Source organism: Urtica dioica, chromosome 4 (genome assembly GCF_054948205.1).
Source record: "Urtica dioica subsp. dioica isolate 48M chromosome 4, U.dioica_male_clone48M_v1_H2, whole genome shotgun sequence".
Taxonomy (NCBI): domain Eukaryota; kingdom Viridiplantae; phylum Streptophyta; class Magnoliopsida; order Rosales; family Urticaceae; genus Urtica; species Urtica dioica.
The window spans coordinates 46,364,234-46,435,249 of NC_142759.1; the positions used below are offsets into that span (position 1 = coordinate 46,364,234).

The window sequence follows — 71,016 nt, forward strand, 5'->3', positions numbered from 1 at the left end:
AAAGGTTAGTAAATTTATTATGCTCATAATAGTTTTTATTTACGTGTACTTGCTCTTTGTCTAGGTTAGTAAAATTGTTTTACTTTTCAAAAGAAATTTTTTAAAATTCCGCTGCTTACCGAAGCGTTAAACTTTTCTTAAACCCTAGATCAATTCTAACAGTTTTAACAGCTGCTTTAGTTGGTATTCTATTCAAAATGTAGGCTACGGTCTCAAGTGCCTCTCCCCAGAGTGATTCCGGTAAGGTTGAATGACTAATCATACTCATTACCATATCCTTAAGAGTTCGGTTCTGTCTTTAAGCAACACCATTCATCCTGGGTGACCCGGGCATAGTGTACTGTGGGACGATGCTTCACTCATCTAGGTATCTGGCAAAAGGTTCCGGACGTTGTTCACCTGAGCCGTCATATCTACCATAATATTCGCCACCACGGTCAGATTTGACTTTCTTTATCCTTTTGTTTAGTTGGTTTTCAACTTCGGCTTTAAATGATTTGAACACGTCCAATACTTGAGACTTTTCATGAATAAGAAAAATGTATGCATATCTTGAATAGTCATCTATGAATGATACAAAATATTGTTGACCATTCCAGGAAGGTGTAGGAAATGGTCCACAAATGTCTCTATGTATCAACTCTAAGACATTTGTTGCCCTTATTGCACCCATTTTCTTCTTTATTGTCTGTTTTTCTTTGATACATGCAACACATATATCAAAATCTGAAAAAATCAATTTGATCCAAGATTCCTTCAGAAACAAGCCTTTCAATTCTATTTATAGAAATGTGACCTAATCGCTTGTACCATAAGGAACTTGAATTTTCATTGCTTAGTTTGCGCATAGTACCACGTGATTCCACATTCAAGGTTTCATTGTAAGAAGCAATAGTTTCAAGCATATAAAGATTGTCATAAATAACAAGTGAACCAGTTCCAACAACTTTAGAATTAATAAATAAACTGAATACATTGTCTTGGAATGGACAACAATATCCTAATTTGTCCAAACATGAAACAGAAACCAAATTTCGTCTAAACGACGGTACAACAAAAGTATCTATTAAATCCAAATAATAACTAATACTTAATAACAATAAAAAATGCACAATTGCTTCCACATCTACCGACTTGCCATCACCAACATAGATGCGTCTCTCAATATCATTTGGCCTTCGGTAGCTCAGGCAACCCTGCATCGAAACAATTATGTTAGAAGTAGCACTAGAATCTAAACACCAAGTGTTTCTAGGCATTGAAGCCAAATTAACTTCAGAACAGACTAAAGCAAGAAATGTACCTTTCTTCTTACGCCATATGCGATACTTAGGACATTCCTTCTTCTCGTGTCCAAGCTTCTTGCAAAAGAAACAACCCTCTGGAAGTTCCTCTAGGGCTTGTTTCTTTATTGCTAGACCTTTATCCTTAGCAGCCTCATTTTTCCTCTTGAAATTCATACTTTTAGAGGTAGTTGCCAAATGAGCACTTTCAGTCTTATCTTGCTTCAATCTTTCCTCCTTTTGAACACAAAATGAAAGAGCTCGTTGAGAGACCATTTCTCTTTCTGGCAGTTATAACTGACCTGAAAATGACTGAATTTAGGAGGGAGAGATATAAGGACCAAATGAACTAGCAAGTCGTCCGATAACTCAAGTTTGATTCCTTTCAGCTTTGAAGCAATATGAGACATTTTCATAATGTATTCAATTATGTTTTTATTGCCCTTGAACTTCATTAAAATAAGCTTCTTTAAAAGAGTGCTCGTTTCAGCCTTATCGCTCTTTTCAAAGCGCTTTTCGATTTCGGCAAAAAAATCGTTGACATCGGTGATCTCTTCAGACACCGCAACCCTAAAAGCTTCAGGTATGCCGCGCTTAATGATCATAAGACTAATTCGGTTAGAACGGTCCCACTTCTCATAGATCCGCCTATCATCAGCGGAACTAGTATCCGTAAGAGAAGCTGACTTATCCATTCTAAGCGATAAGTCAAGATCCATGCAGCCAAGAACAATCATCATGTTCTCCTTCTAATCCTTAAAGTTGTTACCATTAAGGACCGGAACCGAATTGAGATTAGTAGATACAGCAACAACAGCTGAAATATAACAATACAATCACATAAGCACATATACACATAAATTTAACCTTAATAAGCAATAAAATTCAAATATTGGTAAATCTTATCCCGAGATACCTAATGCAACATCAATACCAAGTCTTTGGACAATAATAGTAATTGCTAACGACATCCTTGTTGTAATGATCAAACATTAACAATAAGGCTTGTCAAATAATTAATCTATCTTTGGATCGATCAATTATTCACAAGTAAAACTTTACTATCGTTACATGCTTATCATTACAAATATGTATATATAATTTGATCAGTCACTAATCTTCCTTTGGGCCGACTAGTATCCGCATAAATTAACACATACACAACATCCAAAATTCTTCATAAATAATCTACACAAGAGAGGTCACTTTGACGACATTTTTGTTTCAATTATATATTAAGAATAATGGAAAAAAAATTATATCTAATGTACCATTAATTTGAATTACCAAAACATGATGTCATATATGCTCATATGACTCTGAATGTAAATTTTGAAGATACAAAATTTTACAAATGCATATATAATACATCATTATATAAAGTCAAGCCAAACATAATTTAATAAGCCAATGCACTGATGATAATATATGACAAAAACCAAATGTCATGAATGAACCAAGCAAAAAGAAACCAGCGTAAACCATATTCAGAATCAATGCGATAGTGCGATAGTCACACAATTAAAATCCACTAAATCACATATGCGATAGATCGCAAAACACTAATACAAAAAAGACCTTTGTGTGCGACTTTTTTCGCACCCAAAAGTCAATTTTCGCACTCAAAGATATTTTTAGGTGCGGCTTTTCCGCACCTGAAAGTCCGCACCTAAAAGTCTTGGGTGCGAAAAGTCGCACCCAAAAGTCTTGACTTTCGGGTGCGACTTTCCGCACCTAAAGTCGCACCTAAAAAGTCACCAAAAAAATGGCGACTTTCGGGTTTGTTCTTATCTCCGTCGCCGCTCCTCGCTGCAGATAAGAACAAACCCGAAAGTCGCACATATACACACACGGTCAAACCCAAAAATCAAAACCAACGATCCATTGTAAACACAATTTTGAGCATAATTTCAATCTGAGAACACTCCAAATCACCAAGAATCATGAAAATAACCCCCAAATCAAACCCTAGAATCCAGAATAAAAATTGGGGGCAGATGGGCTGATCGGAGGCTCGGGACTGGTCGGAGGGGCTGCAGCGGAGGGGTTGGTCGGAGGGGCTGGTCGGAGGCTGAGAGAGAGAGAGAGAGAGAGAGAGAGAGAGAGAGAGAGAGAGAGAGAGAGAGTTTGTGTTAGAGAGAAGGGGGAGAGACAAAGTGAGGATGAGAATCTAAGAGTGAGAGGGAGGGATTACCTAGCCGGAGAGAGATCACGACGACGGAGCTCGGAGTGGTGGCGGCGACGGAGCTCGGAGTGTGGTGGTGATCGGAGAATTTGTAGGAGAGAAATCGGAGAGAGGGAGGCGAAATGAAATGTTTTGGCTCGGATAGAATGAAAACCGAGCAGAAATTTGATTTATATAAAACTTTGAATTTGGTTGCGACTTTGTCGCACCCAATGACACTTTTGGGTGCGACAAAGTCGCACCCAAAGACCCGTGTCAGTACTTTTGGGTGCGAAAAGTCGCACCCAATGATATTTGTAAAAAGAGGGGGAAAATCCTGCCGCTCAAATTTTTTACTTTTGGGTGCGACTTTTCACACCCAAAAGGTCTAATAGGTGTGAAAAGTCGCACCCAATGGACCTTTTGGGTGCGAAAAGTCGCACCCAATGATTTAACAGTTCAAAATTTATAAAAAGGGGGGAAAAAGACCGCTTAAAACATTTGAACTTTTGGGTGCGACAAAGTCGCACCCAAAAGTTAACCTTGAGTTTTAGGTGCGACTTTGTCGCACCCAATGGTATTAATGAACTTTTGGGTGCGACTTTTTCGCACCCAAATTTAAAAAAATCAGCGAAATTTTTTAGTTGCTTCAATGTCTTTTGGATGCGACTTTTCGCACCCGAAAGTCTTTTTTGGTGCGACTTTTAGATGCGAAAAGTCGCACCCAAAAGTCATCCGCACTGAAAAACTATATTTGTAGTAGTGTAATAAGTTTGTGTAAATCGCCAAACACCAGACTCGCAAAACTCAATTGGATATAAGCACAAAATATCATCAGTCCGATGATCATAAACCCATAGTGCAATTAAAAATTAAGAAACTTTATCAACCGATTCGACAAACTATAGACGCAAGATGATACACAAAATCTGCACAAAATCTACGACAAAGGTATCTCTCTTTAATCGAAATCAGTATTCATAAAATTCTAAAAGAATTAAATTAGGTTGCTCTGATACCAATTGTTAGAATTTTGAATCCCTAAATTAATCCTAATTTAATTATAGAGAAACAAAACCATAGATCTTAATAGCGGAAGCATACCTGAATCCATGAATTGATAATATAAAAGAGTGGTGGTCTTCCAATTGCAGTTTACCTAAGAGTCTGGAGTATTCTTGTTGATGGGGATACAAGAAAATTGAACGTACTGCAATCAGAGACCTACCATGTTATTAGTAATTGCCGAATAACTGTCAGGCAATTACTAATAACTATTGTTTATTTCTAATTTGGCCTCTCATCAAATTAGATTAGCACTTATGGTAGTCACATAATAACTTCATGACAAATATGTCCTTAAGTAACAAATTTTATTCTAAATTAGACCACATCAATTTTGACTTAATTAATAATGACCCAACACATTTATTTAATAATATTAGTAGTCCCAAAATTTTTCAAACATTTTATTCATTGATATCTTCAATGTGTATAGAGATATTGTTTTTAAACAGAAGATTATAAGGCACAATATTGGTAATAAGGAAATCATCATTATCGCATGAAAACCCGGGAACCAATCAGAATGAAGGGAATACTGAGGTTGGCGTGTTTTGTGATCCAATGGAAGATGAGTGGGAAAACTTCAAGGTGTGAACTGTATGAACGAGAGAATTTCCAGCCTTGTCGCTTGTTATCGTTTTTATTATTTAATAATAATCAAACAAAAGAATTCTCTATACTAGAAAAATATAAATAAATGAAAAGAAGCTTGAGGCATCCAGGTGGCACGAAAATTTTGCCCATATCAAAATATTGTTTATAGAAGTAAATGTACATATACTGTTTTTGACTATTTTGTTAAAACCTGAAAACATCAGTTAATTTCAAATATTTATACTATGAAAATAACTAAAAACCGTCTATCGCACACTTATTAGGTAAAAAAAAAAAAATCCCAAACGAAGAAAAAAAAATGGTCTACGCTTGTGCTTGCCAATAATGAAAAAGCCCCTTGAAAGGCAATAAAATTACATATACATATATCCGTATATTTACAAGCAAGCAGCAATCTAATAAAGTCATCAAACTTCTAAGATACAATTGCGACAGAGTGGACAAGTGGGTCTGTTCTTGAGCCAATGATCAATGCAAAGGGTGTGGAAAACGTGATTACACACCGGAAACACCTGGCACGACTCTCCGTCCTCGAAATCCTCCAAGCAAATCACGCACTCCGATCCCTTCGCTCCCTCGTACCGGTTCGCCGGCGGAAGCAGATTCGACTCCCTCAGCCTCTGCGCTCGCCGATCGTCCACGTCACGCACGAACGCGTTGTAGTGGACCACGATGCGCCGGAACACCGCCGCCTCGCTGGACACGTGGCGTGGCCTCGTATCCTGCTGGAGCCACTGGGTGAGGTTGGAGAGGATGTTGTAGAGCAGCACGAAGCAGATCGCCACCGTCAGACACAGAATCGCCGCCGCTAGAAGATCGGCGGTGACTGCGTACTGAAGCATTGGGAGAGACGGCGTTGAGCTGTGAATAATTGACATTCTTGTTTTGTTTGGAGATATTTTTTGTTGGTGGAAATGATTTGTATATATTTATACGTATTTGTATTGTGGATAGGGCATAAGATCTTATCGTCTTTGGGTTTTGTACGGATGTTCAGAGCTGTACAAAAGTGTTTCTTAAGCACTAGCTTCGGCTTGAATAGCATATAACGGTTTTGTTGGTTTACTGAGATTATTTGACAGGCTGGCAGATTTTTATTGGGTGTTTTCGGTGATTAGTTTCTTGTTTTTGTCCTAAATTAATGCTAACGCTAAAGGTGTCCATTTTTTGTTATTATTAATTTGTCCACGTCTGCATTTGGTGTCAACCAGTTTTAAAGGGATGTTATCTTCTGGTCGACCGAGGAAAACAAGTTTTTTTTGTCTTTTTCTTTTTTCTTTTCCAAGAAATTTGGATGCAAGTTAAATTACGATTGATGTTTATATTGTTCATAATTAATATAAATTGAATAAATGATTGAGTCTAAAAGAAAGCATAATTCTTGATCCAGAACATTATTTTTAATAAATTAGGTACAAATGTGAATGTTATTTTAAGACAAATAGAGACCTAGTTATGATACAGTGTGTATTTTTAATTAATATTGTAGTTAATCGACATTCAACTTTTAAAAAAAGACTAGATTTTTATTTAACGATTAAAACTTGTATATATTTCTTCAGCAAGTATTATCAAATTCCCTCTAACTAACTTAGTCCTCTCTTATTTTCATAACGTTAATTTGGGTGTAAGGATTTACCAAGTAGTTATGTATCATATCCAAGTTTAATGCTGTGATTTTGACCGACGCTGGTAGTTGCACAATATCGACATAAAATCTTCTTAACTTTTTCATGTGAAAAATATCACTTCTCTAGACTACGTGTAAAGTTGAAATATTTCTTCTCTTGCGTCGTCATTTTATGGATTTAAGTCACTCGCATAACTTTGATCGGGTGAAAATCTCTCATATATAGTGTTTGAAAGACTTAAGGCATCTTGTCTGTCAATAGAGATTGACCTTGTCCCGCTGCCCCCTTGAGCATGAAGACATCAACAATCGCCTTTATGTCTCAGAAGAAAACTAAAAATCAAAATAGAGTTTACCGGAAATTTCGGGTCTTTTTATTTTGTTTCACGATTGAATGTTATAGGAATTTTGATTAAATTAACATTAACAACAAGTTTAAAGGTAATTTGTAGATGTTAACAGAGTTAGTACTTTTTATTTTAATGCATATTATTTCTCATTTTTATTTATTTTATATCCACATTATATTATTTTTGAATAAAAATATTAATGAGTATTGATGTCATATATTAGCATCATTTTCCTAATAATTATAATACTTAAGTTGCTCATAATCAATAGCGACTTAAGGTGTTTTCTACTTAAGCTCCACATAAGCATGGACAATCCTCATTGGACCAATTGTAATTACTCTTATGACTTCAAATAACATATATGACTGAGAATATATATATATGTATATATAAACTATATAACAAGTGAGAATGAGTATGTCAATATTCATAAACTATTCATCGTCTAATATGTACTATTTTAATACTTCTTTCCTCCTTAAATGATCATGTAATTATGTTTTCATATTTTGTGAGATAACATTAATTATCTATTAGTTCATCTTTCCCTCTCTTTATTAGTTGTTCCTCTTCTTTCTCTCTCTTTCTCCCTCTCTCTCTGAAAAATCTGACCTAATTTCAAATTTCATACCTCAATCAACTCCGAAAATGTGCGAAAGCAAGGCTAACACACATATGCAATATATTTCACATTGCAAAAGAAAATTCAAGAAATTTAGAGAACGTCGGGAAGCCACGACCCCGTCACACTTGTCGAGAAGCCACGACAACGTCGCAAGAATCTCGCGGCCGATCAATAGCGTCGTCTCTCTCTCTCTCTCTCTCTCTCTCTCTCTCTCTCTCTCCTTCAAAAACTCATTCACCACTCTCTCGCTTAATTCACACTTATTTCTCTTCTTTCATTCTATCGGGTGTTTTAACCACCATTCTCGCAATCTATTATTTTCAGAGTTTTTTTTTCTTCTGCTCTCTTCTACGCAGCTTCGCCTTGATCCTTGACGACGAGCTCTAAAGCCTGGAATTGATAACCAACTCAGGTTCTCCAAACGATCATCTTTATATGGGCAAGCTACGTTCAATGAAAAAGAGGCTCGATGTGATTCGCCAGAAAGGGTGAGCTACCTTCAAATTTTGTATTAGGTAGCTAGGCGTGTACTTAGGTAAATTTGAAACACGAGTTACTTATTTTGATGTTAACTTATGATTTAACTATTTTGAAGTGTTTTGGAGTTACATATTAGTAAGAGATCTCTCGGATGATATTAGGTATTTGTTTTGAATGCTATTATGTTATTAAAAAATTATTCATTTGTTATTAGGTGCTCTTTGGATATTAATATATTTTAGTTTGTAATTTATTTAAACATATATGTTTTATTAATAATTTGCATTCACATAGATTTACTACAGAAATGAGGTTTAGTTGATGTTATTAAAACATAATTTCTTAAATATAAAACAATCGTCGTCTTAAATAACTAGATAATAACATACTCTAGAATTCTAAAGTAGTCTTAGAGTATGATGAACTGATGAGATCAGTAAACACTACATCTATAGAGTGTAGTAACATGTTTTCACTACAGTTTTATAAGTTTAACAAACTACGTAAAAAAAAACTGGAGTCATGGGCAAAGTGAAAAGTCTCCATTGTGATAGATGCCAATAGCGAAACCGTAGTTGTAGTATAATGACTACAGCTTTCTACCGTAGTTGCTAAGCCTTTTTCTAGTAGTGAATCCTGCACCAGAACTAGTATCAACTCGTGCTCAAAAGAAGAAGAGTCTAACAAAGAAGAAAAGCAAAGCCTCTTCGGCACCCGGTGTCTAGAAGAAAAGTGTGTGGTTTATGTCTCATTGTCATTCCAACAAATGAGATTTGGTATTGAAACACTCAGTAATTTATGAGAAGAAGATAGATGAGGAGAAGTATACAGTCACTCATATTGTGTCCATGCTAAAAGAGGTAAAGATATTCTCAACTATTACCTCATTAAGAAGATTTTTTGTTCAGATAGCTAGAGAAGCAATAGCAATCTTGACTGGGGATTTTGGGAACTCATAAAACCCAAATTTTGGAGTGGTCAGAATCAGGAGAAATGCGTTCTATGTTTCTGTTGTATATGATGTTGTTGCAGAAGAACCTGATATGGACAAGGTTGCTAGATGCCTCACAGAGAAGGAGGGAACCAGGTGGATTGATCAAAATATGTCTTCCACATACCTGACCACTAAGTACTGTTGTTGTATGAGATATCTGTCAGGAATTGGTTCCCTACTCTTCATAGAGGCTCAATCAACAAAGCCATGGCTGAGTTCCTGTGTGCCACTGAAAATAAGGGATTAGCTGACATAGGGCCTCATCATCTTCAATTAAATAGCTGCACATGACATATCAGAGAAGGTGAACTATCCCATTGGGTTCCCCTCTCATCTATGAGTTTGTGATGAAGCAGAGTTCATGGTTGGAGGCTGGTCACAATGACCTTTATGGAGAACCCAAGTTCATTAATGCAGACCCCAAGTTGTTCACAAGGAAGCACAAGAATGACATCGAGGGAGAGCGAGCTGCTCCAAAAGTTCAAGAAGATGTTCCAACATCTTCATCTCTTATAGGTACATCCTTATCCAACTCCTCGTCCATGAGAAAGAAGATCGCCAGGCAACTTGAAGCTGAGATCAAGAGGATTACCATCTAAAAAATGCAACTTAGCAACCTCCTACGAGATATTAAGTACCCGGTCAAAGAAGTTTCAGTTGAAGACGAAGAAGAAGATCAAGATCAAGCCTCTGCGTAAAGAATAATGTAATTTTTTGCTTCTTTTTTTTAGTATCTTTAGTATGTTTTACTCTCAACGTAGACTGCTACGTTCCCTTGGCTTCCCTTTTGTAGCAAAAAGGGAGAGTATTTTTTGTTGAGTGTTTTATTTCTTTTTTGGGTTGTAATGGCTAGTTAAACAATTGCTTTACTTCCTTTATTTTGAACTAATTAGAACTGCTAAAACTATTTACTTGAAACACTCTGCCTTGTGTCTTTTGTTTGTTTTTCGAAAAATGCCAAGAGGGAGATTGATGGATCCTCTGTGGCGTAGTTTTAAGTTTAGCGAAACTAATTGTAACAGTTGTTCAAGCGAGTTCAAGATTCGGGGTATTTAAATCTTTTTCCTCCCACTCGAAAATAAACTAAATATTGTATTTAGTTCTGATTTTAATGGACAGATAAGATTAGATTTCTTGATGAATCCAACTTACTAGATTTCGCGAGAGATTATGAGGTATATCATATAAAACCCACATAGTGTTTTTTTCGATCACTTCACTTTTCTGTTTGGTTTTCACGTAACCACATCTTTGTGCTCATCTCTCTATTATGAAGATAATCATCGACAATGAGCTCAAAAAAACTTGCAACTTGTGTACCGTCGTACTGAGTATGTGTGACCACGTTTTTTACATTGACGTGCTTGTCAATCTTGGGAAAAGATTGGGTGAAATAAAGAGGGAGTCTCTAATCTGGAGAATTCAAAGGCGCACATGTTTGTTAGGGAGTGATCAAACTTAATATTCATGTTCTTTTGACGATTGATATAGTGGATTGTTTTCACCCGGACGTATCAGTCCCCCTGATTAGGTGTTTTTATCACCAAACATGGTTATCAATTCATTTGTGTCCTAACTGCTTTCAGTTTATTGTTTGATTGATTTTTTATTTAATTAATCCTGCTAAAATCAATCAGTGGTTCGACAAGTAGTACCAACAACATAGTTGAACAACCGTCTAACACCACATAAGTAATTTCAATAAACATAGTCCAGCCATGAGATTTTTTACAGCGGCGTAATTGGTTTCTAAAAAATTGTATTTTATCTATTGCTTCTTACATGGTTGAGTCAATTTATGACTTTTGAGTGATTTGAACAAATTAATCTAATCTTGCAGGGTCTTGATATAACGAACATCAATTTTTGGAAGGACAAATTTTCTAGTACTTGGTGTGCACGGCTTCATTTTCTATTCCAAATTTTCAGTGTTTGTTGATTCGGTGTCATCCTTTCAAGTGTCTTCCATTCATAAGTTTTGTAGGTAATGCATAGTACGCATGCATGGCTTCATAGACCAATGAGAAAGAGAAACAAATAAACAAAGAGAAACTTTATTGTTGTTTATTTCCCTTTGTTGCTGCAATACTCAAATGATTTCACACGATAGGAATGCATTCACTTATTATTCTAATAATTTGTTAGTATTATGACTTTTACATATATATATATATATATATATATATATATATATATATATATATATATAAAGAGGGAACGACTTTGTGATAAATATGTTTGATTTAAAACTTCTATCAATCAAAGTTTTATGTTTTTATTTTGTTCCTATCATGCAAGCATATTACTTAAAATTTTAAAGTAAATTGCCAGTTCGTATTTAAAATTACCACGTGTGCATCACGTCACCTTACCTAGTATATATATATACAAGCAATATGTCTCACGCGTTGCTGTGGTATAATTAATATATTTTAGTCTGAAGGAAGAAATATATAGAGACATATCTAGAAACATTTAGGTTTGAAAAAATATATTTCAAGTTTTTTGAAGATATTTTATCTTTCTGATAAAAAAAACAAAAAATTAGGAAAATAGTAAACTTAAACGTTTGACATTGCTAAATAGCCAACGTTTGGTAAATTTGAGCTAAATAGTCACTTTCAAACACAAATCTTAGGTAAATAGCCAACGTTTATTATATGAAAGTGGTTATTTACGTAAGATTTACGTCTGAAAGTGGCTATTTACCTAAGATTTGCGTCTGAAAATTGTTATTTACCTAAGATTTACGAAACGTTGACTATTTAGTAATATCAAACGTTTAAGTTGACTATTTTCCTAATGGACAAAAAAAAATCGGTAAGAATGAAAAATCTTTGTGTTAAGGGACCAATCTCTTTCTTTTTCTTAAAAAAAATAATTAAAAAATTAATATTCATTGAACATTATTTTGTGAATAGAGGGGACTCCCCTACTTTATATATATATGTGTATATATGTATATATAATATAATATGTGTATGTACCATAGGTTTAGGTAAAATACATTGTGTGCTTTGATTTTATATATGTCATGTTTACATCATAATTTATCGGATATATATTGTTGCGATATTTTTGTAACTAGCACGCAAGTGGACGTATCGAACCAGTAATAGTGTTACGTAAGTAACGGATATCGATCCTACAGGGACTAGTTACTATAGCGACGTTAAACAACTAAGAGCGAATTGATTCCCAAAATTTGTTGATGGATGTGATTATAAAACTAACAAATAAATTAGCGTAAAAATAAACGAGAAATAAACACGAGATAACAAAAATAAGCTACGGGGTTACGATTTCACCGGGTAACACAGCATCGGGGTTTCAGGAACGAACAATTACAACTATTTCTATGTAAGCTAATCTCATTCTCTCAATAATATTCTCTAGCCTCTCTCGAGTGATCTAGCGAACCTATGCAATTGTCGGATTACTTATCCTCTCGGCCTCTAATCCTATTAAAGCAACCACATGCACTAAACACGAGAATTCTAACGATTACACAATTGTCTAAGCCGTCAAGCAACCTAAAAACAATGTGATGAATGAAAAATGGCACGAGTATTCACTCTCTCTTAAGAAGCTAAATACTCCAATTAAACAATTCTAAAGTTGATCAAGCTAAAGAATGCGTTAAGAACACTTCCACACAAGCAAACATATTCATGAAACGATTAATAACTAATCAAACCCTAACGAAACCCATAATCTACATCTAATCCCGACTACATCGTAACCCCGTTAAAGACTTAGCCTCTAACAGTGTTCATGATCATTATCAAAACAAGGAGAGTAATTAAAAGCAATAAAACTAGAATAGAATGAAGAAGGGAACTCATGATTATAACGTAATAGGAATTCAAAAACACATTCAGAAATTAAGAGCAGAAAATAGATAGAAGGAAAAAGAAAAACTATTAATGGAGTTCCGGCTGATCGGATTTTGTCAGTTCCATTGATAAGCTTTCTCTCCTTGGCAAAAGCTCTCAAAAACAATAATAAAAAATAAAGCGTAACCTAAAAATAGAGACTGAGTTATGTTTTATAATTGTTTGAGTCGAAGTACAAATTTGGACTGATCTGGGCCTTAAAAAACGATCCAACGGCTAGGATTAAGTCAAAATCCGACTTTATTTTCGTCAGGATTCATTGTCTCGCGGCGCGCCATCCATCATCGTGGCGCGAGGTTTCCCTATACGTCTCGTCGCGGTGCGAGATCACCGCGAGGTTCACCGCGAGAAGCTCCTGGAACTTTTTGTGTTCGTGACAATACGGGGGTCGCGGCGCGAGATTTGATGATCGCTGAGGTCGCGCCGCGAGGTCTTGCGCACAAGCCTCTAAATCTTCATTTTCTTCATTTGGCTCCAAATTCATCGCTTTTACTTCCGTTCCATCAATATGTGACCCGACAACTACTTTTCATCTATGTTGACCTGAAATTCACTATAATCACACTAAAACCATCAAAAACACTTGAGAACGCGCTAAATCCAAGTCAAATGAGAGCGGATTCATACGTAAAATACGCACTCATCAAACCCCCCCAAACTTGAACATTGCTTTTCCTCAATCAAAACAAAAAACGAACACACACCCCACAAAAGAAATAGACATAAAAACCCTTCTAAGAACTTCTAGTGTTTGAAATACGTCAATCAACATGTACTCATCTCCACTATCGTCCATCGCCTATTATTGACTAAGATATTCACGATTTTAACATTCACGCCAACTACTAAATACAAATCATACAAGTAGCTTTATTAAGACCATTATACAATGCTTACCCATCTCGTGTACTTTCGGCTCCGAATTCATTACCCGCCTTCTCGCTTTCAAAGGTACTCAAAATTCGAGGATATGACAATTTGGCTCGATCAACGCAATCATATGCTTACTCCTCACCTTTGGTCTCCACTAATGTATAATCCTCATTTCGAGTCGATCCGTATGGCTTTAAGGCTTGTATCATCACGGGTAGGATCAAAGGTAAGATATGGATACAAAATTTTCGTGACTAAACATCAACTTTCGCGACTCTACACCTCACCAAAATGAGCACACAACCCTCAAATACTCTTCTCACTTACTTCCCACGTTCTTGACATAGAATTTCACCTTTCTAGAACGTCTCACTCTCTCTTAAGTCGTTATCTCCCGTGTTTCACCCCCCAACACTTTTAACTCTGCACATTCGAGCTAATCTGATTTGATTAGTCTTTCTCTCTCAACTTTTGTCCTCTCCACCGCGTCGAAAAAAGAAAACACAACTAACACAAATCTCTTTTTTTTTTTCTTTTTTTTTTCACAAGATAACACAAGGTAAAACAAATAATTGGACACCGGCGCGGTGCGATGTTAATTCACCAAACAAATAGAGACTAACCAATCCAAATATACAAACCCGAAACTAACATGTACACTCAAGAGTCGCAAAGATCGATGTAATTCATACCTAGTGACTTCGAGACATAAGATGTTAAATGGTTTGTTCTTATTTTGTCTCTAGAAGTGCACTGGTCAATTCAGTACCTTCGGAAGATACCTAGAAGAACTATAGAGTCTCCAACTCTCAATGCCCCATAACCAGACATCAATAGATTCTCCTAACAATCGTACTGAGGTCAATAGTCCTTTGACCCTTAGATTGCGAATATGTCGTTTTAAGCAAACTACAAAGAGTTTGTTCATGCAAATCTACATTTGTCTCTTCGTAAGTTGTTAAGTTTGTTTATAGACTAAAGACTAATGTTTTATCATAAGGCTTCAAACAGACAAGGAAGAATGAATGAACGTTTCAACTTTTTAATAATGAATAAGCAATTACAAGCAAGAGTCTTTGTGAGACTTTATTACATCAAATGTACAAAATAAAGACTACAACTCTTCTTATGGGCACCATTGACAACATCCTCGCGGGTATACGATGGATTAGTCCGCCATTTGGAGCGTGATTCGGGTCGGCTTCACCCCTCCGATGCCGAGCTTGTTAAAGATAGAATACGGCATCAGGTTGATGCTCGCTCCCAGGTCGCATAGTGCTCGCTCAAAGAAGGTGTTCCCGATAGCACACGGGACGGTGAAACTCCCTGGATCCTTCATCTTCACTGACAACTTCCTCTGAATGATGGCGGAGCACTCTTCGGTGAGGGTGATCATGCTACAATCCTCTATCTTCCACTTTTTCGAGAGGATGTCCTTCAGAAACTTGGCGTACGTTGGCATTTGCTCAAGAGCGTCAGCAAACGGGATATTTATCTGAAGCTGCTTGAATACCTCGAGGAATTTGCTGAACTGGTGGTCTAGTTTCCCTTTTCTGCCTCTGAGGAAATGGCAGCTTTGGTGTGCTTGTTGGAGCTGGTGCACTCGTCGGAGGTGGCGTGGCTTGGTTCATCGATACGGGGGGCTCGTCTTTCCCCACCTTCTCTTTCTTCTTGTCTGAGTTGTCGATCACTTGTCCACTTCTGAGTGTAATGGCGTTGACTTGTGACCTAGGGTTGATGTCGGTGTTGCTCGGTAGCGTTCCCTGAGGTCCCGAGTTTACCGCTGCCGACAGTTGCCCCATTTGCGTCTTGAGATTTTGGATCTGAGCCGATTGGTTCGAGAGAGACGTCTTCGTTTCGTGCATGAACTCGGTGGTTGAGTTTATGAAGGCGGTTGTTGACGTGGCCAAGTTGGCGATGAGCTCTTCTAGGTTGGTCTCGCCCTTGTACGCCCGAAATGGAGTAGCTTGGTATGGCGGTGGTCGGGGCTGATTCTGTGGTGGACGAGGCTGGGCTTGAGGCGCGGGTTGCATCAACATGTTGTTTTGGGGACCTCTCCATCCCTCATTCTGGTGGTTGTTCCTTGGGCCTTGATTGTAGTTGTTCTGGGATAGCCTGTTGTTGATGAAGTTGGCCTGTTGGCCGTTGTCCCCATAAACGCACTTGTCACTATTGTGCTGCCCATTGCACCAGAAACAGACCTCAGGGGTGTGCACGGCCTGAACGGAGGCCTTCTGTCCCTGGATTGACCTTGTGAGATCCGCCACCTGTGCCGCCAGTGCCTTAATCAGCTCCATCTCGGGAGTGACATGCATATTCTTCAAGATGCGCCGCTCGGACGGGCATTGATCGTTGTTGTAAGCCAGCTCCTCGAGAATGCTGTGAGCTTCCTCCTCCGTCTTCTGAAAGAACGACCCTCCAGCGGCCGTGTTGACCATGGTGCGAGATGATGGTGAGAGACCGCCATAGAAAATCTGCACCATCATCCACTCTTGGATGCCATGATTGGGGCACCTCCGCTCTAATTCCTTGAAGCGCCCCCATGCTTCAAATAAGGACTCCCCGTCGTACTGAGCAAACGAGTGGATCTCGTTGCGTCTCTTGTGCATCTTCTCGAACGGGAAGAACTTTGAGATGAATTTGATGCGCAAGTCGGCCCATGAGGTGATGGAACCCGGCGGAACGGAGTTGAGCCACGTCTTGGCTCGGTCTCGTAGTGAGAATGGGAAGAGGTGGAGGCGGATGGCTTCGTCGGACACATTATGGAGCTTGAACGTGTTTGCGATCTCGACGAAGTTCGTTAGATGGTATTGTGGGTCTTCGGCAGGTGATCCAGAGAATTGATTCGCTTGGACCATATGTATTATGCCGGTCTTAATTTCGAAATTCTGGTTACCCGCAAGATCCGGGAGAGCGATTGCCGATTGCGCGGCGTCAGCTGATGGTAACCCATATTGAAATAGGGTCTTTGGCTCTTCGTTCCCTGCGTTGTTCGCTCTATCTCCCATTGCTCGTTCCTTTGCTTTTTGTTCATCTTGCAGAATTTTTCGATCTCAAGATTTAGTGAAACGAGGTTTGATATTCCCTCACTCCGCATGTACCTTCTAAATAGAGAAAATGACATGCAGAGTTAGGAAACGCGTAACGAAATCAAATGGCTAAGAAGATTATTTTTCAACGCTATTGTAAAAAGTTCCCCGGCAACGGCGCCAAAAACTTGTTGCGATATTTTTGTAACTAGCACGCAAGCGGACGTATCGAACAAGTAATAGTGTTACGTAAGTAACGGATATCGATCCCACAGGGACTAGTTACTATAGCGACGTTAAACAACTAAGAGCGAATTGATTCCCAAAATTTGTTGATGGATGTGATAATAAAACTAACAAATAAATTAACGTAAAAATAAACGAGAAGTAAACACGAGATAACAAAAATAAGCTACGGGGTTACGATTTCACCGGGTAACACAACATCGGGGTTTCGGGAACGAACAATTACAACTATTTCTATGTAAGCTAATATCTCATTCTCTCAATAATATTCCCTAGCCTCTCTCGACTGATCTAGCGAACCTATGCAATTGTCGGATTACTTATCCTCTCGGCCTCTAATCCTATTAAAGCAACCACATGCACTAAACACGAGAATTCTAACGATTACACAATTGTCTAAGCCGTCAAGCAACCTAAAAACAATGTGATGAATGAAAAAGGGCACGAGTATTCGCTCTCTCTCAAGCAGCTAAATACTCGAATTAAACAATTCTAAAGGTGATCAAGCTAAAGAATGCGTTAAGAACACTTCTACACAAGCAAACATATTCATGAAACAGTTAATAACTAATCAAACCCTAACGAAACCCCTAATCTACATCTAATCCCGACTACATCGTAACCCCGTTAAAGACTTAGCCTCTAACGGTGTTCATGACCATGATCAAAACAAGGAGAGTAATTAAAAGCAATAAAACTAGAATAGAATGAAGAAGAGAACTCATGATTATAACGTAATAGGAATTAAAAAACACATTCAGAAATTAAGAGCAAAAAATAGATAGAAGGAAGAAGAAAAACTATTAATGGAGTTCCGGCTGATCGGATTTTGTCAATTCCATTGATAAGCTTTCTCTCCTTGGCAAAAGCTCTAAAAAAATAATAAAAAAATAAAGCGAAACCTAAAAATAGAGTTTGAGTTATATGTTTTATAGTGGTTTAGGTCGAAGTACAATTTTGGACTGATCTGGGCCTTAAAAAACGATCCAACGGCTAGGATTAAGTCAAAATCCGAGTTTATTTTCGTCAAGATTCGTCGTCTCGCGGCGCGCCATCCATCATCGCGGTGCGAGATTTCCTTATACGTCTCGTCGCGACGCGAGATCACCGCGAGAAGCTCCTGGAACTTTTTGTGTTCGTGACAATGCGGGGGTCGCGGCGCGAGATCTTATGGTCGCGGCACGAGATTTGATGATCGCTGAGGTCGCGCCGCGAGGTCTTGCGCACAAGCCTCCAAATCTTCATTTTCTTCATTTTGACTCCAAATTCATCGCTTTTCCGTTCCATCGATATGTGACCCGACAGCTACTTTTCATCCATGTTGACCTGAAATTCACTATAATAACACTAAAACCATCAAAAACACTTGAGAACGCGCTAAATCCAAGTTAAAGTAAAAAGTGTCATAGTTTAGACACTACACAAATGAAAATATGTGATTGGTTAAATGTGATAGCGATTTTGGCGAAGAGTTCTCTGGCGTGAGCAAACTCCATGACAATGTAGACATTCGTTCTTGTGACCATCGTTCTCTATAAGTATCTAGAGTTTTATAGAGGTGGAGGTTTTTATTTATTATTTTTTTTTAAGTTTATATTTTCTTCTAAATTAAAATGTTACTTTAAGTAAAGGTTAGAATCGAGTTTTCAAATTAGTATAAGACTAAAAGTAAAAAAAAATAATAATAATAAACATTTATATATTTTAGGGTTAGCGGCGGCAAAAATATTTAATGTTTATCCAAAATGATACTTATATACTTATTCATTTTTTGCGTCGACAATAATACATAATACTACGTTTTAGTTGCGCCGTATGTATTTCTTCCGTTAAGTTGAATGGACGAACACGTGTCAGCCTCTAATTTGATGAAAAATTATTATTTTTTTTCTTAAAATTAGTTCAACATTAGCTATATATTTTTATAATACCAAAAAAAAAAAAAAAACTCTCACCTCATGTACAAAAAAAACCCTTCAAACTAATTGAATACTGATTGTATTAGTTTATAATACAAAACTTTAATAACTGTATTTCTTAAAACTAGTAAAGATTACTTATATTATTTTATAGCACAAAATTTTTTTTATGAACTTTTCTTAAAATTTATTAAACATTTATTATACCATTTTATAATACAAAACATATCAATAATTTTTTTTAACAATAGTAAAATATTTCTTATATTATTTTTTGTATTAACGAGGAAATACTTTTCCTTTTAATTTTTTTTTTGCATTATACAATGATATGATAAATATTTGTTTAGATTTAAAAAGAATTAATAATTTGTGTGTATTAATAAGGAGATTTTTTTTTAAATTTTTTGTGTAAATTTGGGTTCAACGCGAGGCGATTTTTTTTCCTTTAGCAACTCCTCGATTTGCATTTGATGCTATGATTTCTTTTGATACTAAGCTTACAGAAAGTGAAAATATTTTAAGATTTTTGTGCATCGTATAATACATAACGTCAACATCGTCCTTCAAGACAGCAGACTCCATTGGAATCGTAACCATTGTATATGGAGCTTCAATTTTTAAGTCGATCTTGAATCTAATCGATTATCTTGTAAACCTTATACACTAACTCCATGCAGGTCACGTCTTTCAAAACTTCGATAAGAAATTTTCGTGACTAAACATCAACCTTCGCGACTCTACACCTCACCAAAATGAGCACACAACCCTCAAATACTCTTCTCACTCACTTCCCACGTTCTTGACATAGAATTTCACCTTTCTAGAACGTCTCACTCTCTCTTAAGTCGTTATCTCCCGTGTTTCACCCCCAACACTTTTAACTCTGCACATTCGAGCTAATCTGATTTGATTAGTCTTTCTCTCTAAACTTTTGTCCTCTCCACCGCGCCGAAAAAAGAAAACTCAACTAACACAAATCTCTGTTTTGTTTTTTTTTCACAAGATAACACAAGGTAAAACAAATAATTGGACACCGGCGCGGTGCGATGTTAATTCACCAAACAAATAGAGACTAACCAATCCAAATATACAAACCCGAAACTAACATGTACACTCAAGTCGCAAAGATCGATGGGGTTCTTTGTGGGGTGTTTTTTTTTTTTTTTCAATTTCCAGCTAGGCTTTTTCTGACTTTCATGAGAATGGAATGATGTTTGACCTTTAGTGAGCGGGTTCTAAAAGAATAGTATTTTTTCTTAGAATATGAGTCAAAAGTCTAATTTAAAATATTATTGAACTAATGGATTTAGTTTTGATATATTGAGATTTTTGTACCAAAGAAAAATTTTCTTTTAAATTTTAAGGTATACTTTTGTTATAGTCGATAAATCGAGGATTAAAACAAACATGACATTTTTGAAAAATAGACTCGAAAGAGAAAAAAAAAACATTAGGTTCCAACTTCAAAATAAAAACTACATTATTTTGTTTCTAAAGAAACGACATTTGTGTTTTTTATCGTAGTTCGCACTCTCTCTCTCTCTGGTATCTATGCCTACGCTAAAGGCAAAACGCAAAGCCCTAAAGCTTGGCGCCACAAAGAACAGAAAAAAACCCCTCTCTTCGCTTCTTCTTGCTCCAGTTGTCTCTCCCATGGAGGAAATTCCCCAAAGTTTCCTCTACGATACTGTACCTCCTCTGTCTCTCTCAGCCGGAACCGATGAATCTCCGCCTCCCCAAGATTTCGATTCGTACGTCGTCTTCCGCAGCGAGTTAACGCTCGACGCTCCGGACGCTCCGTCGCCGGAGATTCCCGCCATCGATTTCTTCTCCCTAGACGTCAAATCCGACTTCGCGGATCCGATTCTGGTCTCTACGCCTCCAGCGAAGTCGGCGGCGGCGGAGCCGGAGACTCCGGTGCTGGAAGCCGAACGGCGGCTCGAGACCGGGTGGTTCCGCGAAAACAGCAAGTACAAAAGCCCTATGCTTCAGCTCCATAAAGGTTGAGGTCTTGGTTTTGTGAAAATAATTTTTTCTTCGAGTGGCTCGTGAGGTAATGGGTGCTGGATTTGAATTTGATTTCGGTTTGAATGTTTTTATTTTACAGAGATTGTTGATTTTTGTGAGTTTTTATCTCCGACTCTTGAAGAGCAAGAGTCGCGTAATAAAGCAATTGAGGACGTCGTTGGTGTTATTAAGCATATTTGGCCGAACTGCAAGGTATACTTCGATTCTATCTCCCTCCTAGAGTGGTTTAATTCGCAATCCTGAACTTTACTGTTTTATTATTTTGCAGGTGGAGATTTTTGGTTCTTTCAAGACGGGGCTTTATCTTCCAACTAGCGATATAGATGTAAGTACGTTGTTTGTAATGTATTTATTTATTTTCCTGCTACGATTGTGTATCAGTGGCATTCGTATGGTAACCTTTATGTTTTGAAGTAACTAAGGTAGCAAATTGCTCGTTCTTGACTTCCAGATTAGTGATGTGATGTTACTGAAACTATTGAGTTTTCCATATATCGGTTTCATGTTGATCTCTAGGTTGTGATTCTCGAGTCGGGAATCGTTAAACCGCCGCTAGGCTTGGTGGCTATTTCTCGGTCATTGCGACAGAGGAGAATGGGAAAAAATATAAACGTAAAATCTCTTTATATTTGCAAATTAAGTCGGATTAGTAACAATTGACATGAGAAGTTTTCTCACATTGGCCATCAATTCTTCAGGTGATTGCGAAGGCCCGTGTACCCATCATTAAATTTATAGAACAGAGAAGTGGCGTCAATTTTGATATAAGGTTCACCACTCTTGTCATAGTAATTTGTTTTTTTTCCAAAAAGTTTAAAGTTGTCAAGTCCATATTCTTCAGACTATTAAAAAAATATGGTAACTCAAGTGACTGGCCAACATAGTGTGTTTCATCTTATAAGCTCCGTGTCAGTAGTAAGGAGTCTAAGGACAGGACAGTTACATGCAATATCTTTGAATACATTGGCCTAGGTCCTTTTTCTTATTCAGTTGTAATATTATTGGGATAAAAAAAGTGTAGGCATGTTATAACTATTCTGGTGTTACTCACTGTAATACCTATGAACTTTGTGTTCGAGGATGCTGGTAAGATAACAAAACAAAAACATAATTATTACTCATGAAAAAGCTTTGCATCAGCACTTTGATGCAAATCATTGCTCAATTACTCGTGGTTTTGTAGATGTGAAAATAAATTAACTACTGTTCTCATATTCCAGTTTTGACTTACAGAATGGGCCGATGGCTGCTGAATACATCCAGGTTGGATTTATTATCTATGTCGTCTTTTTGTGTTAAACTTTGACTTGGTGCCTGAACTTGTTGACAGCATTGAACAAGTCTCTTCGGAGACACCCGATAAAAATAGCAGCATTGAACAATGAATATAGTTTTGTGTTTATCTTCATTGTTTGTTGCGTTTCATTTTTTTTATTGGTTTGAGTGAGTGTATAGCTTGATCACCTTGCTTTGCTCTTCAGGAAGCAGTTTCCAAACTTCCTCCTCTGCGACCACTGTGCTTGATTTTAAAAGTATTTTTGCAGCAAAGGGAACTGAATGAGGTAATTTTTATTTTCTTTATCTTTATAAATAAAAAATAAAAATTGATGTATCCAGACTGACTAATTCAAGTCTAATTTGTTATCAAGGTATACACTGGTGGATTAGGTTCTTATGCCCTCCTCACCATGCTTCTGGCAATGTTGCAGGTAAATGCAACAAAGAATGTTTATTTGAATCCAACTCTGCTTGATTAAGTCTGGAAATTTTCAAAAAGTTTCAATCAATTGGGAAATTGTCATGCATATTATAAGTGGGGCTAAGTGATCTTCTCCATTGAGTTAATATATATATATATATATATATATATATATATATATATATATATAAATATATATTCACTCCTCTTCAGCAGAAGCTGTTTTATATCCCCAGCTTTTAATTACTTTTTAACAATAGTTTATATATTGTGACAGAGTCTAAGGGAACCAGAACCCAACCTGGGAATTCTTTTGGTATGTGTTTCAAAACCAAAATCCTTTGATTTTTGCTGTGGCTCCTTTCGTGTCGCAAAATGCACTATAAATTACAAGCCTCGTATTTTAGCACAAAAAGTTGAAGCTCTTTAAAGGCGTTCCTGGGGTTTACACTCATGGTTTTCTCTTCTTTCTTATTCGGTATTTGGAAAATAGGTCAAATTCTTTGATTTTTATGGACGAAAATTAAACACCACAGATGTTGGTGTATCATGCAGCGGGGACGGAACCTTTTTCTCAAAGAGTAGCAGAGGGTACATATATTAATATTCCCGCTTGATGTTTCTTGCTATTTTTAGTCATCAACATATGTTATATCTATCAGCTCTCCGTGACAGAAGTTGTGTGTTTCTTTTCAGTTTTGTGAATTTCACACGCCCTGGTCTTATTTCCATTGAAGATCCACAGGTTTGGTGATTATTTGTTATTGATTTGTATATGCTCTGCTTTCTCAAAAGAGAAAAACCCTAACTAATGGAATTATAATGATTTATTTATTCCAATTCAAGCTTTTAATTATCAATGTTCATTTTCTGATTTTATAGGCACCGGAGAATGATATCGGAAAGAACTCGTTCAACTACTTTCAGGTTAGCTTGTCCTGCTAAAAAAGTCACGTGCTCCATTTTTATTACTTGATTTTATTATTGAAATTAACTGTTCTTTTGGAGTTGTATGACAAACTTATTCCTCTTCTGTGTATGTGGAACGTATGAATGAGTGTAAATCAGAACGGTTTACTTATACATGCTTCCAACTGGTTTTTAATATTCATTCTTCCTTTTTTGCTTGCTCTGCTTCTATGGTTCACCACTTCACCGTAAGAAAAGGGTTCTTGAGACTTGAGTTGACAGGTGAGAGTAAGGACTTGGATTGAAGTTGTAATAATTTTTCTTGTCTCTCTTTAATCGGTTACAGATTAGATCGGCATTTTCAATGGCGTTCACAACTCTGACGAATCCAAAGACGATAATGAGCTTGGGGCCGGGGCGGAGCATACTGGGCACGATAATCAGACCGGACTCACTGCTGGTGGAACGAAAGGGAGGGTTGACCGGTCAAGTGACTTTCAACAGCCTCCTTCCCGGGGCGGGCGAGCCGCTGGAGTCCCAGCCCGGAAAGCACGACTTGCTCTGCAACTGGCAAGTGGACGATGAAGACCCGCTGCCACGTGGCGGCGGCGGAGACGGGAAGAAGAGGAAATCGGCAGAGAAATCCAAGTCCCGCAAGAAGAAGAAAGAAAAAGAGAATGGCACCGACGGCGCTCCGGGAAGCTCGAAGAGCGGGTCGAGAAAAGACAAGTCTGCGAAGAAGAATAAGCGCCGTGGAGATCCCAATGGTTACGGTCGGAGTGTCTCTCCGTGGTAGCCTTTATTTATTTGTTTATTTAGATCCAAGTCTAACAACCATTCACCACCAGTTTTGTCATCGCTAGCTAGTTTGCTCTAATGTAACACATATAAGGGCTTTTTTGTTCATTTTATTATATTATGATATAAAAAAAAAGGCAGTTTTACAAGGAACACGCATATTTCCTTCATCCTTCTTATGGAGATTGAAATTGCCGGTAAATGCTATTTGTGTGCAGCGAAGTGTCTAATGAGATTTTTAAAATATAAAACTAATGTTATTTTACAGCGATGATACTACTGACGTTTATGGAGAATCTCCTTTTAAGATCTTGAGAATAATATAAACACAACTTTTAATGACAATAATACTTGTTGCTAGTTTAGTATTTTAATTCAAGGAAAAACACAAGATTTGGTGTTGTATTATTGGGCAAGTAAACGGGCACATGGTGAGTTAGAGTAAGACACAGCTTGGACAGAGATGAACTGTCATTTCCTCACATATTTATATTATTGTGATCACTGCACAGATCTTATTAATAGACATTGATTTTACAAATTAATCACAAGTACGAAGGAACATAAAACAGTTCACACTCACAGTGGCGTTTCACACTCCCTCTCTCACACACACACACACACGCGAGATCTTCTGGGCACGTAATCCCCAACCATGCCGACGTGTTCTTCGGAGGGATCTTGGGGCAGCCCCAAGGCGTGGATCGTTCACGGCGTGGTGGCCGGAGCTGCCGTCGCCGCCGCAATCGGGGCTCGGTTCTACCTGGGCCGGGTTGCCAAGTTCCGGAGCCGGGTCGTCGGAATTATTCCAGCTCGTTTCGCGTCGTCCAGGTTCCAAGGCAAACCATTGGCTCACATCCTCGGAAAGCCCATGATTCAGGTTCCGAAAATCTCATCTTTGATCTGCCTTCCGATTTTGGGGAATCTGATAACCTTCCCGCAACTAAAAAGAAAACACAATTTAGATTCTATCTATTTGCGGTCCAATGGACGTCAATTCTTTTATACTGTAAAACCAATAAATAATGATAATTTAGTTACATATATGGCCGTATTGCCCGATTTTTCTTTTTGTTCTACGGAGAAATCTGATTCGCTTTTTTTTAAACGTTTGTAATCGTCTGACCCTACCTGCAGAGAACCTGGGAAAGAGCGAAGCTTGCCACTTCATTGGATCATATCGGTACGTATGTATATTCACTCGAGTTCGTGTTCACTCTTAATTTTTGAGAAGGAATATATATATGTATATATTAAGGGGAAAAAGTGCGTTTCGTGGTCAGCTTTCATGTAAACCACATTTTGGTTACGTTGGAGATCATAAATGACAGACGGCGTTTTGATCGCGTTCGATAATTTGTATCATCTGATAACTGATTATGCTAGTTCAAGAAATCTTGCTTGCTTGTGAGAAATGTCATTTTGAAACAAAAGCCTTGTCTTATTGCTCTTTATTTGTTCATGTCCAATATTTGTAGTTGTGGCTACGGATGACGAAAATATTGCAGAATGCTGCCGGGGCTTCGGCGCTGACGTCATCATGACCTCGGTGTCTTGCCGGAACGGTAAGCCTTTGTTTCGCTTTATAATGTCGTTGCTCAGGCTCATAGTTGTGTGCACTACTCAGGAACCGAGCGTTGCAATGAAGCTCTTGAGAAGCTTGGAAAGAAGTACGACATAGTAGTCAACATTCAGGGTGACGAGCCTCTTCTCGAACCCGAGATTATAGACGGGATCGTCAAAGCCTTGCAGGTGAACCCATCTCACCACTCTTCATTTTTTTATATATGCGATCCCTGAATTTTACAAACAGTTCACGGACTAGTCTCTGTTATTTATTTATTTTTCTTCCACAAACAGTGCACTGGCTTTGAAAATTTTGCACGAGCATACTTTTATAAAAATTCATAAAATTACTATTTAAGCCGAGGTGAAGGCAGCACGAGTGCGGAGTTCAGGAACTGCTTTTGCAAAGAAAGAAAAGAAAAAACAATAAAGAAAGGGCCAATATGCACGACCCATAAAGTTGAGAGGCCACCGGTGCAATAAGTCTATTTTTAAAGATATGGAACTCTTAGTATATCGTCTGGTCAATGTCTAAACTTGTTTATGTTTTTGTAGAAAACACCCGATGCAGTTTTTAGCACCGCTGTTACGCCACTGAAAGCGGAAGATGCGTTCGATCCGAATCGGGTGAAATGTGTGGTTGACAATCGTGGCTACGCAATATACTTTTCGAGGGGCTTAATTCCGTTCAACAAGTGAGAACTAGAACACGTTCCCATTATCTGTTTATGCTTTCACTCTCTAAATTAGACATCGCTGTTACACAGGTCAGGAAAGGTCAACCCACAATATCCGTATATGCTTCATCTGGGAATCCAGGTACTTCTTATTTATTTATTTGGAAGTGAGCTTTGTAGAGGCAGTGTGTTATTTATCCAAATGGGTTTGTGACTCTGTATGTAAAAAACCAGAGCTATGATTCCAAGTTTCTGAAGACATATTCGGAGCTTGAGGCTACACCGCTGCAACTCGAGGAAGATCTCGAGCAGCTTAAAGTCCTTGAAAACGGCTACAAAATGAAGGTGATATGCTTTAAGTCCCCCCTTTTTTTCATGCTGTTGTAAGTCAAGTAACACAAAATTAAGGTTGATAGTTTTGTTATTTTAATCAAATGTGAACCTGACGTTTTAACTCGGGTGTGACTGATATTTGTGTCCAGGTGATAAAGGTTGACCATGAGGCTCATGGCGTTGACATTCCAGAGGACGTTGAGAAGATAGAATCTCTGATGCGCCAAATGAACTTGTCTTAATTCATGACAACCACACTTGATTCGTGTATATTATTTTGTGTAATAAAGACCGAAGCTTTTCATCATATTCATTAATAATGTATGTAATCTTTTACATGTTTAACCAGCTCTCTCTCGGTGTCTTGAGAAATATTGGCATTTTTTCTTCTCAAGTATACTACTTGTGACTCTATATTATTTTGTATAAATATGTAGTTCCCTTATTTGCGTGTGTTGAGAATTGAATGCGGAAAAACACAATTCTACAGACTTTCAACAAATAACGCAGATCAAAACAAAAAACCAGCGATAACTTGCACAGGAAGTTATCTACGAAGTTTAGCGCGAAGAACAGAAAACTGAAAGAAATTGAGGAAGAACAAAGAGAAAGACACGCTGATTTTTATCCTGGTTCAGATTCAAAGAGAATCATAATCCAGTTAGGCCTCGAGAGAGTCCTATTTCGATGATCCACTATCTTCAAACGAGTTACAAGAAACAATCCGATCAAATCCTTGATCTCGACCTTCAAGTTACAACCCAGCACACTTGAACAAGCCTCACAACAGATTTCACTCGAGTATTTCCCAGAGATCAAGCCCTCTTCTCAATCTCACACACTCTATCTCTCTCAGATTCTTTTTCTCTCTAACAATAATGAATTGAACTACACAAACTATCCAGGCTAGTGTTTATAAACTACACTGCTCTGGTTACAAGATGTCTAGGTACAATGTAACTACCTAACCAACTCCAGTCCGCGTGGTAGAGCCTTGTGCTGACGTGTCATGATGACGAGGCATTGCTTTCACAAATCTCCACCTTGCTGAGTCATCACCCTTCTTCACGTTCAGCGCTTTAAGTCTTCATCAGTGTGGATCATCAAAGTTTCTCTTTCATCTCGAGGCCTATTTCCATGGTCACTCCTCCTTGACCATCCTTTAGCAAGTTTAGAGCTCCTTCAAACTTTTGGGATCACCTTGGTAAACATGTGAGCAGGGTTTACCTCAATATCAATCTTCTTCACCTGTACCAGTTTCTCATTAATGACATCCTTGATGAAGTACAGTCTCACATCAATATGTTTTGTCCTCTCATGGAACACACTATTCTTGGACAAGTGAATTGCACTATGAGAATCACAATTGACCACTGTTTCTTCATCAGTCAGACCAAGTTCTCTGGTGAACCCTTTTAACCATAAAGTTTCTTTAATTGCTTCAGTGAGAGCAATATATTCAGCTTTTGTGGTGGACAAAGCTATAACATGCTGAAGAGTAGATTTCCAACTCACAGTATCTTTAAAGGCTATAAGCATGTCATCAACATAGATGAGAAGATATATGAAATTTCCATTCTTTAGCTGTGTGAGATAGACACAGCTATCATACTTGCTCCTTTGAAATCCTTGTTTGATCATAAACTCATCAAACCTTAGATACCATTGTCTAGGTGATTGTTTAAGACCATATAGAGACTTCTTCAGTAGACAAACCTTCTTCTTTGGATTTCCTTAGACAAAGCCCTCTGGTTGCTCCACGTAGACCTCTTCTTCTAGCGTGCCATGCAAGAAAGTAGTCTTGACATCTAGTTGCTCCTAGTTCTAGGTCATACATGGCCACTGCAGCTAGGATTATTCTGATTGAGGTGTGCTTGAATACTGGTGAGAAAACTTCATGATAATCAATGCCTTCAATCTGAGAATAGCCCTTGGCCACAAGTCTGGCTTTATACCTTGGCTTCTCCACTCCTGGAATACCTGGTTTCAATTTGAAAACCCTCTTGCATCCAACAACTCTTTTGTTTTCAGGAATTGAGACAAGCATCCAAGTGTTGTTTTTGTCCAGGGATTCCATTTCTTCAGTCATGGCCTGATGCCACATTTTCCATTGTGTGCTTTTCTGAGCCTCTGAGTAGCTCCTTGGTTCTTCTTCAATCAACTCAGCAGCATTCAAAGCAAAAGCTATCAGATCAGCTTGAGAAAATCTAGCTGGCTTGTTGATCACACACCTGGGTCTGTCCCTTGTGAGCATGTAGCCTTCAAGGTCTTCATCAACATTCTCATCAGTTTGATGATCCTCTTGTTGATTTGCTGTTGCTGCTTGGTCTTCTTCATTTGTTGCTTCAGTTGGTCATGTTCAGCTCCACCTTGATCTGGATAGGCTCCACCTTGATCCTATGTGCTTGTAACATCTCTTAGCTCCACCTGAACCTGTTCCGTAGTTTTATTACTCTGATCAAGCCTTAAGCTTGTCTGATCACAGGGATTAGTTTTATAAAATACAGACTCATTAAATATCATATCTCTACTGATGACTATTTTCTTTTCTTCTATCAGCCACATTCTATATCCTTTACACCATCAGGATATCCTAGGAACACACCTTTAATAGCCCTAGGATTCAATTTTCCTTGACTAGCATGCACATACACCATACAGCCAAAAGGTCTCAAATGAATATAATTTGGTTTATGATTAGACCATACCTGTTCAGGGACTTTGAAGTCCAGGGATGAATTTGGTGACCTGTTGATCAAGTAACAAGCCGTAGTAGCAGCCTTTGCCCAGAATCTTTGTGGCAATCCGGAATCAGCAAGCATACACCTTACTTTCTCCATGATTGTCCTATTGAACCTTTCAGCCACACCATTTCGCTGAGGTGTGTAAGCACATGTATGTTTCCTGGCTATACCATGATCTTCACAGAATTTGATAAACTCAGAGTTACAAAATTCAAGACCATTATCAGTTCTTAGCCTTTTCACTTTCTTCTCGGTTTGGTTTTCAATTAAGGTTTTCCAAGACAAATTTTTTTGAAAAGCTTCATCTTTTGTTTTCAGAAAATATATCCAGGTTTTTCTTGAAAAATCATCAACAAAAGTAATGAAGTACTGAGATTTAGAAAGTGATACCATCACTTGTGGTGAACCTCACAAGTCAGAATGGACATAGTCAAGGATTGACTTTGTGTTATGGACAGCTTTTGGGAACTTCAATCTATGAGCCTTGCCTAGGATGCAATTCTCACAAAACTCAAGATCTTTCAGATCTTTGACTTTTATGAGGTCTTGTTTGGTGAGTTCTTGCATTCCTTTTTGGCTCATGTTCCCTAGCCTCCGCTGCCATGTCACAGCATTGCTGATATCTTGTTGTGCTGAGTCAGCTTCTCCATGAATTGTCTCTCCTTCCAGCACATAGAGGCCATTTTCTAGGTACCATTTTAGAATAGTCAAGATTCCCTTAGATATCTTGATCACCCCCTTTTGTGCCTTGTAGGAGTAGCCGCCTTGAGAGTCAAAGACCCAAAGAGAAAGCAAATTTCTCTTGAGATCCGAGATGTATCTGACTTCCCTTATGATTTTGCATGATCCATCTGGAAGCTTGATCTTCACGGAACCTGTACCATATACATTGCAAGAATGATTATTTCCCATCAACACTTTACCTTCGCTTGATTGAAAATCAAGTAACCAATCCTTCCTTGGTGTCATATGAAAACTGCACCCAGAATCCAAAATCCATTGATCCTTGGGGTCTTCATATGACACTGTCAAGACTTCTGCATCATTGAGGCCACTTGATACATTTGCCGAGTCTTTTGAGCCCTGTCCATCTTTCTTTCTCTCAGGACATTGTCTCCTACAATGTCCTTCCTTGTTGCAGTGCCAACACACACTGGCCTCTTTCCCATCTTTGGACTTTGACTTTGACCTGGCCTTGGATTTCTTTCCCTTCTCTTTCTTCTCAGGCCTTCCTCGAACGTTTAATCCCTCAGATCTGGTGTTCTTGGAATTTGCCTTCAGGTCTTGTTCCTTGGAGTAATTGTAGAGATAACTTCATCTAAGGTTAGTGTTTCTCTGCCATATTTCAAGGTATCACACATTTGTTCATAAGGCTTAGGGAGAGAGTTGAGAAGGAATATCACCTGGTCTTCATCATCAATCTCTACATCGAGATTCTCCAGATCATTGATGAGCTTTGTAAAGTCATCTATGTTGTCATCAATAGACTTCTGATCATCCATCTTGAAGCTGTAGAATTTATGCTTCAGGTGAATCCTTGTTGGTAAAGACTTCGTCATGTACAGTGCCTCTAACTTGAGCCACATTCCAGCTGCAGACTTTTCTTTCACCAGCTTTCTCAGGATTTGATCGCTAAGACTCAAGATGATTGTGTTCTTTGCCTTCTTTAGGATTTCCGTCTTTCTTTATGAGGTGAGCGATGTTGACATCTTTGAATCGCCTTTCAGAGCTTCATCGAGCCCTAGGCTTCCGAGATGAGCCTCCATTTTGATGCGCCATAGGTTGAAATCATTCTTTCCGTCAAACTTTTCGATATCTAACTTGAAGTTCGCCATCGTCTTGGATCTTGATCAAGGATTCAAGGAATTTGGGGATGAACTTCAATTAGGTCGTGGATGATGGAAACTCGATCGAGCACCTATACTAATTAAAGAAAAGTGGCTCTGATACCAATTTGTTAAGAATTGAATGCGGAAAAACACAATTCTATAGACTTTCAACAAATAGCGCAGATAAAAAAACACCAACGATAACTTGCACATGAAGTTATCTACGAAGTTAAGCGCGAAGAACAGAAAACTGAATGAAATTGAGGAAGAACAAGAGAAAGATACGCTGATTTTTATCCTAGTTCAAATTCAAAGAGAATCCTAATCCAGTCAGGCCTCGAGAGAGTCCTAATTCGATGATCCACTATCTTCAAACGAGTTACAAGAAACAATCCGATCAAATCCTTGATCTCGACCTTCAAGTTACAACCCATCACACTTGAACAAGCCTCACAACAGATTTCACTCGAGTATTTCCCAGAGATCAAGCCCTCTTCTCAATCTCACACACTCTATCTCTCTCGGATTCTTTTTCTCTCTAACAATAATGAATTGAACTACACAAACTATCCAGGCTAGTGTTTATAAACCATATTGCTCTGGTTACAAGATGTCTAGGTACAATGTAACTACCTAACTAACTTCAGTCCGCGTGGTAGAGCCTTGTGCTGATGTGTCATGATGATGAGGCATAGGTTTCATAGCGTGAATGTTCAGTTTCATTCGTTGGAGAACCATACTGTTTAATTAGTGTAGATTTTCGATCAGTCACGAACCAGAACACACAAACACGCACACATTCGAACACAATCAATTTGTTTACGAGGTTCAGCAATTTTCCTAATCCCCGGAACTCCTCTCTTAGAGTTCGTATCCAGTATGAATGTCAATCACCCACTACAACACAATCAAGAACCCAGTGATAGCTCACAGTCCAAGCTTCACAAACCCTAAGAAATAAGATGAAGAAGAAGATAGAATCTACCCAAGTACTTTTTCCCAATCCTCACAACTCTCTCGCTCCTTTTTTCTTTTTCTTTTCGTCTTGATTTTCCCTGTGTTTTTTCCCGTACAGAATGAATGAAAAATCTAAAGCTTAATAACACCTTATTTATATACCATAAAGTGCCAGCTTATTACAAGATACCTAATTACCTAACTACCTTTCCTAAGTCTAAGTCAACTGAATATTCAACAAACTCCACCTTCAGTTGTCTTCAACTTAGCTTCACAGTGGACGACGACGTTCTGAGAGAATCATTGATCAAACTCCCTGCTACCTTGCTTCAACTCCAAGCAACTTCAAGCAATGCTTGAACTTGCCGAGAGGTAGAACCTTGGTGCCACAGTCTGCAGGATTTTCACTCGTGCTGACTTTCTGAATGTCGATCACCTTCTGAGTAACCTTGTCTCGGATGAAGTGATACTTAATCTCCACATGCTTTGTCCTGTCATGGAATACAGGGTTTCGGCATAAGTGAATTGCACTCTGGCTGTCAGAGTAAATCACTGCAGTGCCTTCAAAGAATCTCAACTTTCTCAACATTCCTTGAATCCATATTCCCTCTTTTACTGCTTTAGTAGCAGCAATATATTCTGCTTCCGTGGTGGACAAAGTAACCGCTGATTGGAGCTGAGACGACCAACTGACACAATTCGCACATACCATGAAGTAGTACGCTGAGGTTGACCTTTTCGAGTCTCTGTCTCCAGCATAATCCGAGTCAACGAACCCTTCGACTGTGACTCTCTGTGACTTGTTCTTCATGTATCTGAGACATATATGTGTAGAACTAGCAATATACTTGAGCATTCCCAAAATTGCAAACCAGTGTGCCTTTCTAGGGTTTGCCATGAACCTGCTGAGTGTACTGATTGCATGAGCCATGTCAGGCGTGGTGCACGTCATTGCATACATGACTGACCCTACACCATTTGAGTATGGCTTGTCCTTCATAAACCTATCATCTTCATCACTTTCCGGGCACTGAGACTTAGACAACTGCAGATGAGCACTTAGAGGCAGACTGGTGAACTTTGACCCTCTAACCGAGAACTTGTCCACAACTTTCTCTAAATACCCTTGCTGATTTAGGAATAAACTTCCTTGATCTCTATCTCTTTCAATTCTCATTCCAAGAATTTTTCCAGCTGCTCCCATATCCTTCATATCGAATTCTGACTTCAGAAGTTTCTTCATTTGATCCACTTTTGACTTTCACTTGCTAATGAGCAGCATGTCATCCACATACAGTAGCAAATACTCGGCTTCATCAATTTCAGTTCCTCTAAAGTACAACCACGTATCATAGAAGCTCCTACAGAACCCTCTAGACATGATAAAGGTATAAAACCTGATATACCACTGTCTAGGGGACTGTTTAAGTCCATAAAGTGATTTTTTCAGAAGACACACCATATCACTCTTCTTCTGAACTTCAAACCCGTCAGGCTGCTCCATGTAGATGGTTTCTTCTAAATCCCCGTGAAGAAACGTTGTCTTGACGTCCATCTATTCAAGCTTAAAGTCAAACTGCGTGGCTAACGAGAACATGAGTCGAATTGTCTTGTACTTCAAAACTGGCGAGAAAATCTCATTGTAATCCACTCATTCTTTTTGAGTGAATCCTTTAGCCACGAGCCTTGCCTTGTATCTTACTGGATCTGAATCAGTTGAGCCTTCTTTTATCTTGTATATCCACTTGCAGGCCACAGTAGACTGATGCTTCGGCCGCTTGACAATTTCCCACGTGTTGTTCTTGTGTAAGGAATCCATTTCTTCATTCATGGCTAACTGCCATTTCTTAGCTTCCTTGCATTTCACAGCCTGTTGATATGTCTCTGGCTCTGACTTGCTTATCTCCACTGCAGTCATGAGAAGCCATATCGCTCCACCGGCTTTGACTCCCTTCTCGCTCTGTCTTTGACTAGCTAATAGCTGGTTGGTGTTTGAGGAGACTCTGTTATGCCTGTTTCTTCAACTTCAGTGACTTCATCTTGGTTGGCGCTGAGTTCTTGACTTGTGTCTATTTCCTGGACAGTTTGAGTCACACGCTCCACCTGACCATTGTCTCGCTGACTTGAGCCAATAGGAATTACACTTGACATTGTACCTGCAGGGTTAGTGCAAATGGGATCTACACTACCTATACTAGCATGGTCATTCAAGCAAGGAAAAATAGTTTTATTGAACACAACATCCCTACTGTTAATAGTCCTAAAATCTCTTTGTCCAACTAACCACAGTTTATAACCTTTTGTTCCTTGAGGATATCCTAGAAAGATACACTTAACAGCCCTAGGGTCAAGTTTCCCTTCTTTCTGATGAGCATAACACAAGCAACCAAAAGATCTCAAGTGGTTTAGATTAGGAGGTATACCTGGCCATTTTTCTTCAGGTGTTTTGAACTCGATTGCGCTTGAGGGACTCCTATTGATCAAATATGCTGCTGTGACCACAGCTTCACCCCAAAAATTCTTTGACAGCCCTGAACTAAACAACATACATCTCGACTTATCAAGTAGAGTCTGGTTCATTCTTTCAGCAACTCCATTCTGTTGAGGAGTTAACCTAACAGAATGGTGCCTTTGAATACCGGATTCTTTGCAAAAATTATCAAACAACTCATTGCAAAACTCTAAGCCATTATCTGCTCTTAGAGTTTTGACTCTTTTATCTGTCAAGTTTTCTACAAGAATTTTACAGGTTTTGAATTTTTCAAAAGCATCACTTTTATTTTTCAAAAGATAAACCCAGACATTTCTTGAGAAATCATCGACTAAAGACAAAAAGTAAATGTTACCGCCATGAGTTGGATTACTCTCCGGTCCCCATAAGTCCGAATGAACATATTCGAGGATTTGGCTTGAGTTGTGGTGACCGGTTTTGAACTTGAGTCGATGATGCTTTCCCTGTTGGAATTGATCTAGGGTTTAAGAAAAAGATTAAACGCTTCGGGAAGCGGCGGAATTTTAAAAAATTTCTTTTCAAGTAAAAACAGTTTTTACTAACCTAGACAAAGAGCAAGTACATGTAATTAAAACCTATTATGAGTATAGAAGTTTACTAACCTTTCTTGAAGCTTGAACTTTGTAGAAGCTTTTGGAAAGTTTGCAACGCTCGTCTCCTCGCAGCACGTCTCTCTTTCTTTCCTCGGCACCTCGAGCAACCACGATAGTTTCTATCACTAAATCACTCGAAATAAAAGGAATCAGTGAGTGGGCACTTTTAAACACTACGACTTAAGAACGAGTCTTGAAGTCGCAGAGCTAAACTCTAGGTCAAATGAGGACCTAGGTGCCAAAACAAAATCAAAAATAAACTAGAGAGAGAGAGAGGAGTTCGGCCAAAGTTCTAGAGAGAGAGTCTCTCAAATCTCTTAAACTTGGATGGATGAAATGTGAGGAATGAGGCTCCTATTTATAGGAGGAGGATTACCTTCAAAAGGTAGTTTCCTCTTTTCCTATTGCCTTGCACGTCCAACATGCCTCATGAAGGCTTAGGATTTGTTTCCTCATTTGATTTCCTCTTAGTTGGCCGAAAATGCACTTTCCTTCTTAAGGAAATTTGTTTCCCCTTTTTCTTTTGGCAAGTATCTTCATACATCAATGCACAAAATAAACTCTCTTTCTCACTATGGCATGAACGAAATTCAGCCTTATTTTCCTTGGGTTGGACGAAATTTGAGCTTCTAGAAGGAGCTTCTAGATGTTTCTTCATTTGTTCATGACAACATAAGAAAAGCCCATTAAGAATTTTCAAGTAAAATTCTATGAAATGAAATTAATCCTCAAGGCCCAATTACACTAATATGGCTGAGTAATATTTATTTCATTTGTCATCATATGACAATGTCAAAAAAAATTTATTGACATTCTTTTCGTCCTATGTCCAAAAAGACAAAAATACCCTTTTGACAATTTTCGTAAAACTGTCTCGTTCTTGTTTTGACTTAGCTTTCAGTTTAACTATTCCTACTCGATGTGATTCGTGACAGTGACCTCATGGACCCAAATGAACAAAGCTTGAGCTAAACACTTGGACTCAAAAGTTCACAAACCTTTTCCAAGTTTAGCTTAATGCCAACTGACTCCACTAAAGAGTTGACACTGAAAATCTCTCGGTTCAAATGAATTTATTTTCTACTCAAGAATTCACCTAATTATAATGAGCGGATCCACTGAATATTATCTATGTTTACCCTTCATGAATGTCATCAGCTAGTCGGGATTTACTAAATTACCATTTTACCCTTCTAGCTGTTATTTTCTCAACTCCTTTGTCGCTTGTGAATAAGTTAGAAACAATGTATTGACGAGGAGCTAACAAGTCACATTGTTTCATCCAAAAGAGTCAGGACTCAATTTGGACACTGGCCAGTTCATTTATTCACACTCCAAGGAACAAAGCATGAGGTGACATACATTGCATTTCAGCAATCTTGTACATGAATTCCATATCTATGAGAACTTCACAAAGTTACTCATGACAGACTCACAACTTAGTACTTCACCAATAGGCCTTCTTCGGAATCACATAGTGAGTCCGAACTTTGACTTTCTCAAATGAGAATACTAAGGTGTGAAATGGCATGTCTCATTTCAGGATTAAGGTAAGCATGATGCAATTCATACATAGTGACTTCGAGACATAAGAGGTTAAATGGTTTGTTCTTATATTGTCTCTAGAAGTGCACTGGTCAATTCAGTACCTTCGGAAGATACCTAGAAGAACTATAGAGTCCCCAACTCTCAATGCCTCATAACCAGACATCATAGATTCTTCTAACAATCATACTGAGGTCAATAGTCCTTTGACCCTAAGATTGCGAATATATCGTTTTAAGCAAACTACGAAGAGTTTGTTCATGCAAATCTACATTTGTCTCTTCGTAAGTTGTTAAGTTTGTTTATGGACTAAAAGACTAAGGTTTTATCATAAAGCTTCAAACAAAGAAAGAATGAATGAACGTTTCAACTTTATTAATGAATAGATAGGCAATTACAAGCAAGAGTCTTCATGAGACTTTATTACATCAAATGTACAAAATAAAGACTACAACTCTTCTTGTGGGCACCATTGACAACAAACTCCCACTTGACTCAAAGAAGATGTGAGTAGTCCTACATGCCTAATCCCTCTCGAAGTTGGTCGAAGACCATGTTCGCTAGGGCCTTGGTGAATGGATCTGCCAGAGATCTACTTCACCTCCACGTCTCCGTGTTGCGCGATCTCTCGAATCAAATGGTATTTCCTCTCAATATGCTTAGAGTGCTTATGGCTTCGAGGTTCCTTTGAGTTTGCGATAGCCCCACTATTATCACAATAAAGGGTCATGGGCTCGTCGACGTTTGGAACAATTTCCAAATACTTAAGAAATTTTCTAAGCCATACAGCCTCTTTGGATGCTTCACAAGCAGCCACATATTCTGCTTCCATTGTGGAGTCAGCAATGCAAGATTGCTTAATACTTCTCCACACAACAGCTCCACCATTAAGGATGAACACAGATCCTGAAGTGGATTTCCTGGAATCCTTATCCGCTTGAAAATCGGAGTCGGTATATCCCGTCATAGTCAGGTCAGTACCTGAGTATGTAAGCATCAAGTTCCTAGTTCTTCGAAGATACTTAAGAACATGCTTAACAGCAATCCAGTGCTCGGGTCCAGGGTTGGATTGGAAACGGCTAACTACGCCAACGGCAAAACATATATCAGGTCTAGTGCAAAGCATAGCATACATGAGGCTTCCTACGGCAAAGGCGTAAGGAATTTTCCTCATGTCTTCAATCTCTTGGGAGACTGGTCCTTAGAGAGTGAAACTCCATGCCTAAAGGGTGTTTGACCCCTCTTGCAGTCTTGCATCGAGAAGCGATCCATCACCTTATCAATATAAGATGCTTGAGAGAGCGACAGGGTCCGGTTTTTCCTATCTCGAAAGATTTGGATCCCAGAATGTATGCGGCTTCTCCTAGATCCTTCATATCGAATTGCTTTGCCAGCCAGACCTTAACCTAAGATAACTTACCCACGTCATTACCAATGAGTAGTATATCATCGACATATAGTACCAGAAACACAACTTTGCCTTCGTGTATTAACTTGTAAACACAAGGCTCATCTATTGACTGTTCAAAGCCAAAGCTCTTTACAGTTTCATCGAATCTAATATTCCATGACCTAGATGCTTGCTTTAGTCCATAAATGGATTTAAGCAACTCACAAACCTTGGTCTCTTGACCTTTATCCACGAAACCGTCTGGTTGAGCCATGTAAATGCGCTCGTCAAGATTGCCATTCAGAAAGGCTGTCTTGACATCCATTTGCCAGATCTCATAGTCGAGAGCTGCTGCTATGGATAGGAGTATGCGGATGGATTTAAGCATCGCGACTGGCGAGAAGGTTTCTTCATAGTCAATCCCTTCTTGTTGGGTATAACCCTTCGCCACAAGTCGTGCTTTGAACGTCTCGACGTTCCCATCAGGACCCCTTTTCTTCTTGTATATCCACTTACACCCTACGGGTTTAATCCCTTCAGGAAGGTCTACAAGTTTCCAGACTTTGTTGACATACATCGAGTGCATTTCAACTTTCATGGCGTCAAGCCAAAGGTTTGATTCAGAACAAGCCATTGCTTGGCTATAGGAAACAGGGTCATCCATGTCGGAGACGGCTACAAGAGAGTCTCCATAAGACATTTACCTGTCAGGCTTTTGAGTAGCCCTCCCACTACGTCTAAGTACTACTTGACGACATTCTGATGAGTTAGGTTGTGTTTCAGTTGGGGTAAGAACAGTTCTTACAGATGAGGTAGAAGCTTCCTCACCCAACTTTTCTTCAAGCACAATTTTGCTTCTAGGTTTCGCATCCTTCATAAAGTCCTCCTCAAGGAAACGAGTATTCGTGCTAACGAAAGTCTTATCGTCCTCAGGACTATAGAAAGTAAAACCTTTGGTTTCCTTCGGATATCCTACAAACAGGCACAATTCTGACCTACTAGCCAACTTGCTAGTCTTTTGCCTTAGCACATGTGCAGGGCAACCTCAAATTCGGATGTGGCCCAAACTTACTTTACGGCCAGTCCATCTTTCATAAGGAGTACCAGGAACCGTTTTAGACGGAACTTGGTTCAGAATGTAAGCGGCTGTTTCGAGGGCATATCCCCAAAAGGAAAGCGGGAGTGATGAGTAACTCATCATCGATCTAACCATCTCCATAAGAGTTCGGTTTCTTCTCTCTGACACTCCGTTTTGTTGAGGTGTGCCAGGGGCGGTAAGCTGAGAAGCAATACCTTCTTCTTTAAGAAAGTCATCGAACTCTCCAGACATATACTCACCACCTCGATCAGATCGAAGGGTTTTGATCACTTTGCCAGTTTGCTTTTCCACTAAAGCCCTAAAGACCTTAAATACGTTAAAGGTCTCGGATTTGTGTTTGAGCAAATAGACAAACCCATATCGTGAGTAATCATCAGTGAAGGTAACGAAGTACTCGTATCCTCCACGTGCCTGTTGGCTGAGCGGACCACATACATCAGAATGTATTAGTTCCAGCAACTCAGTGGCTCTTCGACCTTTATCAGAGAAAGGTCGATTAGTCATTTTTCCTTCTATGCAGGATTCAGAAGTAGGTAGTGAACCTATTGCAGAGGCTTGGAGTGGACCATCCCTCACAAGTCTCTTAATCCTTTCTAGACTGATATGACCAAGTCTTAAGTGCCATAGGTGTGTTGATTTTGTTAGATCGGAGGATTCAGAAAGTTTGATCCTCTTTGGCTCCCTAATTAGATCATTATCTATTTCGGTGTCTAAAAGAGAAGGTTTAGTGGGATAGATGTAGAAAAGAGCATTCTTCATACATGCATCAGTGGCAAAAGAATTATCAGGAAACGAAATACGAATTCCATTCTTAATGAACTTTAAACAATAATCTTGCTCATGAAGACGAGCAACGGATATTAAGTTCTTCCCAAAGGTAGGAACAAAATAAACATTATTCAAGTTTAAAGTGCGGTCTTCAAAAGACAGCGTCACGGATCCCATAGCCTTCGCAGACACCAGGCTCCCATCACCCCATTTGAAACAGAACTCGCCTTCCTCTAAGCTTTTGGTTTTCTTGAAACCATTCAAGGAACAACAAATATGGTTAGTAGCAGCGGAGTCAAGAATCCACGTTGATACATTATCAGCTACTAAGCATGCTTCGGTAACTAGTACAATACTATGTTCCTTTGCTTTGAGATAGGCAGGACAGTTCTTTTTATCGGCTTTGTAAGGTCTGTTCTTAGTTCCAGAGGCGGAGGCCTTTTGCTCAGTCGCATGTGCCTCTCCTTGATTCCTCTTTCTCTTAGTGAGACCTACAGCAGTGTGAAGTCCCTTCATAAGCTTGGTAACAGTGTACTCTAGCTTGTTTATGAAGTAGTTCATCTTGGAGGTATCAAGAGATGCGGGGAGAGTTTCTAAGATCATATCTATGATATTCTTCCCATTAATCTCAGATCCTAGGATTTCCATTTTATTCAGAAAACTAATGATCAGTATCATGAAGTCTCCAACAGGAGTCCTAGCCTGCATATGACAGTCCATAAACTGTCGGACTGCTTGTAGCCTTGTTTGACGCCTTTGCCCTCCAAACATCTCAAGGAGATTGTAGAGCATGTTAGCGGCAGTCTCGATGTCACGATGTTGCTCTTTCAACACATTGTTCATAGATGCCAAGATATAGCACCTCACAATCTCATCGGATCGAAGCCAGGCCGCTAAGGCGTCATTGTCCTCTTGAGTTGAATCATCATTCGTCAGAGGAGGACACGGGGTGGTGAGTACCCATTTGTGCTTGTTAACGGTAGGTATTATGTCGAGGTTACGTTTCGAATCTACGTAGTTTTCGTTTTCGAGTTTGATTGAGGAAAGAAAGATTGAGAGACGGTTGAGAGACATATTGCCTATATAAGTTGAAACAAGTTTATGATTAGTCTTTGGTTTAGGATTTAAGTTTTATTAAGACTTTTGTAAAATCCAAAGGTGTTATAAACCAAACGATAATTTACTCCCTCAAGAGAAGGCCGCAAAAAATCTCCATTTATAAGTAAATGACACATCATTAATGCTAAGCCAAGATGTCAATACATCTATTTTGACTAGCCACCTTGTAAATTGGTTTGATCACTCACATCCTTTCGCAGAGCCTCAAGGGAGGATACTAGGGATTGAGCCTAAGCATGCAACCAACCACTTAGTCCAAAAGATCAGCTTTGAAAAACAATCCCCCAAGGGGAGGCCTTGCCATCATTGCATCACTCTCGGACGTAGCTCATTGAGCAATGATCGAAGCAATAACGCCTTGGAGTACTCACATTTAAGTGAGGGTCGCAAGAGCGGCTCTTAGTCCCACGTTATTGCATCTTTCATTAGTGTTGGGGATCGTGGGTTACAAACAACGAATATAACCCTCCCACTTAGTTTTTGGAGTTGGTTCATCGACTCTTATAAGTTCGGAAACAAATTTCCTAGTTAGAGAGCGACAGAGCGGACAACTAGAAGAGAATCCTAGATCGACATGTTCAAAGCAGTATTAGTGCATAAAGGCACAAGGTACATACTCGATCTTTTCCTATTTTCTATTTCGGGAAAGTGCGTGAGGGAAGTGTGAACTTCAACTCACTCGAACACTTGAAAGTTTGAGATTACACATCTTTTTATTTTTCGGCTTGTCTACAAGGAGACCTCCCACTCAAATTTTCAAGAGCATATAGATTTTGAACATATGTGATATAGATATAGTTTTGAAAACATTTTGAAAATTTATTTGATTTGGATGACAAAATATTTTCAAGTTTGAAAGTGAAAACGGTTTTTCAAAATTCAAACTAGTTTTGTAAAAATTCAATTTCAATTAAACTTCCAAAAATCAAAACATTTTAATCTTACACATCATGTTTATAATCATATGAAAAACATTTTTTCTCAAGAAAATTTTCTCATTAGAGTTCTATAACTCATGGTAGTGGGGTTTGAAAATCCGGATTTCTAAAAAACTGGAGTTTCAGACAGCCGCGCACCTCGGAGTAAAATCGCCATATCTGGCGGCTCCGATTTCCTTTTCAGCCCAAACCGGTGGCATTGGACAGAGGACAGACAGAGCTTTAATTTGATTTAAGAATCATTAAATTTAGATTTCTGAGAAGAGAGTTATGCCACTTTTAATGCGGGTTTACTCCAGCTCGAAGAAAAAGAAATAAATTAAAGGTTGGTCCTTTTTAGGTGCGAAAAAGAATCGAGTGTAACGGAACGTTTTAAGATGTTGTTTAAAGCTTTTATTTGTGTTTTATTAGCAGGGTAATAACATAGAATAAAAGAAATAACAACATGCATAAAACGATTCAAGTAAAAATAAGAAACTAGCAAGATATCAAAACTAGTCACAAAATTTTACTCGAAATTTCTCAAACCTTTAAAACACGTTTTTCAATATAAAAAATTAAAAACTTTTAGAACTGATTCTAATGTGTTTTAAAAACATCCCAAACTCATAGAAAATCAACATGCTTTTTAATTTAAAGACAAGAGCATTAAATTAAAAAAAATCTAAGATTACAATTCTAACTTGTCACAAAATTAGTAAACTTTCGAAACGATTTTCAAGCTCATAATTTTAAAAACATGTACATGCTAATCTTTGACCATAGCTCTAATACCATTTGTTGGAATTGATCTAGGGTTTAAGAAAAAGATTAAACGCTTCGGGAAGCGGCGGAATTTTAAAAAATTTCTTTTCAAGTAAAAACAGTTTTTACTAACCTAGACAAAGAGCAAGTACATGTAATTAAAACCTATTATGAGTATAGAAGTTTACTAACCTTTCTTGAAGCTTGAACTTTGTAGAAGCTTTTGGAAAGTTTGCAACGCTCGTCTCCTCGCAGCACGTCTCTCTTTCTTTCCTCGGCACCTCGAGCAACCACGATAGTTCTATCACTAAATCACTCGAAATAAAAGGAATCAGTGAGTGGGCACTTTTAAACACTACGACTTAAGAACGAGTCTTGAAGTCGCAGAGCTAAACTCTAGGTCAAATGAGGACCTAGGTGCCAAAACAAAATCGAAAATAAACTAGAGAGAGAGAGAGGAGTTCGGCCAAAGTTCTAGAGAGAGAGTCTCTCAAATCTCTTAAACTTGGATGGATGAAATGTGAGGAATGAGGCTCCTATTTATAGGAGGAGGATTACCTTCAAAAGGTAGTTTCCTCTTTTCCTATTGCCTTGCACGTCCAACATGCCTCATGAAGGCTTAGGATTTGTTTCCTCATTTGATTTCCTCTTAGTTGGCCGAAAATGCACTTTCCTTCTTAAGGAAATTTGTTTCCCCTTTTTCTTTTGGCAAGTATCTTCATACATCAATGCACAAAATAAACTCTCTTTCTCACTATGGCATGAACGAAATTCAGCCTTATTTTCCTTGGGTTGGACGAAATTTGAGCTTCTAGAAGGAGCTTCTAGATGTTTCTTCATTTGTTCATGACAACATAAGAAAAGCCCATTAAGAATTTTCAAGTAAAATTCTATGAAATGAAATTAATCCTCAAGGCCCAATTACACTAATATGGCTGAGTAATATTTATTTCATTTGTCATCATATGACAATGTCAAAAAAAATTTATTGACATTCTTTTCGTCCTATGTCCAAAAAGACAAAAATACCCTTTTGACAATTTTCGTAAAACTGTCTCGTTCTTGTTTTGACTTAGCTTTCAGTTTAACTATTCCTACTCGATGTGATTCGTGACAGTGACCTCATGGACCCAAATGAACAAAGCTTGAGCTAAACACTTGGACTCAAAAGTTCACAAACCTTTTCCAAGTTTAGCTTAATGCCAACTGACTCCACTAAAGAGTTGACACTTAAAATCTCTCGGTTCAAATGAATTTATTTTCTACTCAAGAATTCACCTAATTATAATGAGCGGATCCACTGAATATTATCTATGTTTACCCTTCATGAATGTCATCAGCTAGTCGGGATTTACTAAATTACCATTTTACCCTTCTAGCTGTTATTTTCTCAACTCCTTTGTCGCTTGTGAATAAGTTAGAAACAATGTATTGACGAGGAGCTAACAAGTCACATTGTTTCATCCAAAAGAGTCAGGACTCAATTTGGACACTGGCCAGTTCATTTATTCACACTCCAAGGAACAAAGCATGAGGTGACATACATTGCATTTCAGCAATCTTGTACATGAATTCCATATCTATGAGAACTTCACAAAGTTACTCATGACAGACTCACAACTTAGTACTTCACCAATAGGCCTTCTTCGGAATCACATAGTGAGTCCGAACTTTGACTTTCTCAAATGAGAATACTAAGGTGTGAAATGGCATGTCTCATTTCAGGATTAAGGTAAGCATGATGCAATTCATACATAGTGACTTCGAGACATAAGAGGTTAAATGGTTTGTTCCTATATTATCTCTAGAAGTGCACTGGTCAATTCAGTACCTTCGGAAGATACCTAGAAGAACTATAGAGTCCCCAACTCTCAATGCCTCATAACCAGACATCATAGATTCTTCTAACAATCATACTGAGGTCAATAGTCCTTTGACCCTAAGATTGCGAATATATCGTTTTAAGCAAACTACGAAGAGTTTGTTCATGCAAATCTACATTTGTCTCTTCGTAAGTTGTTAAGTTTGTTTATGGACTAAAAGACTAAGGTTTTATCATAAAGCTTCAAACAAAGAAAGAATGAATGAACGTTTCAACTTTATTAATGAATAGATAGGCAATTACAAGCAAGAGTCTTCATGAGACTTTATTACATCAAATGTACAAAATAAAGACTACAACTCTTCTTGTGGGCACCATTGACAACATTCCCAACACGCAATGCTCACAGAAATCCACTTTGCTGATTTTCTCCTTTCCAAAATAGCCTTGTTCCTTCATGACTTGAAGCCCCTTGTCGCTGATGTGCCCAAGTCGCTTATGCCACAAGTTTGCTCGTTGATCTTCCGGTGACTCATTTGTTGCCGTAGCAACTCCAGTAATAGTGTCACCAATCAAGTGGTACAAGCCATCAACTTTCTGACCTTTGATCACTGTAAGCGCTCCCTTTGAGATCCTCATTGTTCCATTCTCAATCTTAATGGACTAGCCCAAGTCATCTAGGACACCTAAAGAGATTAGGTTCCTTGTGAGACTCGGAATAAGCCTGACATTTTTCAAGATCCTTTGACATCCATCGAACATCTTTATAGTGACATTTCCTATGCCCTCAACCATACAGATGTCGCTGTTTCCAAGCACCACTTTTCCTCCTCCGATTTCTTTGAAATCTGAGAGATATTCTTTCTTGAATGTCATATGGTATGTGCACCCTGAATCCAGGATTCAATCGCTTCTTAGGAGGCTGTGAGACATCACGAGTACTTCTCCGCTGTTATATCCATCGCTGTAGTTTGCTGAGTCATTTCGTTGCCCTTCACTACTTGAGTCTTTGCCTTCTGTTTCTTGAGCTAGGAATAGCAGTCTTTCTTCAGATGGCCTTGTTTCTTGCAGTAGTAACAACTTCTGGTCTCTTTGTCTCCGGATTTTGATTGGCTTCTTTGCTGACTCTTGCCTTTGGAATTCTTGTGGCTCGAGCTGCTTTGTCCCATTCCTTTGCTTTGAGAATGATCGCCGCTTGACCTGGTTAGACTCCTGCCCCGACCATAGTGACTTTCACCACTAGAGCTCTGACCTTTCTCTGCCTTCAACTCAAACTCCTTGGATTTGAGTGCAGATACAACTTCTTCCAGAGAAATTTGCGTGCGACCATACTTGATTGCGTTTTTGACTTTCTTGAAGGTCTTTGGAAGCGAGTTGAGGATAATGATTGCTTGATTCTCGTCGCTGAGAGCCTCGTTATCTCTGGAGTTGGCCAATTCGATTGTCATCTTGAGGAAGTCGTCGAGATTTTCATCTAGCGACTTGGAGTGGCTCATCTTGTAGCCAAAGAGTCTCTCTTTCAGAAAAATCTTGTTCGTCAACGATTTAACGTGGAAGAGTTCATCCAATTTCTTCCAAATCTTGGCCGGACTATTTTCTTTATCGACTTGGCGTATTATCGAATCCGATAGATGGAAAATCAGGGTACTAGTTGTGGTTTCAAGTACCTCATTCTTCTGTTCTTCAGTAGTTCCTTCGGGCCACACGATAGGATCTTCAATTGCTTTTAGGAGACGATGTTGTGCCAAGAGTGCCCTAATCTTCCTCCTCCATATTCTGTAGTCACCATTTTCGTCGAACTTGTCGATGTCGATCCTCATATTTGACACTGACCAAGATTCTTTACAGATTTGAATTGCTTGATTCGCTTGGATGGCGATGGTTATTTCGGATTCTTTTCCGGTGTCTCCTTCGTCTTTCTTGACGGTGTGAGTCGGCTCAGGGACCACCGAGTCTTTGTCTTGATTGTTCGCCAGAGTTGCGTCGTCTTGTGTTTGGACTGATCAGGAACAAGATCTACTATGATGATGAGGCATAGGTTTCACAGCGTGAATATTCAGTTTCATTCGTTGGAGAACCATACTGTTTAATTAGTGTAGATTTTCGATCAGTCACGAACCAGAACACACAAACACACACACATTCAAACACAATCAATTTGTTTACGAGGTTCAGCAATTTGCCTAATCCCCGGAACTCCTCTCTTAGAGTTCGTATCCACTATGAATGTCAATCAGCCACTACAACACAATCAAGAACCCAGTGATAGCTCACAGTCCGAGCTTCACAAACCCTAAGAAATAAGATGAAGAAGAAGAAAGAATCTACCCGAGAACTTTTTCCCAATCCTCACAACTCTCTCGCTCCTTTTTTCTTTTTCTTTTCGTCTTGATTTTCCCTGTGTTTTTTCCCGTACAGAATGAATGAAAAATCTAAAGCTTAATAACACCTTATTTATATACCATAAAGTGCCAGTAGTGGCGGATCCAGATTTGGGAAAGAGGGGGAGCCAAAAATCAATTTAGGCTAGGAAATTTTTTTTTTTTTTTTCAGGCCGAAAATTAGGGATTAGGGGGGGGGGGTGGCAGGCCTCTTGAGGCTTGGCTGTGGGTCCGTCACTGAGTGCCAGCTTATTACAAGATACCTAATTACCTAACTACCCTTCCTAAGTCTAAGTCAACTGAATATTCAACAATTAGCATCAATGTGGAAAAAAATAAAGTAGAAGAGGGATTACATTTCGTTTTAAAAAAAATGCTTACAGCTTTTTATAAGAGTAAATTTTGTATTGATAAAAAAAAGAGAATATTAATTACCCTAACGCAGTACTGATTACTGAACAAAATAATAACTTAATAGAGCCTGATTAGCTAATAAGGACTGTAGAATTTCGTCAGCGAGCTGGAGCGAGCTGAGGAGTGCGGGCTGGAGCAAGCAGGAGCGAGCTGAGGAGCGAGCTGGAGCGAGCTGAGGAGTTGAGCGAGCTGGAGCAAAGCTCGCTGAGGAGTTGAGCGATCTGCGAGCTGCGAGTTGAGCGAGCTCCGAACTGCGATCTGCGAGCCTTGTTTCGTTTTATTCCTTTTTCCTTTATTTTCTGCAATTAGTTAGCCTGGTAATTAAGTTACAGAGTCTTTAGGCATGTTTAGCTCCGAATATCTTGGCTGTTAAGATATCGGAATAATAGGCTTTTATTATGGTATTTAAGTTATTTTATTCGTCTCTTCCCTGTATAAAAAGACTCATTCGAGTATCAGAAATAATATCGAGAATTCTCATTCCCATGTTATTGCACTCTAGTTTTCACATGGTATCAGAGTGGTTTTAACTCGATCCCAATGACAAAATACGGCCAACCTCAAGCCTTTGCCTCCTCATCTGAAACACCAGCCCTAAACACATCTGAACAAACCTCAAACACCATCACCAGCCATAGATTAAATGGTCAGAATTACCTTCAATGGTCTCAGTCGGTGCAGATGTTCATTTGTGGGCGTGGAAAAGATGATCACCTCACCGGAGAAGCTCAAGCTCTGAAACCTGACGATCCTAAGTTCAGGACATGGAAGGCAGACAATAATATGGTAATGTCTTGGTTAGTGAATTCTATGACTCCTGAAATGGGAGAGAATTTTCTTCTTTATTCTACAGCATCCGGAATTTGGGAAGCTGCTCGGGCCATCTTCTCAGACTCAGAAAACACCTCGGAGCTGTTTGAGACCGAAAATCTCTTACACGACTCTAAGGAAGGGGAGGCATCAGTCACTCAATTCTACACCACTCTCACCAGACTATGGCAGAAGATAGATGCATATGATGAACACAAGTGGAGCTGTTCTTCAGACTCACTCCTGTACTCAAAGATCCAAGCGACGAAACGAGTATTCAAGCTGCTATCTGGCCTCAACAAGGAACTTGACGAAGTCTGGGGAAGAATCCTCAGCATCAAGCCGCTCCCAACGCTGCGAGAAGCCTTCTCGATGGTCAGGCACGAAGAGAGCCGCCGCAAGCTCATGATGACGAACCAGCTGGCCTCCGGATCTAACTCACAAGATGCCTCAGCCCCCATAGCTCATGAAGAATCACATGCACTGGCTGCCAAGACCCCATACAACAGGCAGAGGAAGAACAGACCTTACTGTGACCACTGCAACAAGCCAGGACACACACGTGAGACGTGCTGGGAGATTCATGGGAAGCCAGCAAACTTGAAACCATCCAGACACTCAAGAGACAATGATGCTCAAGCCAACGCAGCATCAACCAGTCCATTCAGTCCTGAAGAACTGGAAATGCTTACCAGCCTCATCAGAAAAGCCTACCAGCCTGGTGACTCAACTGCAGCAAACTCGTCTGGACTTATTGCACAAAGAGGTACCATAAGTCAAGCACTACAAGCTCTAACAGCATATCACGTGACCACTAACCTCTCTATGGTATGGATCATGGACTCCGGGGCATCAGATCACATGTTCAGCAATCCAAAGCTCTTCACTGAGTACATACCAAATGATGAGAATCTATATGTCACAATTGCTGATGGCTCTAAGGCATTAGTTGCTGGGATTGGATCTGTAAAAATCTCTCAGAAACTTACTCTAAGATCTGTACTTCATGTACCTAAATTGCACTGCAACTTATTATCAGTCCATAAGGTGAATAAAGACTCTTGTTGCCTAACCACATTTGATGATTTGTCTTGTTCTATTCAGGAAAAGAGATCAGGGATGACGATTGGCAGTGCTGAAATGTGTTGGGGACTCTACCTTCTCAAAGCCAAAAATGACTCTCACAAAGTAGCCACTACCTCAATCCTGCAAAATGAGTTAGCCTCTTCTATACATGATAGTGATATTATGTTGCATCACTATAGATTAGGCCATCCAAACTTTATTTATCTCAAGAAAATGTTCCCTGATTTATTCAACAATAAAGATGCAAGTTTATTTCAATGTGATGTGTGTCAATTAGCAAAGCATACTCGTAGCACATACAACCCTAAGACATACACACCATCAAAACCTTTCTCTATCATACATAGTGACATTTGGGGTCCTTCCAGAGTAAAAAAAATAAATGGTGCAAGATGGTTTTTATCTATTATTGATGACCATACTAGAATCAGCTGGGTTTACCTAATGAAAGAAAAATCAGAGGCTTGTTCTATCCTTATTCAATTTCACAAAATGATAAAAAACCAATTTGCATCAGATATCCAAGTAATACACTCAGATAATGCCAAGGATTATTTCAACACTCAGTTAAACCAATATTGTCAAACCCAAGGTATTGTCCAACTCAGTTCATGTGTCCAAACCCCACAACAGAATGGAATAGCTGAGAGGAAAAATAGGCACCTTTTAGAAGTTGCTAGGACTCTTATGTTTACCTCAAATGTACCTAAATACCTCTGGGGAGAAGCCATCTTAACAGCAACATACCTCATCAATAGGATACCCTCACGTGTCCTGAAATTCAAAACTCCTTGTGAAGTTCTTAGGGAATCCTTTCCTACTACCAGGCTTATCTCCACTATCTAACCTAAAGTCTTTGGCTGCTCAGTTTTTGTACACACATATGATCAGAGTAAACTGGATCCCAGATCTATAAAATGCATCTTTATTGGCTACTCTTCCACACAAAAGGGTTACAAGTGCTACTCACCTCAAAACAGAAAACATACATATCCTATGATGTCACTTTTCATGAGACTACATCTTTCTTTGCCAATTCAGAGGGAGTCAGAAACCCTATAGTCAGCCCTCCTGATGAAGAATCACAAACTAACCCTCACAGTCACTTAGACATCATCAACCTCTCACATGACCCTGACCAAGAAGCCATGTCACCAGAAACTCACACAGATCAGCATCTCCATGAAGCACCTCCATCTCAATTCCAAAATAGATCAGAGGAATCAGAACAAGGTAACAATAGTCCTAACTCACCTACACTGAATGTAAGTGACAGTATGACAGATCTGGACATGCCTATTGCATTGAGAAAGCCAGCACGTGCATGTGGCCCCTATCAAATCCAAGACTTTGTCTACTATGGAAATCTGTCCACCAAGTATCAGGCCTTTGTAACTCAGATGGACCAGGTCACCATACCTGACTCAATTCAAGTTGCAATGGAAAGTCCTGAGTGGAGCCAAGCAGCAAAAGAGGAGATAGCAGCACTCGAGAAAAACAAGACATGGAGCATTGTAAAACTACCACCAGGGAAGAAGACAGTGGGTTGCAGATGGCTCTTTACAGTGAAGCACAAGTCAGATGGCTCAGTTGAGAGATACAAAGCCAGACTAGTCGCCAAAGGCTATACTCAGTCCTATGGAATTGATTATCAAGAGACCTTTGCACCAGTTGCTAAGCTCAACACAATCCGGGTTTTGCTGTCAATTGCCTCAAACCTGGATTGGCCTCTGTTCCAACTAGATGTGAAGAATGCATTTCTCAATGGCAATCTTGAAGAAGAAGTGTATATGGACTTGCCCCCGGGATTTGAAGATGCAAGCGACAAGGATCGAGTATGTCGTCTCCACAAGTCCCTATACGGTCTCAAACAGAGTCCAAGAGCCTGGTTTGGTCGCTTTACAAAAGTACTCAAAGAGTGCAGCTATACTCACGGTCACTCAGACCACACACTTTTCACAAAGCACTCAGGTGAAGGAAAATGCACAATCCTAAGTGTATATGTGGATGATATCATTCTTACCGGTGATGATCAAGAGGAGATCAAGAGACTCAAGACTGTCTTGGCATCAAAATTTGAAATTAAAGATCTCGGAGAGTTAAGGTATTTCCTGGGAATGGAAGTTGCAAGGTCAAAGCTAGGCATTTCTGTGTCACAAAGAAAGTACACACTCGACTTACTCAAGGAAACTGGCATGCTGGGGTGCAAACCAGCAGATACACCAATGGACCCTAATGTGAAGCTAATGAAGAGGAACACTGAGAAAGGGAGTAGATAAAGGTCAATATCAGAGACTCGTTGGGAAATTGATCTATCTATCCCACACCAGACCAGACATTAGCTTCTCAGTGAGCATGGCGAGTAGATTTATGAATGATCCATCTGAGAGACACCTAGAAGCTGTAATGAGGATCCTCAGGTACCTCAAATCATCACCAGGAAGAGGACTGATGTTCAAAAAGCTGAGCTGCCGTGATATACAAGTCTTCACTGATGCTGATTGGGCAGGATCCAAGACAGACTCAAGATCAACTTCTGGCATGTGTTCTTTTGTCTGGGGAAACTTAGTCACGTGGCGCAGCAAGAAGCAATCAGTCGTATCAAGAAGCAGCGCTGAGTCCGAGTTGAGGTCACTAGCACATGGTGTGTGTGAAGGAATCTGGTTGAAGAAACTGCTCGATGATCTGAAGGTGCAAGATGAGGGACCAGTGAAGATGTGGTGCGATAACAAGTCAGCACTCAGCATGGCCAAAGATCCAGTGCATCATGACCGGACAAAACATGTCGAGATAGATAGACATTTCTTGAGCGAGAAGATAGATGAAAATGTTATCTCCATGCAATATGTCAACTCATAATCAAGCTGCTGATATCCTCACCAAGCCATTGCCTCGACAGCAGTTCCAGGATAATTGTTCCAAGCTCGACTTGATTGACATCTACCACCGAGCTTGAGGGGGAGTGTAGAATTCCGTCAGCGAGCTGGAGCGAGCTGGAGCGAGCTGAGGAGTGCGGGCTGGAGCAAGCAGGAGCGAACTGAGGAGCGAGCTGAGAAGCGAGTTGGAGCGAGCTGAGGAGCGAGCTGAGGAGTTGAGCGAGCTGGAGCAAAGCTCGCTGAGGAGTTGAGCGATCTGCGAGCTGCGAGTTGAGCGAGCTCCGAACTGCGATCTGCGAGCCTTGTTTCGTTTTATTCCTTTTTCCTTTATTTTCTGCTATTAGTTAGCCTGGTAATTAAGTTACCGAGTCTTTAGGCATGTTTAGCTCCGAATATCTTGGCTGTTAAGATATCGGAATAATAGGCTTTTATTATGGTATTTAAGTTATTTTATTCGTCTCTTCCCTGTATAAAAAGACTCATTCGAGTATCAGAAATAATATCGAGAATTCTCATTCCCATGTTATTGTGCTCTAGTTTTCACAAGGACTATGCCAAGAAGAATCCAAGTAAATATATAAACTAAAAATAAATTGTTGATGAAAAAACATTAAAATCCAAGAAATCCCCGGAAGTAAAGAGATGTGTATATGTAGACAAGCTTCTCAGTTTTCTTACCTCTATAAACGTTTTAAAAAAAGTCCCTAAAAGTTTGTGAACCTTCTTATCTTGCCAATTTTGCGTCTCTATGCACCGGAACTGATCAAAGTGATCACAGCAGCACGAATATCTTCTGCATCTATTTTGTCTTGTCCGATATAAAAGTACAACCGACTCTTTTAACTACAATAAATTCATATATTATGCGTTACAAATTGTGACTGGTTCTGAGCTCATCATATAACTACAATACAAGTACCCCAAATGTATTATTCAACGGGGTTTTGGACTTGGACGTGAGTCTTGAACAGTGAAGCCAAGAGCGAGTCAACGGAGAAGTATATCAACCCCGTAAACTCGCTCCCACCACGCAATGCCACGCCGCTCCGTAAACTCATTCACAATTTCCTCATATTATTCAAGGACAAAAAACAGGACGATATGATACCATCGCCATTGCATTTTATGTTCAGAAACAACATTTAAAATGTATTTAAAATTGTTTACTACGTTAATAAAACAAAAACATGGGTAAAACTTTTACCGAGTGAGGTTATAATGGTTTTGGACTGCGTAGTGCGCTATAAAATCACACTATTTAATTTCAAGTAGGGAGTTCGTCGAAGGTTAACGGATGTTAACTCAGACGGTGGGTACTAAAAAAAAAAAAAAAAAAACAGATAACTCGGTTTGGTGACGTGTCGAAAGTCAATTGGGCCCTGGACGAAGCGAGAGAGAGAGAGAGAGAGAACAAAAGGGCACTCGCTCTCAGCCAAGGCAAACACACAGAGACCACAAGAAAAGAGAGAGTGTTCCCTCATCCAAAGAAAGCCATCCCACAACGTGAACCACTCATCTCTTCCATGGCCACCGCGCTCGACGCCCTTGCTCTTCCCCGCTGCTCTTCCCGCGCCTTCTCGGCCCCTCCTCCGACCACCGTCCGCGGCGGATTCGCTCACTTCAGAGGCCTCAAGCCCGCTCCCATCCTCTCCGCTCGCTCCGTACGATCGCCGCCGAATTCGCTTCCGACCTCCAAGCGATCCTCTCGCGTCGTCTGCGAGGCTCAAGACACCGCGGTCACAGGTCACTCTCTTAACCGACTAAGTCTTAGGTTTCCGAAATTTGTTTATGTGTATATATCATATGTCGACTGTATATATATTTGTTGCTACGGAGAAAGACTGCATCCAACTTCGCGTGACGAATCGGATGTTGATTCGAAGCCAATTTTTGTGTGTGTAGATGTTGTGATTGTTTGATTGGGAAGTTCGGGAGAGTGAGCTGAGATCAGAATAGAAGAGGGAAAATCGGAAACAGTAGTTGATTGGTTTTCGTGTGTTTTGAAATGAAATAATGAAGAGAATTCTATATGGACTTTCAAGTATGCAATAGTGCTTAATTAATCTATGAAATGGAGATCCATCGTAATTAGTCGTTAAATGAATTCATCCGATTGGTTATTGTCTTCACAAAATTTCTTCGGAGTTTGCCGCTTGAATGTATGACCAATGAAAATAGTCTCGGAAACTGAATTTTGAAAAGTTGAGATCTACTAAGAAAGGCAAGAATGTTCAACGCTTTTGTATTTATCTTTCAAGTAATTATGTACTCATCGATCAGTGGATGAAATACACCGAGTGCTTGAGAGATTTCTCATATTTGTCTATAACCTCTCATTTCTTGATAGTATTTTGAATATATGGGTTTTTTTTAGCAATGTCATTTGACTTATAGCGTTTTGTATAATAGTCAACTTTTTGTAAATTTTCTGTAAATAGCCACCTAAACTTATTTACGGTGCTAAAAAAACAAAGAAAAAACAAAAAATAGGCGAGAATGTTTTTGAATATTTTTGTCTTTTTGAGTGCCGTAAATAAGTTGAGGTAGCTATTTATAAAAAAATTACAAAAGATTGGTTATCTAACAATTATGAGACTTTCGGTGGCTTAGTTGGTTAATTTTTTGTGAATATATTCGTGGTTGTGTTTCAGTTTCCGCTGCTACCGAAGCAACATGGAAGTCACTCGTCATGGACTGTGAATTACCCGTTCTTGTCGAGTTCTGGGCACCGTGGTGCGGTCCTTGCCGTATGATTCACCCAATAGTTGATGATTTGGCCAAGGAATACGCCGGAAAGGTTAAATTCTTCAAACTGAACACCGACGACAACCCTGCAATTGCGACTCAATATGGAATACGAAGCATCCCGACCGTCATCATGTTCAAGAGCGGAGAGAAGAAAGAAGCGATCATCGGTGCTGTTCCGAAATCCACTTTGGCCACGTGCTTAGAGAAGTACTTGTAGAGGTGGTAAGATTATTATAATATTTTTCTTTTTTGGGGGTAAATTAATCTGTATCTGTATTCTCTCGTGAACCTGTTTATTTTCGGATTCTAAAGTCTTAGCTACTTTGCACCAATATATGCTCATGTACAGTTATTTTATTCAGCTGCTTTTTCTGCTCTGTAAAATGCTAGTTACCTTCATAATTCGTTAGCAAAATGCGTTTGAGTCGCAAGGTTATGAAGATTTTTTTGATGAGTTGTGTTTCTATGTCTTGTTTGAAAATCTAGTAAGTTTCTGGTTACGAGGATTTGGCCAACTAGGCTATGCTTGATTGGAGACCCTGCCGGTGTCCCAAGTTTCCCCTTACCGTTAGACCAACTCCTTTGGGTTTGATTGCTCTTGAATCTTGTAACTTTGAAATCTCTGACATAAGATTTAGGTACTCAAAGGAAGTCTCAATGGAGCCCAAATCATTTGATCATATACTAAGATAATATTTCTTTGCGGTGGTGAAGCCAATAATCAGTGCAAGGGAAGAAGAAATTAGGGTAAGTTGGGTTTAAGTTTATATAGTAACTGAGGAAGAAAGAAAAGCTATAGGATGTTGAAAGCGTGATGTGAAGTTTCGGGAGCTGAATATAATCTTACTTGAAATATCATTTTTATTTGAGCATAGGTGAATTCTCCCGATTTGGATAATCACTTCTTACCCGTTATACAACATTTCGGGAGTAAAGTGAACTAAATTAGTGTTTAGTGTACAAGATTAGAGCACCATTCCAAATGTTTTATGATTATAATGTATGGGAAAATCAATATCTTAGCCGGAGAAGGCCTATGTCGCTTGTTCATCCATGTCCATGTCACAACTGGATTTGACAAGCAATGTGTCTGGAGCACTGAGAATTTCATAAGCCATGTTATTATTGGTGCTTGCTATCAGAGCCCGTATGTGGCAATATACGGGGATGACTTGTGGCTCGAAGTGATCATCCGCCTCCCGATCTCTATGGGACCATCTCTTCCGACAATCCTTTGGAGTTGGTAAAGCTCCGAATCCTCTTACTCCACATTATGTTGCCCCGTGGTAACACCCTGGGACCGCCATGAAGCTCAACAGACCATATCTCTATGGATATAGTGCTACAAGAATACCGTTTGATTGGGTCGACCCCGGCAACAAAATACATAAGTTGATTTCCAAATAGAAGACGGAACGCATCTCTAACTTTCCAACACCAATTTATTTGCTTAATTCAAATGGTCCATTTGAATAGTTCAGTTCGATTGTCTTGTTTCAAGTTCAACATTCCCAATGACTTTACCCAACAGCTCTATGGTTTTCAAGCATTCAGCCACAGTTTTTTAAACACTCAAAGTAGAAATCCAGAGTTCGGAATTTTCATGGGATCTCGTCAGTTTTTTTTTTATTTTATTTTATTTTATTTTTTATTTTATTCATAAAGTGCCACTTGAGAACTCACTTGTGACCGAAGTGCAATTTTGTAGCCTGAAGACTTGTCATTTGTTGGTCACTGTACTTGCACATCCATCGTTCAATTGAGGTGTATTTTTATTTTTATTTTTATTTCTATTCTAGTATGTATTGTCTTTCTCAATTGTAAAAAATTTAAAGCTTTGGTTTCCTATTATTTAATCAGACATTCTAAAAAAGGAATCAATGTAAACACTCTGTTAGAAATATGTGTAATTCCAATTATTTAATTATGGGCTTTATATTATCAATTATAATTATATTAGTTGTTTATATTTATGGGCTATATTTAGTGATTTAATTCGAAAGCTCAATTGGACCAGGAAAATCACATAAGTAGCCTAATACGTGCTTCACTTTTCATATATCATTAATGTTTTCAAAACATTTCGTTAGTAACCATTTCCCTTTTCTCCGGACAAAATACCTTTATGTTTCAAATCCGGTCAATAATTATTGAGATTTGGTTAACAATCTTTGAAATTTAGTCAACAATGAAACCTGGTTAAAAATATTAAAATCTGGTCATCAGCTATTAAAATCTAGTCAATAGTTATTGAAATTTGGTTAGCAGTTATTAAGGGCAAACTGGATATTTCAAAAATTTAAACGGTTATCTATGAAAAATAAAAGATTTAGCGGATAATATTAAAAAAAAATATGAAAAACGGCTATTAGAGGCTATTTTCGTATTAGACTCATACGTGGAATATTGGCCAAATAAGTAGATACAAATAGTTGAGCCTTTTAGATTTTTATGGGAATCCTAATTGAAACTCTATATAAAGCGGTTATGATCTCCAATAAATCGCGTAAAAAAAAAGAAAAATTGCCCAATTTGCCACCAATTTCATAACATTTCTCACTTTCCACCAAAACACTAATTTGTCCCAAAATACCACCATCTATGTCAACAATGTTGACATCTATTTTTTTCCCTTCACTATGAGATGTCAACATTGTTGACATAAATGTCAACAATGTTGACATCTCGGTGACATTTTGGGCCAAATTAGTCTTTTGGTGGAAAGTGGGAAAATGTTATAAAATTAGTGGCAAATGGGGTAATTTCTCTAAAAAAAAATAGTCGTTACTTTCCCATGTGAGAGAGCACATTCGGCACTAAAGAGATATGGTTAAGGAAGATCACTATACCACCGGTTGACGTTCATCAACATAAGTTTCCGCTCACGCTCGACGTGATGAATAACGATTTGTCTAAAAACTTTGATAATCTAATTGATGTTTGATCTGGGATATTGTTAAGTATAGATTTATTATTATTTGGATCTTGAATAATAAATCTAATATGTGGTGTGAGAGCCCTAGGTCATCTTTGTGTTTATTCATATGTCCAGAATTTTTGAATAATAGATGTTTCGGATGATTATAGCCCCCCGTCAAATTTTTTTTTTTGCACTTTTTATCCATTTAAAATTTATAAATTAGTTCCCCTTGATTTTTTTTTTACAAATTAGCCCCCCGTAAAAAGAAATCCTGGCTTCGTCCCTGCTACTATCCGTCGGGTATTCGAATGATTCTTCCTATGAATTGCACTTTTGTTTCGACTACGGTCTTCTCGTGGTGATTTGTTTGTTAATCTATCAATCACCCTGGGTGTTACCTTTAAACCATTATAATGTAGGCAATTTTTTTTTTTCATTCTTATGATATAGAATTATGGATACAGAGTCTCGCTTGCCTTAGCCAAAATAATATATTCATGTATGCACATCAGTATTGTTTCATCAATATGTTTGTTTTGATTATATTTGTTATGGTTTGCTTTTACAATACCAGATTCATATTGTATGTTATATGGGTTATATATATGAATACTGTGTGCTCTATATTCATGCTATGTACACTTGTTGTTGTTATTATTATTAGGGTAATTAAGTTAAATGACCTCCCGAAAATAAGCAATTTTTTTTAGCTCACCTTTCGTTAATATGCTGTAAATAACCAGTGTCATTTATTTACAGCAGACGAAATGACGCATATGTCCAGCAGTTTCTCGCCCAAAAAATATATTCATTTAATTAAAAAAATAAATCAGATTTCGGCATTAACTACGCGGATTTCGTGAGATATTCATTTAAACCAAATTAAAACCACCACAAGTAACCGAACGAAACACAATCCAAAAGGAAAAAAAATGCAGAAACCCTAAGCAGCGATTCGACATCAACCAGAGGATCTATCGCGCGTTTGAAGATCTAAGACAGAAATCAACACCGACGGCGAAATACCCAAAAAAACAGGTATGCATGGCCTATTTCCTTGCATGCTCAACATTTTCGTTTTTATTTTAACATTCATACATTCATATTCTCGTTCTTCGTCCTCTCTCAACGTTCCACGCTGAGAGGCAGATCTGCCACGAAAAACAGCCTCGTCGCCGGGAAAAACTCCGGCGCCTCTCACTTCATCCTCCTCTCCGCGATCTGCCACGAAGAACAGCTTCGTCGCCGGGAAAAACTCCGGCGCCTCTCACTTCGTCCTCCTCTCCGCGATCTGCGTCCAAAGGTCCCGATCGGAATCATGGACTCCGCGAAGAACAGTTTTTTTTTGTTGTTGCTCACATTAATAGTGTGTTCGTGTAAATAGAAAACATATTTACAGTATATTCGTGTAAATACAAAGCATATTTACAGTATATTCATTGTAAATACAAAGCATATTTATAGTATATTCACTGTACATACAAAGCATATTTACAGTATATTCGTGTAAATAAACTGAAAAAAATTCTGGAAATATTTTGGGCACGAAAATTCTGGAAATTATGAATATATGGAAGACAAAATAATATCAATAAATCAAGAATCCGGCATGGAACTTGGCGTCTGCTGATCAGTCCCACCTGGTTGCGATGCAGGCGGAGGTTGGGGAGTCGTGGGAGGCTGGTTGTGCATTTGGCTGAGGAAGGCGATCTGTTGCCGCATCTCTTGCAGCTCGGCTTGTTGGGCATCCATCTGAGCTCGCATCTCGGCAACCAATGGATCGGTCTGAGATGACGAACTTGAGGAGCCCGTATCTAGCGTTTGAGCAACACTCAGCGATGATCTTGGGATCGAAGGCCCTAAACCGACTTCCCAGTCTCTGCGTACTCCCAAGCGTACATCTCTGCATCTTTTTGGGAGATCACGGCGTTTCGCTCCTCCGCTTGCCGCAAAATATCTATCGTCTGGGCGGTGATTTGATCCTTCACAAAAAAAACTTATCAATAACTTACGAATTGCGACTTCGCGTAGTCCGTCGTGCACGATCCGTTAGCGTCATGGTGTTTTTCTGACCATATCGCTAAAGCCGAGCCTATACTCCCATCTTCCCTTCGTTGTAATTTTTGAACATTAAAATATGAATCACATATATATTGCATATTAATATTAAGCGACTTACGTTTTTCGAGCGATGATAAAAAAAACTAAGTGACCCTTGTCTCGCTTTCGTCTTCTTCATCTTCGAATTTTCCCGGTTGCGGACAGACTTCGCCCTCGAGACATAAATTCGTTAAATTTAATATTAAGAAATTCAAATAACCATCGGAAGTTCAACTCATACCTTATGTTCCGGCGAGTCGAACGTCTCTATTGCTTTCAACCAGGCTTCCTGGTTATAGCCTTCGGGAGTTTCGTTTTTAGCGAGATCCTTACTCCCGCAAAATGTGTTGAAGAAGAGCTGCGACAACCTCGACTTCTGGCCACGGCGCATCCTCTTCGCATCGCGAATGATAGCCATATCAATCTCGTTGCGAATAGGATCTGCAGGCACAAGCTCGCCAGTGTCGGGATGAGCGTAAACGAAGCGGTACTCGTTATGAATCGAGTTCATAAGAGCCGCCACACTCTGCGCAGGCACATGATTCCAGTCTGGGAGGTCGATTGGAATTGTACTCTTAATCAGGTTTCCTAATCGGTTTTGGAACGTCCCGATCAACGGATTTTACTCCCTGACCTCTTGGTAGAACGCCTACGCAGTCTGATCGTAGCGAACTATGTTCGCTCCAGGGGTCCCAACACCAGCTCTCGCAGAAACGAGGCCAGTCGTTGGTCCCCGCTTCTTCCTCGGCATCTGCGAGGGATCACCTGAAGTAGACATCCTGCAATTGAGACTGAATCGTTACTATTCGAAATTTAGAGTGAATTGTTATGAAATTGAGAGTGATGAATTTTTAGGAATTTGAGAGTGAATCGTTAACATTTGAAAGATTCGAGAGCGAATTTGTAAGAGTGAAAAAGAAATTGTGAAAAACATGTATTAATTTTGAAAAATGGTTAGAATTCGTTACATTATTGAAAGAATTAATTTTTTTTTGACAAATACGTATTATTCTACCGAGAATTCGACAGAGTTTCCCCTAAAATATTGACTAACCAAAATCTGCAATTAAAAAAAACACATATATAACAAACCAAGACTACCCTATTAACATACTAAATACTAAATCGAGCCTCCGTGGCTCGATCGCAATAATTTTCAATATAATTACGTTAAATTTAACATGTTACTAACTCATTTTAAAATATATTCATATGTATTACTAATTAATCTAACTAAATATGTTACTAATTAACTAATTAACCAAATTTTCAACAAATTGCAATCTAATTTAACGAACAATTTAACTAAACATATATCCATAAAACTAATTAGCAGGAGAAAAATAGTAAATTAACTTAACTAATTAAATCAAATAAACATTCAAATTTCAAATTCAATTTTAATTTCAATTTAAATAAACTACTAAATAACAATTATATAAAAATTGTCACTAACCTTCGAGATAACGATGTCGGGGTTAAGGCTGATTACGTCGAGGCTGGACCGAGGGCGGTTCAACGGCGGCGGGTCGGGGCTGGGCCGAGGGAGGGCAGAGGACGGGCCGGGGCAGGTCGGGCGGTGGCGGGGGGCTGGGCCGAGGGAGGTTCAACGGCGGCGGGTCGGGGCTGGGCCGAGGGAGGGCAGAGGTCGGGCCGGGGCGGGTTGGGCGGGCCGGAGTGGGTTGGGCGTGCCGGGGCGGGTTGGGCGGGCCGGAGCGGGTTGGCGTGCGCGGGGGGCGTGGGCAGGAGGCGTATGGCGGTTGGGCGGGCCGGGGCGGGTTGGGAGGGCCGGAGCGGGTTGGCGTGCGGGGGGCGTGGACAGGAGGCGTATGGCGGTTGGGCGGGCCGAGGCGGGTTGGGCGGTGGCTGGTCCAGGCGGCGGCGGTAAGAGACGGCGGCGGGGCTGACTGGCAGAGAGAGAGAGAGAGTGAGACGGTGAGAGAGAGAGAGAAAGACGGCCGGTGAGACAGAGAGATGGCAATGTACCAGGGAGGCAGCGGCGGCGCGAGGAGAGACGGCGGCGGGGAGGGATGGCGGAGCGGGGAGCAGAGAGAGAGCGTGAGAAGGTGTGAGAGAGAGAGAAGAATGAATGAGTGAAAGAGAAGAAGAGGCTCGGTTTAAAACCCCTAAAACTATTGGGTGCGACATTTTCGCACCTAATAATCATATTGGGTGCGATAGTGTCGCACCCAGTATGAAATCCTAGATCCGAAAAATTTCGGAGGGATTCGGCTGACAAGTTTAAATTTGAAATCTATTGGGTGCGACATTTGTCGGACCTAAAGGTATTAGGTGCGACATTTGTCGCACCTACAGGTATTAGGTGTGACAATTTCATATTAGGTGCGACATAGTCGCACTAAAACATTAGCGAAATTTTTAGTCATCCAGGTGAGTACCCGGTGCGACATGTCGCACCTAATATGCGCTTAGGTGCGACTATTAGGTGCGACATGTCGCACCTAATACCCTTCCGCACCCAATATGTTAATTTGTAGTAGTGCTAATCTACCAGATAGGTACCCGTTCCTCTTTTGATTTTGGTGAATTTGTGCTTGATCACTTGGCAAAACATGCCAAGTCGTTTGCAGTGAAGCTCCCCATAGGTTTCCCTTCCCTCATCACTGGTATCCTGCTCAAGCAAAACAAGAATATTTTGCAAAGTACAGATGTGGCGGGCAAAAGACCTGGTGTTCTCAACTTAAGTCACAAACTGTTTGAGGGGAAACATGCTTCTGACCTTGTCAGACCTTCTGTCGCGACATCTGACATCTCTGGGAGCAAACTGAATTTGAGTTCAATGACTGATGAGGTTCAGAGGAATGTGCTGAAAGAACTCCTTGAGGAGATTGAAGTTCTCAAAAAGACTATTGAGACTCTCTCCAACAGGAAGTCCAAGTATGAAGCCCTCGTTCGAGATCTTACTGCTCCTCCTAGTGACGCTACCTCCTCTCAGCCAGGCCAAGCTAATACTGGTGATTCTGAAGATGCTAAGGAGTCTGAGAACGATGAAGGAAATAATGACAGTGCCCAGGATGATGTTGGTGATAAGGACGATGGTGGCTCGTCTTAAGTCTGCTCTCTCTCTTTCTTTTTAAGTTCTGATCTGTATAATCCAACTTCTTTTCATACATCTTTCTGTTTGGTTTGTGCTACAGTTTATCGTGGGTTTCAGACTGAGTTGTTTTGTTGGTGTGTAAAACCTCTTTCTCATTCTCTTGATGGTTAATGTACTGCTGTTTGCTTGAGTTCTCATCCTTTTCAGGCTGTATTTGTTCCTACCTCTGTCTTGGTCGATCCTTGCCTTTGGTATTCTTTTGAGGTAATCAGGGGTAGAGGCGTCATGAGGTCATTTATTTTGACTCTTTTCTTCTGGTCATGACGCTTGTATGAGAACTGTTCCTGGAAGTGCTTGCCTAAAAAATAGCCAAAGGGGGAGATTGTTGTTACGTTATATGTTGGCTTTATGTTTTTAGTGCAAGTTGTTTGGAAAGATGTCGGTCGTCATGCTTCTACTTCTGGTGAGACATCTTTCCTCATGTGTGCAGACTTTATTTCAGGCAAGTTTCCAGTATTGACAGATTGCCTCGCTGGTGACTTCATTATGAGATATTGCCTCGCTGGTGACTTTATTATGAGATATTCGTATGAGGCTGGGTAAGGAAACCCTAGATACACTTCCAGCCATGTACAACTGCTATAAAAGCCATGTGCTCCCCCTTAGCAGCCTCGACGCTTTTGATAAAACACTTAGAGCTCTTAGACGTGCAAGACCGGTGGACTGGGAGGCTTTGTGTTTTGTTAATCGCGGTGTATTCTCTAAAACACTATTCCACTAAGATTGAGTGTCTGTGAGAGTTGGGTTTTGTGTTCTCGTGATTGAAGGCTCACGAACGGTTGAAGACTGAAAGTCATCCGAGCACAGGCGGTGGCTCGAAGGGTGGAATTGAGACGGAGCTCAAATCCAGGGGGAGTCCCTGGCTAGGTATTTGTTATCGGCCCGATCCCGATCGAAGCTATTCAAAGGGAAAAAAGCAATCGGACTTGCCCTAGCTGTTAATCGGCCCTTGGGCCGGCTCGGCCAAAGGCCGGCCCAAGACCGAGCTTGACCTCGGCCTCACGGGCGACCTCGGCCTCGCGAGCTCGACCTCGGCCTGGCGAGCTCGACCCCGGCCTCAGCTCGGCCTCGGCCTGGCGAGCTCAACCTCGGCCTCAGCTCGACCTCGGCCTCACGAGCGACCTCGGCCTCGCGAGCTCGACCTCGGCCCCACGAGTTCGACCTCGGCCTCACGGGCCTATCCTCGGCCCTATGCCATCCTCGGCCGAGCCTGTGTTATCCTCGGCCAAGGGGCCCACCAATGACGCCAACCCATCTTGTCCTCAGCCCAGGGGCACGCCAATGACGCCAGCCTATGTTATCCTCGGCCAGGGGGCACATCAATAGCGCCAGTCTATGTTATCCCCTGCCGAGCCCATGCTATCCCCAGCCGAGGGGCCCGCCAGTTACACCACCCTATGTTATCCTCGGCCGGGCCTTTTCTATCCTCGGCCAAGGGCCAAACTCATGCTATCCTCGGCCGAGGGGCCCACCAATGGCCCCTTGGTCGCCTATAAATACAAGAGGCCCTCCCTCTTCAACAGGTAATCCAAGTTTGAGGACTGAAACGCTGCCGAACTCACCTTTCGCTCGTTTCTCTCAAGTCTCGGCCCCTAAACACTTAAACCCTCTATTATCCACCTCAATCCCACTAATGTTGAGCGTCGGAGAGGTAAACAGAGGCACCCCCTATGTTTCCCCTTTTTAGCTCACGGTTCTCTCATCCTTTCTAGGTACCCCGGCGAGCTCAGACACCACCGACAGCCAAGGGAAGATCTGGGCAACCAGGTCCGACACGCTCCAGCCCAGGCGAGGCCACTCGGTCCGGCCTTGGGTCTAACCGCCTGTGGCTCCTAAATCGTTGTCCGAAAAACGGCGACAACATTTTGGTGCTAGAAGGAGGGGATCTCTCGACCTTGGCGACACATTCCCTCTACCACTTTCACCCCTACTATTGAACGATGAGTCACATTCCCACTACCTCCGCGGGTACTCGGGCAACGACCTCGAGGTACGGTCTCCGACGCCTCGCACACCGTCTTGAAGGGCAACCTCGCGATAGCGAGAGCCAGCCCCAAGACCCGGTGAACGACCCCGAGGCCGAGCTCCGAGAGGACACGGCCCGGCGGCTTGCGGAGCTCCTTGACCGTCCCGGCGTTGACGGTTCGCTCATTGCCGGTCTCCTCGGCTAGGATGTCGAGGATCGATCCGCCCATAGCGACTCCGACCCCGACTATGTGGGGGAGTCGAGGACCGACGAGGCTACTCCTAGAGTCGAGGACCGACGGCAGGCACGATCGCGTTCCCAGGGACTCGCCCCTTCGGTTTCAAGAGGCGGCCAGACACGGCCCCTCGCCGAGGAGAGAGCGACTCTGGGCAATGATGGGGCCGATAGCCGAAGCGCTCGCCGCGCGGCCCGACCAAGGGCAAACTCGCCCCACCGCGCGCCGAGCGTGAACCTTAGAGAGCGCTTGACGGCGCAGAGAAACTCCCGGGGGGAGGATCTCCGCCAAAGGCTCAACTCTCGGAGGGACGCGCTCCCCGCCGCAACTCTCGGCCAACCTCAGGCCAATATCGTGGACCAAGCGTCCAACGAGCGCCAGCTAGCGACTCCCGTAGCCCCGGCGGTCAGCCCGGCTAACGGGCTTGACATGGTCACGATGATTCAGAGCCTCCAAAACCAAATCATCGAGATGAGGGAGTCGGGGAGGCAGAGGCCATATGGGGGGATCGAGGAATCATACTCTCTCTTCGTCGCGCAAATCCTCGCGCAGCCTTGCGTGGGAAACTTTAAATTGCCATTCATCCCTCCCTATGATGGGCGGACTGACCCAGACTTCCACATCCAACACTACGAGACATGGATGACAATGCAAGGGCAGCCGGACGCGACCCTATGCCAAGCCTTCAGCCTAACCCTCACGGGGTCGGGCTTTGAGTGGTTCCGGAGCCTGAGACCCGGGAGCATCCCGTCCTTCCGGGCTTTGCAGGAGGCTTTCCTCGCCCGCTTCGCCACGCTCGTGGCACAAAAGAAGTCAAAGACCCACCTCCTCTCCCTTCGGCTAGGGAGAGACGAGACGTTGAGGCAATACCTCGCCCGCTTCACCAAGGAATCTCACAAAGTCGAGGGCTTCGACGACAAGGACGCCATCACAGCGATCACCGAAGGAGTTCGCACGAGCGACTTCCTCAAGTCCATTGTGGGGAAGGTCCCGCGAAGCATGGCAGAGCTGATGACGAGAGCCCGCACGTATATGGGGATCGAGGACTATCTCGATGGCCGAGATGGCCGGAAGTCAGGGGGACAAGGTAGTCGACGCCGCGACGACCCAGACGGAGATCGTCCCGACCCTCGAAAGAGGAGGAACAAGGGAGGCCTGGCCCCTAACGGCCGCTCCCTCCCCGGGCCGAGACCGGCACACGTCGATAGCTTCCAAAAGTTCTCGACGTTCACCCCCTTGAACACCCCACCGGAGCGGATCCTAGCTCTGCACCGCGACAAGCTAGGGAGCCCTACCCCTCTCACAAAGGATCCTGCAAAGAGGGATCTAAACAAGTTCTGCGAATACCACCAAGATCACGGGCATCTGACATCCGAATGCTATCAACTCAAGCGTCAGATCGAGGCCCTGATTCAAGACGGGAAACTGAAGGAATACGTCCTTAGAACGATCGGGACGGCCGCGGCGCGCGATGAGCGCCCGCGGCAAGAAAGAAAGGGTCCGGCGAAGGTGACCATCGAGGACCGAGCAGCCATTGAAGAACCAGAAAGCTCGCAACTGCACATCGTGGGCGCAATCCTGGGAGGCCCGGAGCTTGGAGACTCGGCCACGCAAAGGAAGAAGTACGTGCGCGAAGTTTCCGAAGGGAAAATAGCGCACTACATCAACCACACATACGAGGCTCCTCCCCCGGCCCCGTTCGAGTCCATGTTCTTCACTGGCCAAGAGGCGGCGCGAGTCCTCCACCCACATAACGACGCGATAGTCGTCTCGGCCCCGGTCGCCAACAACCTCGTCCGGAGAATCCTAATCGACAATGGGAGCTCCGCCGATATAATCTTCAAATCGGCGTTGGACAAGATGAAGCTATCCGGGATGAGTCCGACCCCGATATCGACCCCGCTCTTCGGCTTCTCCGGGGAAAGGGTCATGACGGAGGGAACTATCGACCTCCCGGTTACCTTCGGTACATCGGGGGGGCTCGAGGTGACCCACATCGTGTCGTTCCTGGTCGTGGACCAGCCCTCGGCGTACAACATCATCGTCGGCCGCCCGACTCTCAATCGGCTAAAGGCCATCACTTCCACTTACCACCTGATGATGAAGTTCCCAACGGACAAAGGGATAGCCATAATGTTGGGAGACAAATCAATGGCGAGGATGTGCTACATCCAAGGCGTGGACGGGAGAGAAAAGGGAAAAATGGTGAGCACCGTCTTCCAACTCGGGGACAAGTTCCCGTGCGAAATAGGGAAAGGAGGAATCTTCGGAGAACTGGACCAGAGAGACGATGTCGAGCGTCGAAAGGTGGAGACATCGGACGACCTTGTTCCCGTCGTGTTGGACGATGCCAAACCTGACCAAGTATTCAAGGTAGGCGCCCAACTCCCATCCGAAGTTCGAGCCCGGCTCGCCACCTTCCTTCGCGAGCACAAAGACATCTTCGCATGGACACACGCCGACATGCCAGGGATTGACCCCGAGATAATGGTTCACCGTCTCAACGACGACAAGAGAATGGCTGAGCGCATTCAACCGCGACAGACGTTCAGTGGAGAGAGGTACCAAGCCATTGGTGAAGAGGTTGACAAACTTCTCGCCGCCGACTTCATCAGGGAGGCGGAACACCCCAAGTGGGTGTCCAACGTGGTGATGGTCAGAAAGCCAAACGGGAAGTGGCGGATCTGTATCGACTACAAAGATCTCAACAAAGCCTGCCCGAAGGATAGCTTCCCTCTCCCGAGGATCGAGCAACTTGTGGACGCCACGGCGGGCCACGAGTTATTAAGCTTCATGGACGCCTACTCAGGCTACAATCAGATCCGCATGCACGAGCCGGATCAGATCAAGACCACCTTTGTTACAAACCGCGGGCTCTACTGTTACAAGGTCATGCCTTTTGGCCTCAGAAACGCGGGGGCGACGTATCAAAGGTTGGTGAACCGAATGTTCGCCGATCAAATCGGCAAAACTATGGAGGTCTACGTTGACGATATGCTCGTCAAAAGCCTCAAAACCCACGACCACGTTCGAGACCAGGGAGAGATGTTTGCGATCATGCGACGCTACAAGATGAAGCTCAACCCCAACAAGTGCGCTTTTGGTGTCGAGTCCAGAAAATTCTTGGGCTACATGGTTAGCCGCCGCGGGATCGAGGCTAACCCCGAGAAGATTAGGGCGATCTTAGAGATGAGGTCGCCGCAGAAAGTGAGAGAAGTCCAGAGTCTGACAGGAAGGATCGCCGCCCTAACGCAATTCGTGTCCAAGGCCACCGACAAGTGCCAACCGTTTTTTAAGGCACTAAAGAAGACCGACGGGTTCGTGTGGACGGAGAAGTGCGAGGAAGCATTCCGCGAAATGAAAGCCTACTTCGCCTCCCCCCCGTTCCTTGCAAAGCCAAAGAATGGCGAAACCTTGTACATCTACCTAGCGGTTTCCGACAGGGCCGTGAGCGCGGTTCTCATACGCGAAGAAGACAAGGTGCAGTGGCCGGTCTACTATTTTAGCAAGGCACTCCTCGACGCCGAGACTCGATACCCGGAAATCGAGAGATTGTCCCTCGCCCTTGTCATGAGCACGAGGAAACTCCGACCCTACTTTCAGGCGCACCCCATTGTGATCCGCACGGGACATCCCATTGAGAAGGCCCTTCAAAAAGGGACCTCCTCTCGAATGGCCGTGTGGTCCCAAGAGCTGGGCGAGTACGGGGTCGAGTTCCAGCCAAGGACCGCCGTAAAGGGCCAGGCCCTCGCCGACTTCATCGCCGAATTCACAACGCCCCCGACCGACGATGGCGATGAGGGTAGTAAGGGCACGGAAGACAAGGAGGACGACCAAGGCGAGCCGTCAAGGAAGAGGACCAGCGGCCCGATAGGGCCGGTCTGGGACTTGCACGTAGATGGCGCGTCAAATGCCCGGGGGGCTGGCGCCGGCGTGGTACTCACAAATCCCGATAGGGAAAAACTGAGATATGCCCTGCGGTTCGAGTTCAAGGCTTCCAACAACGAGGCGGAGTACGAGGCTCTGATCGTTGGCTTGGAGCTGGCGGACAGGCTAGGCGCCCAAAACCTGCGCATCCACTGCGACTCGCAGTTGATCGTGAACCAGGTTAAGGGCGACTACGCTGCTAAAGATCCGAACATGGTCGCGTACTTATCCAAAACCCGAAAGAACCTAGAGGCACTGTCATGGTTCGAGATAGTCCAAGTCCGTCGAGAAGCGAACGTCGACGCTGACGCCCTAGCTCGCCTCGCGTCCGGGATAGACGAGGAGGGCGAAGGCAGCGTCCCGGTCGAGGTGCTGACCCGACCCTACGTCTCGAGGGCAACGTAGGGGTAGTTGACGAGACTCCGCCTCCCTCATGGATGACACCGCTCGTAGAATTCCTTAAGCGAGGGGTCGTCCCCGAAGACAAAAAGGAGGCCAAAAAGCTGAGAAGCTTGGCGCCGAAGTACACGATGAGGGAGAACAACCTGTTCAAAAGAGGCTATTCCATGCCCCTCCTCCGCTGCTTGACCGAGGTCGAGGCGAAGAGGGCGCTCTGCGAGGTGCATGAGGGGGTGTGCGGAAACCACGCCGCCGGACAGTCTTTGGCGTTGAAACTCCTAAGGCTCGGATATTTTTGGCCAACCTTGAAAAAGGACTCCCACGAGTGGGCCAAAAGGTGCGACAAATGCCAAATATTCGCCCACATCCCGCGCCGAGCACCGACACCGCTATGTCCGATCATCGTACCGCGCCCCTTCGCAAAATGGGGAATCGATCTCATTGGCGAGCTACCTATGGCTCCGAGACAGTACAAGCATGCGATTGTGGCAATCGACTATTTCACGAAGTGGGTAGAGGCCGAACCACTGGCAAAGATCACCGAGACAAACACAACGAACTTCATCTGGAAGAACATTGTCTGCCGCTTCGGGATTCCCGCGTCGATTGTGACCGATAACGGAAAGCAGTTTGACAACGCGCGCCTCCGAGAAGTGTGCGAGCGTTTGGGCATTAGCAAGACTTTCTCTTCCCCCCGCCATCCTCAAGCCAACGGTCAGGTAGAGGTGGTCAACAAAGCGATCAAGGAGAATCTGAAAAAGAAGCTGGAGGAGAAAAAAGGGGGCTTGGGC

General features: G+C 41.0%; 6 protein-coding genes and 1 non-coding gene across 7 annotated transcripts; 5 read left to right on the top strand and 2 right to left on the bottom strand.

Annotated features, from left to right (window-relative positions):
* Positions 1–5,171: 5,171 nt before the first annotated feature.
* LOC149401686 (RING-H2 finger protein ATL57-like) lies at positions 5,172–6,031 on the bottom strand. The gene has a single exon (XM_089613514.1). The coding sequence runs from the start codon at positions 6,003–6,005 to the stop codon at positions 5,535–5,537; it is 471 nt and encodes a 156-aa protein (XP_089469640.1). The 5' UTR covers positions 6,006–6,031; the 3' UTR covers positions 5,172–5,534.
* Positions 6,032–15,453: 9,422 nt separating this feature from the next.
* On the bottom strand, positions 15,454–16,986 carry LOC149401687 (uncharacterized). Its single transcript, XM_089610843.1, has one exon. It carries the CDS (start codon positions 16,984–16,986, stop codon positions 15,454–15,456), a length of 1,533 nt encoding a protein of 510 aa, XP_089466969.1.
* Positions 16,475–16,578, top strand: LOC149401688 (small nucleolar RNA R71). The gene has a single exon (XR_016296862.1). It is a non-coding gene; the product is annotated as a small nucleolar RNA R71 (small nucleolar RNA).
* Positions 16,987–20,708: 3,722 nt separating the features above from the next.
* Positions 20,709–24,758, top strand: LOC149401689 (Nucleotidyltransferase family protein). The gene is made up of 13 exons (XM_089611584.1): positions 20,709–21,177; positions 21,283–21,395; positions 21,472–21,528; positions 21,720–21,815; positions 21,902–21,972; positions 22,424–22,466; positions 22,685–22,765; positions 22,853–22,912; positions 23,180–23,218; positions 23,396–23,493; positions 23,599–23,647; positions 23,785–23,829; positions 24,158–24,758. Exons 1-13 carry the CDS (start codon positions 20,727–20,729, stop codon positions 24,605–24,607), a joined length of 1,653 nt encoding a protein of 550 aa, XP_089467710.1. The 5' UTR covers positions 20,709–20,726; the 3' UTR covers positions 24,608–24,758.
* A 253-nt stretch (positions 24,759–25,011) lies between these two features.
* Positions 25,012–27,599, top strand: CKS (Nucleotide-diphospho-sugar transferases superfamily protein). The gene is made up of 8 exons (XM_089611585.1): positions 25,012–25,489; positions 25,747–25,792; positions 26,088–26,174; positions 26,237–26,361; positions 26,731–26,870; positions 26,943–26,994; positions 27,087–27,197; positions 27,335–27,599. The coding sequence occupies exons 1-8, from the start codon at positions 25,265–25,267 to the stop codon at positions 27,425–27,427; spliced, it is 879 nt and encodes a 292-aa protein (XP_089467711.1). The 5' UTR covers positions 25,012–25,264; the 3' UTR covers positions 27,428–27,599.
* A 20,981-nt stretch (positions 27,600–48,580) lies between these two features.
* LOC149401691 (uncharacterized) lies at positions 48,581–52,215 on the top strand. The gene is made up of 4 exons (XM_089610845.1): positions 48,581–49,849; positions 49,955–50,090; positions 50,454–50,528; positions 50,978–52,215. The coding sequence occupies exons 1-4, from the start codon at positions 48,581–48,583 to the stop codon at positions 52,213–52,215; spliced, it is 2,718 nt and encodes a 905-aa protein (XP_089466971.1).
* Positions 52,216–54,228: 2,013 nt separating this feature from the next.
* LOC149401692 (thioredoxin-like) lies at positions 54,229–56,014 on the top strand. Its single transcript, XM_089612526.1, has 2 exons — positions 54,229–54,555; positions 55,464–56,014. The coding sequence occupies exons 1-2, from the start codon at positions 54,336–54,338 to the stop codon at positions 55,775–55,777; spliced, it is 534 nt and encodes a 177-aa protein (XP_089468652.1). The 5' UTR covers positions 54,229–54,335; the 3' UTR covers positions 55,778–56,014.
* Positions 56,015–71,016: the final 15,002 nt, after the last annotated feature.

What these genes read in the sequence shown, in the direction of transcription:
- CKS (XM_089611585.1), top strand. Translation starts at nt 25,265, where the DNA reads ATGCCGACGTGTTCTTCGGAGGGATCTTGGGGCAGCCCCAAGGCGTGG. An exon ending in TCGGAAAGCCCATGATTCAG is followed by an intron (nt 25,490 to 25,746) that starts GTTCCGAAAATC and finishes CCCTACCTGCAG; the next exon opens with AGAACCTGGGAAAGAGCGAA. An exon ending in TGCTTCATCTGGGAATCCAG is followed by an intron (nt 26,995 to 27,086) that starts GTACTTCTTATT and finishes GTAAAAAACCAG; the next exon opens with AGCTATGATTCCAAGTTTCT.
- LOC149401686 (XM_089613514.1), bottom strand. Translation starts at nt 6,005, where the DNA reads ATGTCAATTATTCACAGCTCAACGCCGTCTCTCCCAATGCTTCAGTAC.
- LOC149401689 (XM_089611584.1), top strand. Translation starts at nt 20,727, where the DNA reads ATGCCTACGCTAAAGGCAAAACGCAAAGCCCTAAAGCTTGGCGCCACA. An exon ending in TGGCTGCTGAATACATCCAG is followed by an intron (nt 22,467 to 22,684) that starts GTTGGATTTATT and finishes TTTGCTCTTCAG; the next exon opens with GAAGCAGTTTCCAAACTTCC. An exon ending in CCAACCTGGGAATTCTTTTG is followed by an intron (nt 23,219 to 23,395) that starts GTATGTGTTTCA and finishes TTTGGAAAATAG; the next exon opens with GTCAAATTCTTTGATTTTTA.
- LOC149401691 (XM_089610845.1), top strand. Translation starts at nt 48,581, where the DNA reads ATGACAAAATACGGCCAACCTCAAGCCTTTGCCTCCTCATCTGAAACA. An exon ending in AGAAACTTACTCTAAGATCT is followed by an intron (nt 49,850 to 49,954) that starts GTACTTCATGTA and finishes TGTTCTATTCAG; the next exon opens with GAAAAGAGATCAGGGATGAC. An exon ending in CCAATATTGTCAAACCCAAG is followed by an intron (nt 50,529 to 50,977) that starts GTATTGTCCAAC and finishes TTGCCAATTCAG; the next exon opens with AGGGAGTCAGAAACCCTATA.
- LOC149401692 (XM_089612526.1), top strand. Translation starts at nt 54,336, where the DNA reads ATGGCCACCGCGCTCGACGCCCTTGCTCTTCCCCGCTGCTCTTCCCGC. An exon ending in TCAAGACACCGCGGTCACAG is followed by an intron (nt 54,556 to 55,463) that starts GTCACTCTCTTA and finishes GTTGTGTTTCAG; the next exon opens with TTTCCGCTGCTACCGAAGCA.
- LOC149401687 (XM_089610843.1), bottom strand. Translation starts at nt 16,986, where the DNA reads ATGGGAGATAGAGCGAACAACGCAGGGAACGAAGAGCCAAAGACCCTA.